The sequence below is a fragment of the Emys orbicularis genome, chromosome 9 (assembly GCF_028017835.1).
Source record: "Emys orbicularis isolate rEmyOrb1 chromosome 9, rEmyOrb1.hap1, whole genome shotgun sequence".
NCBI lineage: Eukaryota > Metazoa > Chordata > Testudines > Emydidae > Emys > Emys orbicularis.
This window is the reverse complement of record NC_088691.1, coordinates 14,040,561-14,112,649: the sequence shown is the minus strand read 5'-3', so window position 1 is coordinate 14,112,649 and position 72,089 is coordinate 14,040,561.

The following is a 72,089-nucleotide window of genomic DNA, read 5'->3' as shown; positions in this document are numbered from 1 at the left end:
TACTTTTCCCTGAAATAGGAAGCCTGCATTTGTGATTGTAACTGTTCTCAGGTCACCAAGAAAAGCACTCAGGAAGTTATTTTTCTACCTAAGCAGCGTTTTCACAAGATCTTCCGGCAATATCAAGCTCTGAACCCAAAGAGGTGTATCATCAATAATTCAACTAACCTTCACTAGAATAAAAAGAGATCCATAGAGCACGTAAGAAGGTGCCTTACCTGGATCAGGAGATGCAAATCATAATGTTTTAACACCAATGTAAAAAAAAAAAAAAAACATTCATTTTTTGCCAATACCACCATATAATCTGACATTATATCTACATACAGTTAATGGCTGTGGGCCCAAAGCTCCAGAACTTGGGTCCAAAGCTGCTGAACTCCTCCTGCAAAGTATTTAGGATGTTCAGACACCCCAGGTGGACCTCACATTTAAGAATCGGACCCATACAGATCACTGTCCTCTCTAGCTCCTCAGCAACCACAGTTTAGAAGTATGTTAGAAGACTCGCAGCTGGTATAAATTGGCAGAGCATCCTTGAAGTCAATGAAGCAATGTCAATTTACACCAGCTAAGGATCTGGCCCATGCATGTATATTATAGAGAGGGCTGATAGCACTGCCTGTAGTTAAGGATGTGTGATGGAATATACCCTTGTATTCACACCCTACACACTATTGGAATAATCTTTGTACAATGTGCACCTTATAAAGTATCATTTGAAAAGTCAATTTGCTGGTCAGTATTGTCCTTGTAAAATGTGAGTGGCAACACTGTATGTGAAGTTATTAGATCCCCCCATCTGGTGTTAATGTAACACCAACAGACCCCAGTCATCGGTGGGCAGGATCAAACCTGGGAACCTCTAGAGCTTAATGCATGAACCTCTATTGCATGAGCTAAAAGCCATACAGCTGTTAGCTAAGGCTGGAGAGCAGACTCAACCTCTTTCTCTGTAAGTGGTCTCGGTGCCACTAGATGGGACAGAAAACCACACCCCAGAGGTGTGTGGGTTACATTAACACCAGGTAGTCCAAACCCCAGAGCCCTGCCCAAACAGAAGTTGGCAAGCAGGTCTGAAGGAAGGTGTGCTCGGATTAATTTGTATTTATGCAAACAGAGGAAATCAAGCAGGAAGTAAAGACAAAGGAAGTTCAAACGGGGGGAAAACAGCAGGGAATATGCCCATGTTAAAATATTCTGGAAATGGTTTCTTTGAATAGCTCTACTGCTCCCATACTTTGGAGCCAGGACTTGAAATTTGGCAGGGGTTGGCTTTTTTGTTATGCCTTTTTGTCATCCCTGTGAAAAGTTCACCCAAATTTGGCTAAGTTCTAGGCCTTTGAAAAACTGCAGTTTGCACTTGCTCAGTAGAGACTTTAGATTTTAGTTGCTAAAATATCCAAAGATTCCATCCTCACTGAACATTCTTGAGTCTCTAACAACCACTAGCACTGACTGGACTGTGTACAAACCATCCCCACAAAGCAAATGAGCATGCTTCGTCCCCTCACAGCTCCTGCCTGTGACAGAACTGTACATCCACCATCCCCATAGAAGGATAGAATATGCTCCATCCCCCTCACAGCTTCTGCATGTGACTGGACTGCATGTGCACCATCCCCACACAGGGCAACCGAGCAAGCTCCAGCCCAGGGCTACAGAGCTGAAGGCAGACTTTGTTGCAGAAGTTGGAAGGTGTGCAGTAAATGATGCAGGCAATTGCAAGAAGAGAAAGGTTGGTCTCCCCATGAAAACTGTTAAATGCTGCCCTGTGGAATTGGATTCTATGGTGCCTTTGCCACAGAGTTCCAAACTACTTACACAAAACTTTCCACAGGTGGTCAGTAATTGTCTGTTCCTCATTTTCTGTGTGCCCAGTTTGAGACCCTGGCAGGGCTGGCTCTAGCAAAAAAATTTTTGGCTGCCCCCCACCCCAGCCCTGAGCTCTCACCCCCTGCTGCCCCAGCCCTGGGCTCTCTCTTCCCTCCCTCCCCCCACACGCACCTCCTGCCGCCCCAGCCCTGGGCTCCCACCCACCAGTGCTGACTCCGCCCACTCTCCCCTCACCTCCAGCCGGTCTGGCGCTGGCAGGGTCGGGGTAAGCAGCGGGGCTCCCGGGTCGCACCTCAGCCAGGGTCCCTCCAGTCAGGGCTCCCGCCTCCAGGACTGGCCGGGACCCGGAAGGGCAGAGCCGGGGGACCGCCCGGCAGAGGGCTGAGGAGCCAGGGCAGGGTAGCCCCAGAGGGAGCAGAGCCCCGGAGAGCGGGACGTGGACCCCGCATAGCAGCACCCTGCCCTCTATGGCCCCGCTGCTGCTGCTTCTGGCCACCCTGCTGCAGTCCCTGGGCGGCTTGGGCCGCTTCGCCCAGCTCCGGCTGCGGCGCTGGGGGGCGGCTGCCCTGCGGCACCTGCAGGCGGCTCCACGTGCCCCATGGGGCGGCCCCCAGCCCGAGTGTCCCCCGCTCGGAGCCTGCCCGGCCCAGCCACAAGGTGTGGCACTGCTCCCCCGCGGCGCGAACCGCAGCAGCCCCAGGGCACCCCCCGCACACGACACGCTGCTGCTGCCAGGGCCGGCTCTAGGCTTTTGCTGCCGGAAGGGGGAAAAAAAAAAAAGAAGATGGCCAGAATGCCGCCCTTGAAAATGTGCCGCCCCAAGCACGTGCTTGGTTTGCTGGTGCCTAGAGCCGGCCCTGGACCCTTGGGTCTGATTTGCAGAAGTGCTGAACCCTCACAACTGCAACTGAAGTCAATAGGAGCTGTGCTTTGAGTATGTAAAGTGCTAAATAATGCTAAGTATTCAGACTACTACAACCGGATTTTTTTTAAATGGGACATGCAAAATTAGAGGATTTTTTTTTAAATCTCTTTCTCGGTGCCTCAGTTCTCCATCAATAAAATGGGGATAACAGCACCACCTCATCTCACAAGGGTGTTGTGAAGATTTAATGTTTGTGAAGCACTCAGATACTATATCTACAAGCACCATAGAGGAGTCCATTGATAATCCAGTCTTCAGAGCAGAGTTTGAATAGTGAGCAGTAAATAAGGCGGGTGATGGCGGGGCACAGATTGACAATGAGGAGAAGACAAAATATTAAATAGCTGCTCATTAAATGAGCACCGTCAGACTTGCAGGGGCCGGAGGGGTGGGGAAGAGTATGTGATCATGTCATTGGAGACTGTATCATAATGTATTCACACAAAGGGGTGTAATTAAGATTGCACAGGCAATCTTAACTCTGGAATTTCCTGATTTCTGAGTGATTCGCTTTGCAACCTTAATGTTATTTTAATGCCATTTGTGTGTACGTAATATGATATATACACAGTCTATCAGCAGTTATTTGTCCAGATGTGTGGAAAATAGGTATTTTAAGTGTATATTAAAGTGCATAATACAACCTTGAAAATTGTACAATTAAAGTATTTTATGTATTGCTATCAACTCAAAGCATTTTGTAGGGCTCTTTCGGGGCCCTAGTGACCGTTGCTAAATAACAGATTTAACAGGTTTGGATATTTTATGCAATAGTTTCTTTATATATAACTTATGAATTTGTCAAAATAGCTCTCATAATTAAATTGAACTTAAGTGAAAAATACATTTCTATCAATAAGTATATAGCACTATCTTAGCTCAAAATTGATCTCAGAAAGCTTAGAAAATAAAAAAGTGACCGTCCTCCATGTCCATGGAAATAAAAAAAAAGAAAAATGTATTTATGTCCTTGTAAGCCTCATTTAATACAACTGGGCCAGAATTATGGAGAGCCCTGAAATTATACAAAGAACCCAGTGCCCTAAGGGGAAATGTAATGTTTTTATTATGTGAAATTGCGTCTCTAGATTTAGTCTCAAGTATGAGCAGTTAGAACATTTTGTTTATAATATTTTTGGTTGAAATATCTCCTAGAACATTATTAAGTTAAAAAGCAACACCAAAAACCTTAAGCTCTAACTCTAAAGAGTTCTCTTATTTCATGGATTAAAAATGAAAAGATAAATCTCTTCCAATTGATTTAAGTCACTCCATTTTGTTCTACAAGTTCCGGGAATCAACCTGCTCAGTCAGTCCCTCCCAGTTTTTGTGTTTCATTGGAGAAAAACTGCACCCAAGATGAAAGGCAGGTGGCAGACCCCAGCTAAGGAGCACCCAACTACAAGAGATCAGGATAAACCAACATCCTACTGTGGAATACCTAGCTATGTAATTTCTTATTCTGTTTTATCTGTACTGCAAGTTAAGGTTTCTTAGGCACCTAAGTACCTGCAGGAGAAGCTGCCATTTTATGAGCAGAGTTCATGCAGCATGTTCCAAGAGAAATGCACACTGTTCTCTCCCCCAGAGACTATGCTTTTGTTCTCTCTCATTTACTTGTTCCCATTAACCCAAAATGAAAGTTATTTAAAACAAAATATTTCCTTTTGGCATCTGGAGCATACCACCTTTTGGCATCTGGAGCATACCACCTTTTGGCATCTGGAGCATACCACCACTTTCAGGGCACAAAGCATCTCTTTATACAAGCTTTCCATCAAAGTCAGCTGCTGCCGAATGGCCAGCTGGGGACTCTCTGAAGATTAGCGCACCCCCTTAAAGGAAGCAGTATAAACCATTGTCCTCTTGGACACAACCACAGCTGTTAACTTGTCTACACCACGATTACAGGCTATAGTGATAGGTGCCTGTGACCGAGGGTGGGGGTGCTCTACTCACCACAGGATGGTGCCTCTGCCTGGCTGTCCTGAGAATTAGCTCCACATGGGCAGCACCCTTCCTGCAGCTGTGCACTCTCTCTCTCTTTCACTCCACAGCCCCTCTCTCACTCCAGGAGCTGCAGCCTCTTTGTGACTCAGCCCTCAAGCCAGATCACTGAGCATTTCCCTCGTCTGGAGTCGTCTTTCATTCAAAGTCTCTTCTGTCCATATGGCAGCAGGCAGTCTTCATGGCCACTGCACTGATGCTGTCACTGCTCCAGTGACTCGGGCAGTCTTCCAATTCACTGCCCTCAACAGTGCCACTCGGCAGTGGTTGGTAGGGGAACCCACACCCACCTTCTACTCTGTGTTCCAGTCCAGGGCCCTGCAGTGAACAGTTAGGGTGGGTATTGACACCCCTTACTGCTCTCACCCCAGACTCCTTCCTGGTTAGCTGCTTCTTCCTTCTCCTCCTCCTTCAGGAAGGGGGTTACAGGCTTCCTCTCACTGTTGCTAGCCTCCTGGCCTTGGAGAAGCCCTCCTGTTCCTTCACAGATGCACCTTCTTCTAATTAGTTTCCTCCAGCTTAAGTCTCCCCTTTTTGCAGCCTAATTGGCTGATTGGGCCCACTTGGCCTAATCTAGCCTTCTCAGGGCCAGTGTAGGGAGTACCCCCCATCACAGTGCCTAAAAATAAAGCCTAATTGTATCTCACTCACACAAAGAGGATGTTATACAGGGCTGATACTCCAAAATTATCATCAGTACATCAGAGAATAAAGGACAGAGGGGAAAAAAGTTTTGCCAAAAGGATGGAATTTTGCCACCAGAATATCTGTTCATCATATTCTAAATATACACTACTTAGAAACTTCAATCTGGATGTGAAATGGAACACTGCTGTGCAAAATCAGACCTGAATAAAAAAATATAATCAACAAACTGCAATTGTTTCTCCAGAAAATGACGATACAATACATTACAGTTTTGGCTAAGCCTTGCAATTCATTCAGGTAAAAAAGTAAGGGCTGACTCTGCTGCTGTGTTTACAATGGCAACTAATGTGTTTATAACTGTGCATGTACTTTCTTGCCTAAACTCTGTCGGTTGTCTTGATCTGGGATATGTAAATATAGGATGCAGGAGTGATCTGTACTTGTGGTCTAGCTTAGGGAAATGGTTCCATTAGAACAGCCTGCAAAATGACTTTGAATATCTGAGGAAACATTTTCCTTCCTTATATTTCTTGACACAAAAATTAGAGAAAAGAAAATGTTCTAGACGAGAAAAGGAGTTCATTTCAGATGAATTTTATTTGCGAGATTTTTCTCAGAAGCCAATCAACTAACGATAGAAACAAAACAGTTACGGGTAGCATAAACAAACACACATAGACACTCCCTTTAAAATACCATCTGTCCTGCAGGGGAGATTCTATTGACTATCAATAATTTGTTAGTTTAGGAAATTTCCAAAAAATATGCAGTCACCACATGATAGTCTCTAGATGCTGGTTGATGATTAGATGTCAAATAAATTCAAAACATTATTTTCTAACATGGTGTATTAAAAAGCTGTGGTCTGATGATGCCCTGCACAGGTATTAATCTGCATATTATTATTTGCATTGTGGTAGCACCTCAGAGCCCAAAGAAAAGATCAGGACCCCACTGTGCTCAGTACTGTACTAAATAAATACAGAACAAAATGATGGTTCATGGTCAAAAGAGCTTACAATTTAAGGGCTTATCTACATGGCAGTGTGATGAGCTCTTTGGGGGTATGATTTCTAAAGTTGGTCCATGTAGACCCTGCTGGTGCACTTCAACATAGTGCTGTTTCAAACAGCACTACATGATAGCACACGAGGGAACCATTAGTGCACACCAGCAGGGCCTACGTGGACCGATTAGTGTGCAACACATTCGTGTGCTTTAGAAATCACATCCCTGTAGAGTGCATTACCCCACCGCATAGACAAGCCCTAAGTGTAAGGCATGAGGACAACAGGTGGCTACAGACAGATGGGGGGGGCAAAAGGAAACAATGAGATAATATAGGTCAGTATGCCAGGCAGTGGTCTAAGCAGCTCACCTGCGGCCTAAGCCTTGGCAAGCTTTTGGAATCATCCCCCATGTTTGCTGTAAACTGCGTGACCATGCAGCAATCTTGCACAGGTTAGAAACCCTGTCGCTCTCGTCTCCTCTGTGCGGGCCCAGCAGGGATGTGAATCTGCTCGGCTTCCCCTGCCCCTGCCTCTGCGACAGAGCATGTGAGGTTCCACCCTTCCCTGCAGGGGAGTGGAAGCACTTCCAGTCTTGGGGACATTCTCGGCCTCACCAGGAGGAGGTGCTGGCTCTGGGATGCCCCTTGCACAGGGGCTCAGGTGAGGGCCCCAACCAAGCTCTGTGGTACCAGCCTGGGACAGGGGAGGCTCAGCTGTAGACTGATTGGGCCAACATACTTCCCACCCCTTCCCCCAGCCCAGGCAGCATTTGGTTTCCAGGGATGTGGCAGTTGCTGCTGCTGAGAGAATGCAGGGGAGGGAGCTGTGACCTGGGCCCCTCGTGGGCATACCCAGCTTGGGGGAGTCTGAAACCCTAAGCCTGGTCTGATACCCTCCCATGACCATAGACTCCTGGCCAGGCTCCTAAAGTCACTGTTGCAGAGCAAATCACTTTCCTTTGGGACCCCACAAACGGCAGGGGCTCCTCACCCCCACAATCCCCCCATACGCTCCCCTCACTTAAAAAAAAGTGTTAGCTTGCCCAAAGACATGTATTGCTCAGTCGAGTTTGCAGCCCACTCAGTACCAAACAAATTGACAAGAAACATTGGTCATCATGGCAAAGGAGAATTTGAAGGATAATGAGGTGACTTTGCAGATGTTTATGAAGCACTCCTACCACGCATGAGGGGAGGTATGGAAGAAAGCATGAAGCTGCTTGTAACAAGAGGGGAGTGAAGACTGGTGTCACTGGCTGTATGTATGAGATGACGACAGGTAGAAGCTACAAAGGGCCCTGAAAGTGAAGACAAGTAATTTATGGTTGAGGTGATGGAGAAAGGGGAGCCAATGGAGGAATGCAAAGAGAGGGCTGACATGCTCAAAGTGAGAAGACAGGAAAATTAATGTATATAACATGCTGTGTATTGAAGGGACATTGAAGGCTCTGAGTACCTCCAACTAGGTACTCAGCAGTTTACAGGATCAGACTTAAGGTAAAAAGGTCAGTACTGCACCCAGCTAGCCAGGATGCCTCTCTTCACATACCACTCAAACAGCTCTTCCTATGAAGACACTGCAAATTGGCTGACATTGAGGCAACATTCCTGCAAGCAGTTCTTAGAGACACAGTAGGGCGCCTTCAGGCATGCAGCCCTTAGTTTATCTCAGCTGTGGACAAGATAGTATTTTGAGGCAACCCGAGTGCTAGTGGGAGGGGGCAGTTCAATTTCTGCTTCTCTTTATTTGTAGCTTATAGTTTCTGATGTCATTCAGACTTGAATTATCTTCCAATAAACCATTGCCTACAATTACAGCTTCCAGAATGACTACATTTTATGGTTTCCTGACACACTGCTAAAGTGCTGTATATTATTATTTTCAAATCAATGCTAAAATGGATAATTTGTATGCACCAGTGAGCTTTAGTTGAAAACTAGCAAGTGTGCCTAAAAATAACTGTTGTGCCAATGGGTGAATTCTGGCAAGTCATTGAATCAAAAGGAGTGTGACAGAGGTGATTGGAGAACGTAATGGGAATAATTAAGCTGTTTTCTGTTTTCATTGTGGGGGGAAAAAATACGATTTGCTAAATCTAAAAACCTAATGAAAACCTGAAACTTGTTCTATTAGAGGCAGCTGTCATTTTCTCAATAACTAATTAATTCTGACACCCAAAGCAACAATTCATGAAGCTCTGAATATTAAATGAATTATTTGTACCCGATTTGCTACAGCCTACAGATTTGTTTCTGTTATTTAAAATTCAGCCTGAAATGTATTGGAGGATGGAAAGCCTTGAAGTTACCCAGAGGAATTTGCACAGCAGATGGAATGTAAGATACAGGAGTTTCACGGGTTTGTTTATATGAGACAATACTGTGCAGTGGATTGAACATGGAATTGGGAATTAGGAGCTCTTGAGGTCTAATCCCAGCTCTGCCACTAACTTGCTGTGTGGGCTCTGGCAAGTCAGGTAACCTTCTGTATCTCCGTTTTCCCATTACACAAATTGAGGATAACGTCTCACAGGGTTGCTTGTGCAGATTAACTGATGTTTGTACAGTGCCTAGAAGATTAAAAATGCTACATAAGTGCAAAAAATGTGGTATTGTCTTTCATAATTGAGATACTTATAGTTGTACCAGATCACAGTCTGCATCATTATACAACCCAATTAGCATTTCTGAAAAGGTACCTTTGTGATGTCATCTATTCAAACTGGATTGGCCAGCAAATAATTGTATTGATAATTTCTTCAAGTAAAAGTATATATACACTGACGGGTTGGACCACAGAAACACCCTTGGGGCTGCCAACTGGTGTGCCAAGACTACTTCTGCCCCTGCTTTCCCTGCCCTCCCAGCTTGGGACTTCAGTGCCCTGCCTGGTTTGAGCCAGACCCGCCTGCTGCAAACCCAGACCCAGGTCTGAACCATGTCCCCTAACAGCTGTAGACTTAATTGAAAGCAGGTTAAGAAGCGTTCCTGTCTTTAATACTCACATGCTCAACTCCCAATGGAGTCCAAACCCCAAATAAATCCGTTATACCCTGTATAAAGCGTATACAGGGTAAACTCATAAATTGTTCGCCCTCTATAACACTGATAGAGAGATATGCACAGCTGTTCCCCCCCCCCCAGTATTAATACATACTCTGGGTTAATTAATAAGTAAAAAGTGATTTTATTAAATACAGAAAGTAGGATTTAAAGTGGTTCCAAGTAGTAACAGACAGAACAAAATGAATTACCCAGTAAAATAAAATAAAACACGCAAGTCTGAGTCTAATACAGTAAGAAAATGGAATACAGACAAAATCTCACCCTCGGTGGTGTTCCAGTAAGCTTCCTTTTACAGACTAGTCTCCTTCTAGTCTGGGTCCAGCAATCATTCACACCCCCTGTAGTTACTGTCCTTTGTTCCAGTTTCTTTCAGGTATCCTTGGGGGGTGGAGAGGCTGTCTCTTAAGCCAGCTGAAGACAAAATGGAGGGGTCTCCCAGGGGTCTAAATAGACTTTCTCTTGTTGGTGGAGACCTCCTCCTCTCTCCTATGCAAAGTCCAGCTCCAAGATGGAGTTTTGGAGTCATATGGGCAAGTCACATGTCCATGCATGACTCCGTTTTTTCAGGCAGCAGCCATTGTTTACATGCTACCCTGAACGTCCTCAGGTAGACTTCTTATGTGGATTGGAGCCTTCCAAGATTTGTTGTCCTTTAAGTGTTTCTTGATTGGGCACTTAATTTGCACATTCCTTTTTCAAGAAGCTGACCAAATGCTTTACTAAGGCTACCTAGAAATCAAGCAAGTACACAGCCAATATTCATAACTTCGAATAGAATGACACATGCATACAAATAGGATTAATAGATTCAGTAGATCATAACCTTTACAGAGAAATGTTACATGGCATATGTAGCATAAAACTTATTCCAGTTATGGCATATATATACATTCATAAGCATATTTCCATGAAGCCTTATGGGGTGCACCGTCACATACACTAAAAACAATGTACTGTTATCACAATAGTACTTAAAGATGTGCTGTTTTAAGGATCAAGTTCATAACCAGGATTCTGAACATGTGCAGTGAGAGATACCTAAATAGCAACAAACACTACAGTCCTATCAGCAAGATGCTAGAGGGAAAAGTGCAAAGTCTGGGCATCTTTGGAGCAGGCACTTTCTTCATTATGTGCTTGTACCGCACCTAACCAAAATAGGGCCCTGATCCTGACAGGGGCCTTTAGGCAACAGTAACAATATATTAAATAGTAAACATTCACTTTTGCAAGAACTTCTTTACATTCTGCTTGTTTGCATGTGCAATTCAGTATTTGATGTTGGAAACACAATTCGGGTGGTCTTTTTTTAACCAAAGGCTGGTCAGTTTAGTGAAAGCCAGATGAAAGAGGCACTCAAGGATGGTTTCAATGGGGACTATTCACAACCCATTTTATATACAGTGAGCAAACCCACAAAAGTTTAAAAGAAACTAACAATTCTTTCACAAACCAATCATGAGTACTTTGCTTTCATGGAACTTTAACTGGTGTACAGGCCAGAAACCTAGAAGAGGTTTTAAAAAAAAAACAAAAAAACCTAAGATAGACTTAAGGCCTGGTCCCCACTGGAAACATTCCCATTAATGTCAGTAGGCTTTGGATCGAGCCCGTAGTTAGTAAGCCAACTCACACGTCTTTGCTCCTGACCATTGCCTTAGCAAAACTACCACTGATGCATTGCCCTACCTTTTATGGGTATGTCTACACTGCAGCTAGCAGTGGATAGCTGTGTGGATGTCGCAGCACTGGCCGCAGCTCAAACTAACCATCTGAGCTCAAGCCCAGCCTACCCCCTCGAGCTGAGCTCAGGCAGCTAGCCCAAGCTTCCACCCATGCCACAACATCCACACAGCTATTTATGGGGCATTAACACGAGCACAAGTCTGTCTACCCAGGCTGGGAGGCTCGCTCCTAGCTGCAGTATAGACATACTGTACATGACTCAGCACATTTGCTGACCAGTTATCAGTTGAAGATATATTAGTCCTCAATTATGTTTTTATTTATTTCACTAGCAAGCCCCTGAAACCCAATTTACATGTTGTAACTGGATCGCCCCCACCTCTCCCCATTAGCTGAGTTAGAGGAAGCAGACCTGCCACCAGTCGGGATTTAACTATTCACCTATCAGCCTTTTTGGGTTGTGTGCTGGCGTTAGGCCACCCCAAAGAGAAAGACACGTGTTCTGTATATTAAACCCTCAGAGCCTGCTTGAATCACCCAAGGGAAAAGCCTGAGAAAACAAAGGGACCCTGCAGCATGACTAGAAGGTCAATGAAATTCAACTGAAGCATATGTCATAGACAAGGGCCAGGGCCGGCTCTAGGTTTTTTGCTGCCCCAAGCAAAAAAAAAATTTGGCTCCCCGCCCCCCCCCCCCAGCCCTGGGCTCTCCCCCTCCCCCACCCCCCCCAACTGCACCCTCCTGCCACCCCAGCCCTGGGTCACTGGTAACTCGCTCCCAGGGCGGGTCATTCAGCAGGAATTTTGGATGTGCACAGAACACAGACAGGATTGGTTCCCATATGGTTACAGAACTGCAGTAAAGTGGAACAATTTTCAGCTTGTGTGACTGGAGGATATCTGGATGCATGCCTGGTCTACACTAGGAGTTTATGTCGAATTTAGCGCCGTTACATCGAATTAACCCTGCACCCGTCCACACCACGAAGCTATTTAGTTCGACATAGAGGTCTCTTAAATTCGACTTCTGTACTCCTCCCCAACGAGGGGAGTAGCGCTAAATTCGACATGGCCATGTCGAATTAGGCTAGGTGTGGATGGAAATCGACGCTAATAGCTCCGGGACCTATCCCACAGTGCACCATTCTGTTGACGCTCTGGACAGCAGTCCGAGCTCGGATGCTCTGACCAGCCACACAGGAAAAGCCCCGGGAAAATTTGAATTCCTTTTCCTGTCTGGGCAGTTTGAATCTCATTTCCTGTTTGGACATCGTGGCGAGCTCAGCAGCACTGGCAACGATGCAGAGCTCTCCAGCAGAGATGGCCGTGCAATCCCAGAATAGAAAGAGGGCCCCAGCATGGACTGATCGGGAAGTCTTGGATCTCATCGCTGTGTGGGGCGATGAGTCCGTGCTTTCCGAGCTGCGCTCCAAAAGATGGAATGCAAAGATCTATGAGAAGATCTCTAAAGCCATGGCAGAGAGAGGATACAGCCGGGATGCAACGCAGTGCCGCGTGAAAATCAAGGAGCTGAGACAAGGCTACCAGAAGACCAAAGAGGCAAACGGACGCTCCGGATCCCAGCCCCAGACATCCCGTTTCTACGAGGCACTGCATTCCATCCTAGGTGCGGCCGCCACCACTACCCCACCACTGACCGTGGACTCTGAGGATGGGATATTGTCGACGGCCGGTTCCTCAGACATGTTAGCGGACGGGGAAGATGAGGAAGGAGATGAGGAGGACGAGGCAGTCGACAGCGCTTACAACGCTGATTTCCCCGACAGCCAGGATCTCTTCATCACCCTTACAGAGATCCCCTACCAACCGTCCCCAGCCGTTAACCCGGACACAGAATCAGGGGAAGGATCAGCCAGTAAGTGTTTTAAACATGTAAACATTTATTTTTAACAGAACAGGAATATTAACAATGGGTTTTTCATGATTACTTTGCCCTAGGCGCTTAACTGTTCACTCCCTGGCAGTGCAACTACTGAAAAAAATCTAACAATGTCCGGTTTAGCATGATTGTTCTGCCCAAGCCGCTCTACCGTTTAGTCCCTGCCAGTGCAGCTACAGTAAAATCCGGTCTATATGTCCGGGGATAGAGCTGAAATCCTCGATGGACATCTCCACGAAGCTCTCCTGGAGGTAATTGGAAAGCCTTTGCATCAGGTTCCTGGGGAGAGCGGCCTTATTGGGTCCTCCGTAGTAGGAAACATTTCCGCGCCAGGAGACAAGCAAGTACTCCGGGATCATTGCCCTGCAGAGCATGGCGGCATACGGCCCTGGTCTTTGCAGGCTTTCCCGAAGCATCCTTTCTTTTTCCGTCTCTGAAATCCTCATCAGAGTGATGTCGCTCATGATGACCTGCTTTGAATTAGGTAGGGGAATGTTAGTATTGGGACTGCTTGCCTGTTCCTTTACAGAAATGTAACCGGCGGTTTACAGCCACGCGGTGGAGGCGGGAGAGGGGCAGCATACAGGGATCTTTCCCTGGGACAGCCGCGAGGGGGTGGGACAGGGGCAGAGTTCATGCTTGCCGGATTGCTGGCAGCAGGGACTGGCATTGCTTTCAATGTGAAAGGAGGCCAGTGCAACTATTAAAGTTTTAAGCAGCCACAAGTCTACGGCTTACCATGTCGGCCTGCTACACAAATTCCGGTGTCCTGCCCCGCTTCTCTGATCTGCACTGCAAGACCCCAGGCACTGAATGCGAAGGCCGAAAATTCGACCTTGTCCTGAGTGCGCATGTGATAGGTGCTGTGCATGGTCTTGTTCACAGAGAAATACTATGTTCTTTGTTCACAACGAAATTTATCTTTCTGAGGAATTCACTCCCTTTTTCCCATTCCCACAGCTGCGACTGTCTCCCAACCCAGCCTGGCATCACACTCCCAGAGGCTAGTGCAGATTAGGCGTAGGAAGAAGAGGACACGGGAGGACATGTTCTCGGAACTTATGGGCTGCTCCTGAGCCCAGGCAGCCCAGCAGACACAGTGGAGGGAGAACTTGTCCCAAATGCACCGATCACACATGGAACGGGAAGAGAGGTGGCGGCAGGAAGACCAGCAGGCGACTCAAACGCTGCTTGGACTAATGAGGGAGCAAACGGACACGCTCCGGCGCCTTGTGGATGTTCTGCAGGACCGGAGGCAGGAGGACAGAGCCCCGCTGCAGTCTATCTGTAACCGCCCTCCCCCGCCACCAAGTCCCATACCCCCCTCACCCAAAGTCCAAAGAAGGAGGGGCGGCAGAGTCCGTGAAAACTCTCACTCCACCCCTGCAGACTGCTCTAGTACTAGAAGGCTCTCATTCCCCAAAATTTGACAAATCCTTTCCTTCCCGCCTCACCCAAGCCCCCGTCCAAGTTTCACCCCTCAGTTTCATGTGTAGTTGCTAATAAAAAATACGTTTCTGTTAATTACTGTTTCCATCATGTTCTTTTAGAGGAGAGTCTGTCTGAAGGGGGGGAAGGGGGTTGGTAATTGGACAGGACAGTCACCTTTACCAGGGTACAGAGGCGGGGGCAGGTTCAGCAGCAGGGCACACACACATTGCAGTCACTAGTTACCCTGGTCAGTCTGGGAGTGGTTTTAGTGTTCTGTGGGGGGTGGAGGGTGCTCTGTGACTTTGTGGGGTGGGAGGGCAGTTACAGATCTTATGCAGCGGTCCTTATCCTGGATCACAGAGCCACGCAGCAGTGGATCTGTAACCGTCCTCCCCCTGCCACAAAGTCACATAGCCCCCCCACACACAGAGTCCCGAACAGGAGGGGTGGCAGACTCCGTTGAAACCACCAGTCCACCACTGCGTAGCCTGTCATTCCTGGAGTTTAGAAGCGTCATTTGCATCACTACACTACACCCGCTCCCCACCACAGTCTGCGTCCCAGGTTTAAAACTTTCCCGCGAAAACAGTAATAAAGAAAACGGTGTTCATTAACAAAATTCAAGTGATTTTATTTTTAAACGTGTGTTGGAAGGGGGGGAACGGGGTATGTAACTGGAGAGGATAGTGAACATTTACTGGGTAAAGAAACGGGGGCAGGTTCAGCTTCTCTGTACACAAACTTCAAAGTCACAGGTTACCCTGCTCACTCAGGAACCTAGCTTTCAAAGCCTCCCGGATGCACAGTGCGTCCCGCTGGGCTCTTCTAATCGCCCGGCTGTCTGGCTGGGCGTAATCAGCAGGCAGGCTATTTGCCTCAACCTCCCACCCCGCCATAAAGGTCTCCCCCTTGCTCTCACAGAGATTGTGGAGCACACAGCAAGCTGCAATAACAATGGGGATATTGGTTTCGCTGAGATCACAGCGACTCAGTAAGCTTCTCCATCTCCCCTTGAGACAGCCAAAAGCACACTCCACCACCATTCTGCACTTGCTCAGCCGGTAGTTGAAGAGTTCTTTTTCAGTGTCCAGGGCGCCAGTATAGGGCTTCATGAGCCAGGGCATTAGCGGGTAGGCTGGGTCCCCGAGGATGACTATAGGCATCTCCACATCCCCAAGAGTTATTTTGTGGTCCGGGAAGTAAATACCGTCCTGCAGCCGTCTAAACAGACCTGAGTTCCTGAAAACACGAGCGTCATGAACCTTGCCCGGCCATCCAACGTTGATGTTTGTAAAACGTCCCCTATGGTCCACCAGTGCTTGCAGCACCATTGAAAAGTAGCCCTTTCGGTTGATGTACTGGCTGGCCTGGTGGTCCGGTCCCAGGATAGGGATGTGAGTTCCATCTATAGCCCCACCGCAGTTTGGGAATCCCATCGCGGCGAAGCCATCTATGATGACCTGCGCGTTTCCCAGGGTCAGTACCTTTGAGAGCAGTACCTCAACGATTGCGTTGGCTACTTGCATCACAACAACCCCCATGGTAGATTTGCCCACGCCAAAGTGGTTCGCGACTGACCGGTAGCTGTCTGGCGTTGCAAGCTTCCAGAGGGCTATGGCTACTCGCTTCTGGACAGTCAGGGCTGCTCGCATCCGGGTGTCATTGCGCTTCAGGGCAGGGGACAGCAACTCACAAAGTTCCATGAAAGTCCCCTTCCGCATGCGAAAGTTTCGCAGCCACTGTGATTCATCCCAGACCTGCAGCACTATGCGGTCCCACCAGTCCGTGCTTGTTTCCCGGGCCCAGAATCGCCGTTCCACAACATCCACATGACCCATTGCCACCGTGATGTCCTCGGAGCTGGGTCCCGTGCTTTCTGACAGGTCTGTGCTACTCTCAGACTTCAGGTCCTCACCGCGGTGCCGTAGCCTCCTCGCCTGATTTCTCTGCATCTGCCTCTGGGAAAGGTGGATGATAAGCTGCGAGGTGTTGACAACGGCCACAACTGCAGCGATGGTCGCAGCGGGCTCCATGCTCGCAGTGCTGTGGCGTCCGCGCTGTCACTGACCAGAAAAGTGCGTGAACTGATTTCCCGCCGGCGCTTTCAGGGAGGGAGGGCGGTAGTGACGGACGGATGACGACAGTTACCCAAAAGCACCCTCAACACATTTTTTTACCCAGAAGGCATTGGCGGCTCGACCCAGAATTCCAATGGGCAGCGGGGACTGCGGGAACTGTGGGATAGCTGCCCACAGTGCACCGCTTCCAATGTCGACGCTTTCCCTGTTAGTGTGGACTCACAAAGTCGAATTACTGTCCTTAGTGTGGACACACACGTTCGACTTTGCAATATCGATTCCACATATTCGATTTAAGTAAAATCGAACTACTCTTGTAGTGTAGACATACCCTTAGACTGTCCTACATAAATAAGGAAATGTTGAGGTGCCTTTATTATTCTTTTGTTCCAGTCTTTGTTTCTATGGGGAATGCAATATCACTGTCTTCCTTTTAAACAAATAAAACTAAAACTAAAACTAAAAAAAAAAAAAAAAAAGCAATGGCTGTTGAAAATAGCAGTTCCAGTCCTAATAACCACTGGGAAGCATTTCTTGCTCAATTTATTCTACTTTTTCTACAGCAAGTTACAGTGGATCAGTATATTTGATTTGGGGGAAACGAAGTAACAGCTGCCCAAATTGAGCTTGAGCACTCCTGAATTTTGAGGGTGTTCAAATCTGGAAGGCAGGTGCTAGATTCCCTTTCTGAATATTAGCTAAATCTGGAAAGGAAAAGTCAATTTCTGCTTCCATGGCTCAGAAGTGGAAATCCTCCTACGTGCCTGGTACTGTATCTAAAGCTGCCCAGTTTAGTAGAGCCTCCCCCCCTTACTTTTCATTTTAAATTCTAGTGGGATCCACATACCTCCCTTGCTAGGCTTCAGATAGAGAGGTGCACCGTCCATTTAGTCCCCCCAATTCCTTCTTTGGGGGAGAGCCCAGGGCTGGGGTGGCAGGAGGTGTGGGTGGGGGGGAAGAGCCCAGGCTGGGGCGGCAGGGGGTGCGGGTGGGGGCCAGAGCTGGGGCGGCAGGGGATGCGGCGGGGGGGGAAGAGCCCAGGGCTGGGGCAATACAGGGGTGCGGGGGGAGCCCAGGGCGCGGGGGGGGGGGGCGGCAAAAAACCTAGAGTTGGCTCTGTCCCTACCATTCACAGCAAAGTTGCAGATTTCAGTTCCATACTCCTTCCCCCTCCCTTTCCTGTTGCTAGTGGCCAAGGTATTGCAGTTCTTTCCCTGCTCCAGGACTGGCTCTATAGGCAGGGAGCTAACCAAGGAACTACAGCTCCCAGGGCCCCCTGTTGGTTCTCAGCTCCCATGCTGGATTCTTGCACCCCTGCAAATCTGCCGCCCCAAGCAACTGCTTGCTTTGCTGGTGCCTAGAGCCGGCCCTGACAAGGGCACTCCAGTGATCTCTTGGGCCACCCAAAACTATTTCTGAAGTGACCAGTAACACCCTCCTACACCCACAGGCTTGCAAACATTTTCAGCCCCGTTGGAGTGGGAAGTAATTACTTTTAATCACAAGACAGTCGACTATTTCAAAAAATGTTGTAAATAGTCATTGTAAGAACTCTGTGAATATGGCGTCTCACGATCTTTCCGTATGAAAGACAGACAACATGGTTAATTTATTTATTTTTTTTAAGTTTAAAGAAAAGTCTTTTCACTTTTGGAAAAAAGAGGCAATTTGTAACTCAACCCACCAGGCTGCATTTGTCGCTCACATGAAAAAGCTCTGCCTTTTTCCTCAAGAATTGAATTAACATGTGGCTATGACTTCTATCTCTTATGTACAATTGGATGTAAACTATGCTATTATTTCGGAGCTCCTTATCATTCCTTCTGGGCTATATCTGTAATTGCGGAGATGAGCTGCATTTTGTTTTTAAATTTTGGAGCACAAGGTCATCCTGCAGCAGTTAGATTCAGAATTACAAAAGGGCTAAGACTGAAAGGGATCTAGTTTGTTTAGTAAGTAAATACACAATGATACAAGAAGTCACCTTTAAGTTTCATTTCTCTAAAGCAATGGCATGAAATGAAAGCTGTAGCTTGCATTCCTATGTAATGAAACTGCTCCTAGGCATTTTCTTAGCACCTAAAATAATATCTTTCTATGGTTTATTATTGTTTCCCAGTTTAATTAAGGAAATGTCAAGGGCATATTTCCTGAGCATTTAGGTGCACCCACATGTGTCAGTACTAGTCTTGCCAAAAGCAAGCTACTGTCGAAAAGACCCTCCACCAAAGGGGCAGTCTCATGTTAGCCGACTCCCCCAAGCGGGGAACAATTCTAAAAATGATGTTGTAGTCTCTAAAATACAACAATACCAGAAATACCTCTTCCCTACGGTCTGCTCAGACCCTGAAAACGCTTATGCACATATTTAACTTTACTACCAGGAATAATTCCATTGATTCAATTAAACTGATCACAGTAGTAACGTTAAGCACGTGCTTAAGTGTTTTCAGGACCAGGGACTAAGCAGGTGCTTCTGGGAATTATGTTATACAGGGCTCTGGGTTAGGGTGTTTTCAAGGGACTATGTATACATCTGGGTACCTTTCTGCTATAGCTTAGGTCCGATCCTGCAGATGGATACATGCAAGTGAAGGCCCTCACCAATGCAGGGTCCAGAGGAAGTATATGGGTTCTTGCATGTGTGTAACCAATGGCAAGACTAGGGTCTTAGAATATAGTGGTACAGCTATACCTGCTAAATGTTGTCCAATCTAGATGATCTATGTCAACATGACTTACTATTCCTGTGCCTGTTCTAGATGCCTGGTCTCTTCTAAAAGTTTTCCCTTATGGTTTGCTGATTGTGCGATCTGAATTAATAATGCAGAGCGAATAACATTTTTCTACAAACAGCCTTTCCCCCAGCTAATTCTAACAATTTTAACAGCTAATAATTTTCTCTCATCTATTTGAAATTTTTCACCAAATAATTTCTATTAACATTTCCTTGATCTGTAGGTTATTTGCAAGCAATTCATCATGAAGATTTGATATGAAATACGTGCCATTTTTGATTGGATACAAAGGCCCCATGGTATTGTTTCTGTTCCCTGGCTGGCCGAACTGAACTCATACGATCACATTTCGCTTTTAAGAGTTTGACATCCATTTTCCCATAAACAGACTCTCATATTTGCTTAAAATTGACTGTATTTACATGCACTCCAGCCAGGAAACCCATTTGCTAGAATATTCATGGAAAGCAAACCCAAAAGGAGTATGAATAAAACTGAATTTAATTTTAATTACTGATTTGACTACATATGAAAAAACATCTACCAAGGTGTTGGCCCAGCTCTATTAAGTGTGCTCCTTAGGCTGATTGTAGTCATAGGTGACAGTGAAACAAGGCAGATGAAAGCTGCAATGACATATAATAGCAGCATGAATTTCCACTTACCATAATAAGCAGCCCTGCCAGTTGAAGCTGAGATCTCAGCATAATCTGGCTTACCATTGTGAGGTAAGTCTGGTCACTACTTGGAAGTGAGCTAGGCAGGGAAAGACCTGAGTGCTGCAGGAAGTGGCAGGGCCGGTGCTACCATTAAGGCAAACTAGGCGGTTGCCTAGGGCACCAAGATTTGGGGGCGCCAAAAAGCAGTGCTTGGGGAGGGGGCGTAGTAGAGGTGAGCTGGGGTGGGGAGCCACTTCTCCCGCCTCCCAGGCTTGCGACGCCAATCAGCTGTTTGGCACCGCAAGCCTGGGAGGGGAGGAGAATTAGAGCGGGGGTGGCGTGCTTGGGGAGGAGGCGGAGCAGAGGTGGGGGGGTGGAGCTGCCGCACGGCTCCCGGGGGGGGGGGAGCTGCCGTGGGGGGGCGGGGAGCTGCTGTAGGGCTGGGGCGGGGAGCGCAAGTTGGAAGTTTCGCCTAGGGCGCGAAACATCCTTGCACCGGCCCTGGGAAGTGGTGATAGTAATATGGTAGATAGTGCTCTTCCTTCTGGCTAAGGCCAGGCTCCCACGCTATTGGAGTCAATGGGAGCTTTGCGATTGACTTCAACAGGAGCAGGATTCAACCCCAAGTGCAGCACTACTGAACTAATGTCCCAACAAGATTCAATGGAATACTGTCCACCTGACATGCTGGACCAAATTGTGGTCTAGCCGGAAGTAATTAGAAACCATTACAATCCTTTCCTGATCTGTGGTTAACGAGACTCCAGGGCCCATTACTGTCTATTTGGCACTTTCACCATCCCCTAAATTCACCAGTGAAGAAATAAAAAAAACAAAACAAAAAAACCACATGCAATCTATTTATTCCTTTGGTTCCAGTGATCACTCAGGTCCCTGATGAGTAATGAATATTGGAGAAGAAAAATCCTGACTCCAGAAGAGTGGGTTCTTTTCAACAGGCTCAGCCACTGAGTTCCAACCATGCATTGCTGCCTAATCTTTAACAGTCATTTACTGGCCTATTTACCTGAGCGATAGGAGACAAAAGTTGGCATCTCTCTGCCACCCATGGTAATAACTGCAATCTGAGACATTTCTAGGGAATGTGATGTCATGAGAGATACAAGCACAAAAAACCTCCAGTTCCCAGAACATGCAATTCCAGTCCATTAGAAGAGTCCTCTCCTCCACTTCACTCATATAGATTCATTAGTAATCCTTTTGATGAGCTTGCAAAGTTACTACCATTCACATTTGCATTTATACGAAAATTGGAAAGATTTATGATACTCCCAGAAGCACGTGTGGAATGAATGATTAAATGACCTGAAGAGCAGCTCAAAAGCTTGTCTCTTCCACGAACTGAAGTTAGTCCAATAAAAGATATTACCTCACCCACCCTGTCTCTCTAATATCCTGGGACCAACATGGCTACAACACTGCAAATAACTTGCCTTCTTTGGCATTCAGCTTGAAAAATCAGATGTCAAGTAAGATTCCTTTCTCTAAATGCTGTGCAATCTTACATTGCATTTTAGATAAAAAGGCAGCCACACTTCGTTTGGGTTCCAATTTCATAGTTTTAGTTCAAAGGTGTTGACTGCATTTCCTCCACTCCAGAGGGAGGTTGGGATTATCATGAGTCTTGAGGTGTTATTTTCCTACTGCATGTGCCCCTTGAAAGATCATATGAAGAAATTACATAAGTGGACCCAACATTTAAGAAATTTAATGTGTTATTATTTGCACTGTGGTGGCACCCGAAGGCCCCAATCAGGATCAGGCCCCCATGATGCTAGGCACCACACACACACAAATCCCGGAAGACACAGTACCTGCCCTGAAAAACAAAGGCAGACAAAGGATAGAGGAAAAGGATATAGCATACAAGCAAGGGGCTAAATTTTACTCTTGGGCTATACAATCACAGAATGGAGTAAAAGCCCCCTTGCTTATCCGCATGGCTACCTTAGCCTTGCCTAGATTGGGAGCTCCATGCACACTATATGCTTAATACTCTCCACAGAGAAGGAAGTGAGTGGGAATGGGTAAAAACTTGTCTATGTGCTGGATGGCAGTGCAGTCCAGATACGAATGGGCAAGTAAGCTGTACCTCTAAAAGGGATGAAGTAACTTACTGCCTCCCGCAGAGGAGAGGAGAGGTATCCCTAAGTGGCTCTGTTAATCAAGGGAAAGAAGGATCATTGTGAGGGCAGGTAGACCTGACAAGTCCCTGATCCTCCTTCACCAATCCGGCTGGTAGTTTCCATAGGAACTGGAGGCTCTTTATTGTTAGGAACACTTGTCTGTTTCTAATTGATCTTTGCTTGATTGGGATGTGGGGCATTTTTTTCTTTTTTACCTTGTCTGAAAGACTAACTGGCTCATGCTTGGCAAAGTCTGGAGTCTTCCAGGATTTCTTGATGTCTTCTTGTTTCACGACCACTTTATTACCTGCCACCTTAATATCTGCTGTGTAAAGCATGCTTTGGCGAGTTGTTTGATCGACAATGTTGAAAAAGTTTCATTGCCTTGTCTATTCTTCTGCTGCTCTCAAGCTAATTAGTTGCTCTGCTCCTGTATGTATCTTTTCACAGCCTTTGAAGGTTTTTCGGTGTTTTACTTTCATTCCAAAACAGCAGAATTTGGTATAATAACCTTGACTGTAAGCACAAGACACTGTGCCTAGGTTTTGAACCCAGTCTGCACGTCCGTTGATACCAGCAGAAATTTAATCAGCTTCACTGCCAAGCACAGATTTCAGAAATCAAATTGATTGAGCCTCTAAGGGATTGACTTGAAAGCAAAGTATGCAGGCCTTTTTATTTTAGTATGGCCTCAGGACCATGGACAGTAATTGAAGCAACACAATATTAATATCAAAGGCTTCTACACTCTCTTACAAACTGAGAAATAATGGTCACTGAAAAAGGTGTCAAGTTAAATTTTTCTTCCAAAGCAGTCATGTTGCAGAGTGGTTCATAAAAGTAGCTGGATGTTCTGTACCGCGGAACATTTGTAATTATTCAAACAATAGCGATGTAAGCACGAGACTAGATGGGGTTTGAAACGGTCTCTGTTTTCTATTTTAGATTTTCTGAGTCACCCTCATAAAGAGAGAGAAATAGGGACAGTCCATCTTTATACTCCCTAACCCCAAATTTCCTCCTTCCCCTAACGTAACTTCTCCTTCTCACAGCTGCTGTCAGTATTGAGACACACTGGTCAAAATGTACGTTTTCTAAAAATCACAAGCTTTTTACTAAACGGAGGCTGGGTTCTTGTGCTGATCCACCCTGTTACCAGGTGTTGGAACCCTGCTGAGAGATGCTGATTCCTGATGACTCATTGTGACAAGTGTATTTTGTTACCTCCACCCTGAAGGCTCTTTGGGTAGAGGATGTTAGGATCTGGGTCACTGCAGGGAAACTAGGAAAAGCCAAGCTGAGAGAGAAAGCTATCTACTTTGGGGAAATTTGCAGCAGTGTAACTACATTGATGCAGTTATACTACTACACACTTTTCTAATATAGGCAGGACCCTACTTTTTTTTATTTTTATTTGAGTTTTCAAATAAAGCCCAGCAAGAGTTTAAGGCTGAACTAACCACAGTGCATGCAGGTTCTATTTAGAGCAGGTTGGGAAATGCACCTGTCCACAGTCCCTTAAAGGCATCCACCTGGCAACTTCCTTCTAGGTCACCTTTAATGCTTCTGCATAAGTTGACTTAATGGGGCACTCCTTCTAGAAGTACATATTTTGATGTACTGGCTTTCAAGACATCGCTTCAAAATAAAGTGTTGAATGCATTGTCTCAAAAATGAATATTACAAAACCAAGGCCAAGTTCTGGGTCCATTTACATCCCATGCAAAACCACCAATGTCAATAAGACAGATTTTCAAAGGTATTTAGGAGTCTAAAGATGCAGATAGATGGCTAGGGGGATTTTCAAAAGCACTCAAGCAGATTAGGCACCTAACTGTTTGATTTTCAATGGGAGTTAGACACCTAAGCAGTTTAGGCACTTTTTAAAATTCCACTAGGCCCATAACACCTTTGAAAATCTGGCCAAATAAGACTAAATCAATGCTGAATTGGATCCATAGACTTAACAACATTTGTGGTGCAAGGGAAGAACTGTTTTAGTAGTCCTTAAATTGTGTTCAGAAACTTTCAGCCTTCTTGTTGGGCATTTTCAAGCTGAGATATGGTTCTTGTAGGCACTCTCCTAATTTCCCCGTGATTGAGCTGAAACTTTGATTAAGGATGACAGCTCTTCCAAGGACAATTTAAAACTGACACTTTCGTTTGGCAATTGCCAATCACTGGCTTCAAGTGCACTAGTCATATATTCTGTATGCTGTGGGGTTTTGACTTTAACTCATTTCTCTTCTGACAAAATCTTTACAAAGGAATTATTTGCAGTTGCTACAATGTATGATGGATTTGAACTTAGGTCAGGGAGATTGTATTAAAGCAGAGGACATCCTTGTGTTGAAATCATACTAACCTTTCTGAATAAAATGACTTACTCAAGTCTGCCAGGGGCTTGAATAATGTAGGAAATATCCTTTTGTGATGGGTATTTTCCTTTTCACGAGAACAGGGTATATTTTACTGCCAAAAATATCGAAATGTCACAAGCAGCAGAACCTACAGGAATTAATTTTAATCTATGAAGAAATGCTTTTAAAACCTTTCCCCTCTCTAATTTGAAAGTTTAAACACAGCCATTTTTTCAGCTTATCTATTCACGTGATGGAGTATGTGTGTTTTGTGCTGCATCCCATAAGATTACATCAGGTGATCACACCAGGTTAATTCGCATAACCTGACATGCTAAATGCAAATGTGAAATATTTAGAAACAAATGCATCCTAGTGGTTTGTATTCATTGCATAAGCACTATCCCCACTGGGATCAGTCCCATGTATCTACAAGCATGTGCAAACATTGTGATTGTCAACAAGGCATTAGTATGATTTCCCTGAGCAAGGAGGATAGGGATTTGCCTAGCTAAAATCATACGGTGAATCAGTGCTGTAGAAGCTGAGCAAGAACCAATAGCTGGGTAAATAAATATTGGGATAACTAGCACAATTCTGATATCAATGTGGACAGAGTCAAAACATCAGCTGAGAACCGTTCAACAATTTTGATTTACAGATACATTCACTAACAGTATTGCCTGCAGGGGAAATGTGGAATTCCCTTGAACTGTTACAAATTACAAAGTCTTACAATCAGCATGGAAAGAAAGCTATACTGTATTGAGATCTCCACTACTGGTAGGTACCGCTAACATGTCAGTGAGTAATCTGGCATGCTAAGAGTAGTTATCTGGCATGCTAAGCACCTTAAAAGTGTTTGCTGTCTGAGCTTTTTTGGCCAGCTTACGGCTGCCTTACTTCCTGCTATGGGGTTAGGGAAGGGAGCCTCTGAGCCTGTGTTTTTGCTTAGGGGACAGCCACAATTTGGTTTAGTGAATAAGGCAGTCATGGGACCTGGTCCTATTCATTTCTCTGCCACTGACTGGCTGTGGGTCATTTGATAATTATTTCCTCTTTCACCCTGTCTCTCTCTTGTCTGGACTGTAAGTTCTTTGGGACAGGGACAGTTTCTCAATACATGTTTGTACAGTGCCTAGCACAGTGATCTTGACTGGAGCGTCGGCAGCACTACAACACACAACAGTGTGATTGCCTGCTCTCCCTGAGCTGGGGTGTGTCTGGTCAGGGTGGGGGGACAGACATGGCCTCACCTGCTCCCTGCATTTGAATGGAGAGTATAAGATAGAGCTTTCTCCCAAGTTATGTACACTAAGAGCCAACAGCTTGTTCAACTTATCTCACATTCCTCTCAACTCTGTCTTGTAATTGTAGACCATGAGGAGCTAACACAGAGACACCCACCCTAACATGAGACCAAACCTATGAAAAGTGTCCAAGCCCTTTATAAAAGTCAAATGAGACATTGTTTCCACATACTATAAAAGAGAGCATGAAAATAGCCCAGAGGTTTCTATGGGGTCAGCTCCCAAATCTTTACTCAAGCCAAATTCACACTTTGTGAACTGTTTCTTTAAAACTATAGCACGAAGCAGGCAGCAGGAGGGCTGGGGAAGATTGTAGGCAGAGCCTTTAAAACGAAGCAGAGTGAGAGGCTTTAGGGATAAAGCGGTTTGCCTTATTCTAATGAAGTTCCTTGTTCAGCCTTCAACTGATTGTTACAGGACAATAAGTATGGACTTTAGATATTTTGCCTTTAAGTCCCAGCCACATACCTAACCTGCAATAAGAAGTGTGATATGGTCAAAAAGTGACTATATTAAAACAGCGCCTTTTTAGTCAGATTTGCTCTGTGTGTGTATTCAAAGCCATATTTACTTGCTTGACCAAAATAGGTTTTTACTACTGTTTACTCCTGTTATCACCGGAAGGTTGCAGGAGTGAAAGCTGGATTCTTTTCTGGCTCCACATCAACAACCAATGTGTGATTCTTGATATACTAAGTTCAGAGTGCAACATACTGCACATTGCTAGTGATAATGTGTGAGCCAAGTGAGCAGCCGTTGATGTTCAGATCCCAGGTTGCTGTGGCTGGCCTGGCAGTGACAAAAATGTATATGGAACAACAAATTTATATGGAAACTTGAGAGACAATAAACACAAAACTAAACCCACACTGCTAGAATGCAAGCACACTTTTAAAACGGCGAATTTGAGGCTCATGCACAATGGATGAGACAAAAACATCTATTTATAATTGTAAAGATTCAGTATAATCTAATCAAGTGTTAAAACTGATTATTCCATTTTTACTTTCATTTGCAGACATTAACAGTACATTTATTCTGTTTAATTTCCTTTTCTGTGAATGACAAAAATTTTAAATGAAATATAGAAGCACATGATCCTTAATATAACCTTCCTATAGGTGTAAAATTAATTTGACAAAGAGATAAAGTAGCAATTAAATCCTGTGGTGAAATATTTCTCTTATCACTTAGTAATTTTTGTTTTTAAATAGCACAAATTTCCCCTTCTAGTGGGCTGTTTTCCGACTCCCGTTTAATTAAAAATCTGTGTTTATTAAAACAGTTCCTTGACTAAGGCTTCTGAAATAAATCTCTCAAATGCAGACAAGAAATTATGAAAACTGATAAATATTACATTTTAATGGAAATTAAATTAGATCCGTCTTATCTAAGGTAGGACTCATCCACATTAAAAGCAGCAGATCCATTGCCAATACTTTCAATTTACATAAATAAATTTGCCTCCTTTATAAATACAAAGATCTTTCACGATACCTGTTAAAGTAGTGGCATCCGTTCTGCATGTTAAAGAAGATGTGTACAAAGCTTTCAGACTTAGTGCTTTTTAAATGACAATATTTCCTTTCACCCATAGTATGAGAAGTTGATGGGTTTTTTCCCCTGATGTTTGTGTAGAAATGTTAACAAATATTTCCATACTACTTGTAAAAGCTGGTATATGTGTAAGGACTGAATTCACATATTTTATGATTATCCCCAACTAATCCATCAGCTAATAAAAGGCTGACATTTAAAACTGTCACAAGAAATCCATGCACAGAACAGGGTTTACCTTCAGAGCCCCAGCGCTTTCAGTACAAAGATTGCTTACTGTTGCAACTCACTTCATTGGCTGCTTCATTGAAAAAAAAAGAAAAGAACAAAGACTTTGGGTGAAATGCTGGGTCCACTGAAGTCAACTGCAAAACTTCCACTGACTTAAACAGGGCCAAGCTTTTACCTTTGGTATCTATAAATGGTGCCCAGAGTTAGTTTATGAAAAAAAGCATGCTCGTGTTACTGTTACCCCATCCACCTTCCCTATTCATTTGTTTACCCTCCTGTTGCATGTTGTCTAAAGACACTTCAGTATATGCCTCCCTGTAGGCAAGTGGGTAGTCTCATTGTCTTCAATGGGATTACTCATGAGTACATTTTATCATGTATGTAAGTGTTTTTCTGGATCATGCCCTCTGACTGTAAACCCTATGGGATGATATTGTTTCTATAGGTTTGAGGCCTAGAACAATGGCTGGGGACCACTGAAATAATAAATAATAGCAAAGATAAGGAACATGAGTATAGATTGTAAGCTCTTTGGTGCAGGGACTGTCTTTGCTTTGTGTGCATAGCGCTTAGCACAAATGGTCCCTGAACCAAGCCTTTAGGTGCTACCATAATAGAAATCATCATCATTTCAAACTGAATCCATCACTGTGTCCTGTGTGCAGCAGTTAGAGACTCTTCCCCCCCTCCACACACACACACTAGTTACAACTAACCTCTTTAGAATTGAGACTTTTCACACCTACTCACTCATCTGGGATTCCTTCTACCCCCACTGTAACTCAGAACACTCGCACCATATTTACCACTGAAAACAGCCATGTATGCCTAGCACATGTGCTAACACCAACCTGAATGAGTTTGGTTTTCCATATAGCTCCAAAACCCCAAAAGACATTTTTGCTATTGCTTCCTCAACTGACCCCTTTGAGTGCTTCCTTGCTATGCACAGTCTTAGATTAATGTATCTTCTACTTGTTTCATTGATGAAGGAAATGTCAAATAAATATGCCCTTTGGCTGGTTGTCTGGGAAAATGAAACCTCCTGTGGCACTCATAGAAATAGCACAAAAGAGGCACTAGGATTTCACATCCCAAAGTGGATTAATCTGTATTAACTGAAAGTAGGTTTACAGTTAAAATATTTCCTCACTGAAAGTATTAAATCTTTCATAGCCACTTTGTTATTTACTCAGGATGCCATTCCCAAAAAATAGGATCCAAGACTTTCCTCCTCCTTGTGTTTTAATTTTCCCTGTACTTTCCAACAGGGGTGGCTCTATGTTTTTTGCCGCCCCAAGCACGGCAGTCAGGCGGCCTTCGGCGGCGGATTCGGCGGCGTTTCTGCGGGTGATCTGCCGGTCCCGCGCCTCCAGTGCCTGGAGCCGCCCCTGCTTTCCAAAGATTGTGTGCAACTCCAACCAAATAATGACTCATATTCTTCTGCATAGCAATAACAAAAACTTCCACTAGGATCAATGGCCCATATGCTCCCTTCCACTGTGGACCACGGAAAGGAGCAAAACTGGAAATAGTAACCTGGAAACAGCATGCTTCCCTCACTACATAATCATTTCTATTTCCTCCACAGGACCATAAGATAGGCAAGCAAGGGTGACTAGTATTAGCAGTCAGGAGGCAGACTCAGGGAGCAGTAGCTCCAAATGACATGCTTCCATTCAATAGTGATGTTCTATGCCACATGGGTGCTCAGTGCGCCTTACCCTCTGCTGCTACGCACTCTGTGAACCTTAAGAGAGGGTCACAAAACACAGCTTTGAGGGAACCAGCCAATGGAAGGATAGCAACCGTACCATTCTGCTGCTACAGCTTGAGTGTGGGGCCCAGGGACACATGGAGGCAAATGTCCTCCATGCATTAACCTGAGATCCAAGCAGATGGGACCACCTGTACCCACAAAATTCCAGACTATGAATATTTAAGGCCATGACCCCAGCCCTTTGCGTATCACCATTCATCCCTCCCACAACGTGGAAGCCAGTGGGACAGTTTCCACACACACTACCATTTTAAAGCAATTCTCTCTTCAGGGGCTTGCTTTTGGGGGGAGGGGGAGATAGTTATTTGTATACATTACATCTATTAGTAATTCTCTCTAGGATCCAATCCAGCTCCTAACTCTGCAGCCAGGGAAGTGCCCTAACTGTGGTGTAAGTATTGTTCCACTGAACAAAGGAGACTTGGTTGGGGGTGGATTATGGGCCTTCATTGGGTCACTGTTGGAAGTACAAAATTGAGAAAATGTTTTACAATAGACCTTAACAACAACAACTGAATATTTTTTCCAGTTGTGCATAAAGGCTTGAGATGGTTTTGTTTTATCTAAATTGCTTCACTCAGCCCCACTTAAAAAGCAATCCAGGTAACGCAAATAAGAGAGCCACACTTCATTCAGACTGCATGTTCCCCAGTGAAAACCAAAATTAACAGATGTCTCAGCAATACTCGTTATTTCGTGATCTACAGCACTACTTTAGTGCCGGAGGACATTCAGAATTCATCTGTACTTTTACCAGATGTCTGAGAAGTAGTAGATCTTCCTTGATCCACTTGACTTTTTTAATGCCTTAGGATATATTCAGCGTACATTTCGAAAAGAGTACTTATATTGGTTCTATGGTTTTATGTTGATCATCATCCTGCTTGTTGTCCTAAATAATGGGAAAGACTGTAAGAGACATGATTATGGATAACAGAACTGAGCAAATAATAGAAAAAATGCTCCCTGGATATGTCTCCAAATTTGAACATGGATTTCGATTAGACTATATTTGCAACCTTTTCATGTTTGTTTTACATAAATGGGAGTGTAAACATACAAGGGAGAGGGGGAGGAACAATCACAGCATCAATCTTAAGGGTGAATATGCACTCAAAGGAAATTTCAAATTGTGTCATCCTTTGCAGACTGCATGTACTACCAGAGCAGAGTAAAGAAGCTGGAGTGGAGCCAGAATTTGACCCAGTGTCTTTTAAAGCTTGAGCCCAGGAGTTTAATGGTTAGCAGGTTTTACTGCGATGCTGCTCTCCTGTGTTTGCACTGCATGGGTCTGCAAGAGAACTGGGGAAGATAGCACAATGATTTGCAAGGTTGTGTCTAATTGGCTGTGGAGCCTACACCTTTTCCACAAAAATATATCTCGGGCTTTTTCAGCCCACAGAGGTGGGCCATTGAAAGCTACTCTCTTGTATCATACTTCTTATGTCAGATTGCTAAAATCTTGAAAGTCCCACTATAAAGCCTTAACATATATAAAAAAAGCAAGTGAACTCAATGGGAAAAGATTGCAATCTCACAGGTTACATAAACAAAAGTCTGAGTCAGAGAATATTCAAGGCGTTCCTTTCATTGTAATCACCAAGAAGATGCATCTTTTGTAACAAGCAGGAAAAATTTGGCAGCTCCATTGCTTTTCAGCTTCAGATACTCAAGACACAGAGAATTTATTGACTGACAACTGACAGCAATGATAGCCAAATGTGAAGATTAAGCCTCAGTTTGGCCTCTAAGGGTCCACACTGCAATCAGGATGTATAACTGCAGCTTGTGGAGGCTGTCAAGGCTGTATCCCCACTTTGAACTTTAGGGTACAAGTGTGGGGGCCTGCATGAGGACTTCTAAGCTTAACTACCAGCTTAGTTCTGGTCCGCTGCCACCATTCCCTACCCTGGGAAGCTTTTAGAAACCTCTCACCAATTCCCTGGTGAATACAGATCCAAACTCCTTGGATCTTAAAACAAGGAGAAATTGACCCTTCCCCCCTCCTTCCTTTCACCAACTCCTGGTGGATACAGATCCAAACCCCCTTGGATCTTAAAACAAGGAGAAATTGACCCTTCCCCCCTCCTTCCTTTCACCAACTCCTGGTGGATACAGATCCAAACCCCCTTGGATCTTAAAACAAGGAGAAATTGACCCTTCCCCCCTCCTTCCTTTCACCAACTCCTGGTGAATACAGATCCAAACCCCCTTGGATCTTAAAACAAGGAGAAATCAATCAGGTTCTTAAAAAGAAGGCTTTTAATTAAAGAAAAAGGTAAAAATCATCTCTGTAAAATCAGTATGGAAAATAACTTTACAGGGTAATCAAACTTAAAGAGCTCAGAGGACCCCTCCTCTGTCTTAGGTTTAAAGTACAGCAAACAAAGATAAACACTCTAGTAAAAGGTACATTTACAAGTTGAGAAAACAAAGTAAAACTAAGACGCCTTGCCTGGCTTTTTTACTTACAAGTTTGAAATATGAGAGACTTGTTTAGAAAGATGGGGAGAACCTGGATTGATGTCTGGTCCCTCTCAGTCCCAAGAGCGAACAACCCCTTAAACAAAGAGCACAAAACAAAAGCCTTTCCCCCCCCAAGATTTGAAAGTATCTTGTCCCCTTATTGGTCCTTTGGGTCAGGTGTCAGCCAGGTTACCCGAGCTTCTTAACCCTTTACAGGTAAAAGGATTTTGGAGTCTCTGGCCAGGAGGGATTTTAGTACTGTACACAGGAGAGCTGTTACCCTTCCCTTTATAGTTATGACAGAGGCGTACCAGAGCTAGCTTTGATCTAGCTAGGTCAAAGGTAGTTCCAGTAACAATAACAGTGCAGTCCTCACAGGATGGACCGCAGCATGGGCTAGCTTCCTAAGTACCCCACTCAGGACTCCGGATACATACTCAAGCAGTGCGCTTGGCGCCACCGCCCATGCTGCTGCAGTGATTCTGCTATTATTACTCTAACTAGCTTTGATCGGGTGTGCCTACAGGAGCTGCCATCATACCCCCTGACTGCAGTGTAGACATATCCCCATGTCAAATCATGTGCCCTAGGCTATATCCCCTGTGGCCCCATGCCGAAGACAGCTGAGGCACAAGCAGGAAAACAATTGGGGTTCCAAGGTTAAGAATCCATCAGCAGCTTCATGGATACCTCCAAAGCCATCTGGGGCCATCAATTTTAATCAATTGCTTCTTACCCTCCTTTGAAGAAAGGAGAGAGAAACTCATCATTTCAAAATGGAAATTTTTACTTATCTTTCTCAGGCTGTTGACGGGGGTTGGGGGGACTGAGACGGTTATATTCACAGGCAGGCCTTTTATACAGATTTCTGTGTTTTAACCTCTGGATAGGCACCCATGAGATAGGATGGGTGCCCATAGATATGTTTTATACATTCACACAAAGAACAAATTTTTCATTGTGGTTTTATTTATACTGAACAGAATTTTAAGGGGGCTGGTACTCCGTCACTGCCCAGAGAACAGAGCACCCCAACAAGCGGGGTTATTCAAACATCCCAACACACACACCTTTCAAAGTTTTAAAGGCCTTCTTTTGCCTTCGGGGTTGGGGTTTTATTAGTAACATTATCATATGAAATTTGAGGAGGCTAGAGCTCAGTCTCTGCTGCTCAGAGACAACAGGGGAAAAAACCTCACTGGAGCTGCAGTTGGCTTTGAAAGGCTAGCGGGAGGTGGTACAGCTCAGCATGTATTTAACCACAAATGAACTCAAATCATTGCAAATTGCCTAGCCCAGAGTGAGGCATAGGAGTGGCAACTGAAAACTATCGGGGACTGATCCAAAGCCAATTGAAGTCAATAGAAAGACTCTTACTGACTTCAGTGGAATTTGGATCAGACCCTTAATGCATAGATTTATTATTGAAGCTGTTTTTCCACATTTAGTGGGAAGACAGGGACAATGACAATAAATATAGAAAGCATTAAATAGGTCCCCTTCCATTTCTAGATGGCAAGAGGATATTTACATGTTGGGTCTACTTAATACACATCTTGTATATCCAGTAACAGCCTGTGAAAGCCCAACCAAACATTAGCTTGTTGTTCCCCCTAACTTGCCATCCCAGTAATACCAGAGTAAATACATTCAAAAGGCATCTGCAGCTACTGAAGATGTTCATAAACAACTAGTAGCAGACACAAATGCGAAGTGCAAATATGCCATTTTTGTTTTGCTACAAATTTGCTATTCTTCCCTCCCTCCCTAGTCTCCCAATTATTGCAGTACCACCGGAAACATCAACGTCTAAGATAAATCTCTAATAGCAAAGAAAGACTAAGAAAACAGAAATGCATCTGTGGCAATTTTATTTTTTTTTAAAAGCCATTACTGATGCCTGGTTCCTCTTAAGGTTATTTACATGAAATTTCATAAATGAGCCTCTACTTAATCTACATTACTGTCATTGCTGCAGACAGGCTCAAAGTAATAGCTATGGTATGTAGTGGAAAAGGTTCCCATTGTTGCTCAATTCACAATATTTGAAGATTAATTTTGATGGGTCTGGGTTGGCACCTTGCAATCCCACCTGAGTAAGGGGCAGCACGTAGCCGCGCTGCCTCAGGAGTGGAACAAGGACCACACTGATATCACCACCGGGTCCCTGCTTTCTCCTTGTTCCATTAGAAACTATGCCAGCCATTTCCCTGGCCCAGATTACTTCCCCTCCTTGCTGGCTCCGCTGTGCACGTTAGCATGTTGGGAGTGAGGAACCAATGCTCTTTCCATTCCTCTCACCAACACAGCCACTGCTTCACCCACTTCTATGGAAGGGGAGAAGCTGCCCGGAGGTGACTGTTCTTCCCACAGACACACAGGATCTGGTGATGAGGGTAGCCACAGAAGGACTCCTTAGTCCATTATGTGGGGACACAGACAGGTTCATGATTGAGCCCATGGTACATACATTGTATCACTGAAAATACAGGAGCCCTAGACAGTGTTTTACCTAAGATGGGCCTGATCGTGCTTTCACTGAAGTCAAAGGTAAGCTCTTCTTGCCATCAGTGGGAGCAGGCACAACAATCATGCGGCCTACATTCGGCACATATGTTGTCATACTGGATGTGCGTAAGTGCCACATCTTTGCTGAGAGAAGCAGGGCAGGCAGCTATTTGCTGTACCAAAGACACGCCCAATAGACATGTCTTTGAAGGTGCCTACCTTTCCAAACAGACCATGCCCGGTACGCTATCATTTTAAAGGTTTGGACTTTCCATGTTTTCCCTAGCAAATATCTTCCTCACTCCCCTCAAAGGTAAAACCCAACTGCTAGTTTGGGGCAAGATTCACTGGCACAGCCACAGGGGGGCTGTAAAGTACACCTTCCTGCACCTCCGATGGACTTCACCTCAAAGCAAAGAAGGCGGAGTTACAGCCAATGACTTGACTGAGGTTTCTCTAGGGGCAGGAGTCAGCTTTAGTTTCAGGTCCACAGCAGCTCCATAGATGTGGTGACTCATCACATCTTGTAGCTGCTCTGGCCACACCCCTTTCCCTGCCACCATCTTTGGAGTAGTGCTAGCCCTCTACAGACACAACCGTGCTATTGACATTGCAACTGTTTTAAACAGCGCCAACCTGTTCCCCCAGCACGGTCTGCTACTCAGACCAACAGGTCTACACTAGTTTATGCTAGTGAGTGTGGCTCCTTATTGTAAAATCTACCTGGTCAATGATTTTGTAAACACAACGCACCTTTCTAGTGGATTTAGCCTTTCAGATGCATCTCTTTAGAAAATGATCCATACAAATGGACTTCTTTGATACCATACCTGCATTGCTATGCTCACTGTGCTTTCTTGAGGGAGTTAATTCGATTATAAGGACTTTCAAGAAGACAGTCTAGCCAGGGATTTGATTCTGGAAGGTGATCTGAAACAGTTTGTCTAACACATTAGGAAAATCCTGCTGCATTCCATGATTGAAACTCTTTCTGGTCAGAGCCTCGTCGTACATCTCCCTACTCTTGCAGAATCCCAATAATTTTAAAAGCTTGGCTGAGATCCTGGACAAAACCCTCTACCAGCCTGCAAACTGGGAGACAGCTAAAAAACCTACTCGATTCCCTTTATACAAACAGGGCCGGCTCTAGGTTTTTTGCCGCCCCAAGCAAAAAAATTTTGGCTGCCCCCCGCCCCAGCCCTGGGCTCTCCCCCACCACCCACACCCCCCTGCCTCCCCAGCCCTGGGCTCTCACCCCCCCAACCCGCACCCCCCTGCCGCCCCAGCCCTGGGCTCTCACCCCCCCCACCCACACACCCCTGCCACCCCAGCCCTGGGCTCTCACCCCCCCAACCGCACCCCCCCTGCCGCCCCAGCCCTGGGCTCCCCCCCCCCACACACACACCCTGCCGCCCCAGCTCTGGGTTCCCCCTACCCCCCCACCATTGCCCCCCACACACATCTCCTGCCGCCCCAGCCCTGGACTCACCCCCCCCAACCTGCACCCTCCTTCCGCCGCAGCCCTGGGTCACTGGTAACTCGCTCCCAGGGCAAGTCATTCAGCAGGAATTTTAGATGTGCACAGAACACAGACAGGATTGGTTCCCATATGGTTACAGAACTGCAGTAAAGTGGAACAATTTTCAGCTTGTGTGATTGGAGGATATCTGGATGCATATTATAAGACTGTCCTACATAAATGAGGAAAAGTTGAGGTGCCTTTATTATTCTTTTGTTCCACTCTTACTTTCTATGGGGAATTTGCCAATGCAATATCACTGTCTTCCTTGTAAACAAACAAACAAACAAAAAGGCAATGGCTGTTGAAAATAGCAATTCCAGTCCTAATAACCACTGGGAAGCATTTCTTGCTCAATTTTATCCTACTTTTTCTACAGCAAGTTACAGTGGATCAGTATATTTGATTTGGGAGAAATGAAGTAACAGCTGCCCAAATTGAGCTTGAGCACTCCTGAATTTTGAGGTGTTCAAATCTGGAAGGCAGGTGCTGGGGGGGGGGGAAGGGGGCTCTGGCTCTGCGAGGGAGCACGGCAGCATGTATGCAGCAGTGTGTCTGGCGCTGTGCGGAACCAGACACGCTGGTCTGAGTGGCACGGTAAGGGGGCTGGGGGGTTGGAGAAGGGGTAGGGGGTTCTGGGGGGGCAGTCAAGGGACAGGGAGCAGGGGGGGTTGGATGGGGCAGAGGATCAGGGGGGCAGTCAGGGGCAGGGAGAAGGGGGGGTTAGATTGGTCAGGGGTTGGGGGGGCAGTCAGGGGACAGGCAGCAGTTGGATAGGCATGGGAGTCCCAGGGGTTTGACAGGGGACAGATAGGGGGTGGGGTCCTAGGGGGGAAGTTGGGGGGGGGTCTCAGGAGGGGGCAGTTGGGGACAAGGACCAGTGGGGCTTAGATAGGGGGTGGGGTCCTGGGGGGCAGTTGGGGCAGGGGTCCCAGGAGGGGGTGATCAAGGGACAGGGAGCAGGGGGGGTTGGATGGGTTGGGGTTTCTGTGGGGGGCAGTCGGAGGGAGTGGATGGGGGCAGGGTGGGGCTACCCTCCCTCCCCGTGGAGTGTCCTATTTTTTGAATGTTAAAATATGGTATCCCTACCCTTCCCAGTGCAGCTCTCCATTCACAGCAGGCTGCAGCATGAGGTCTCAGCTACCTCCCTCCCTCCCCCTCTTTCCTGTTGGTAGTGGCCAAGGGAACGCTGGGAAATGTAGTTCTTTCCCTGCTCCAGGGCTGGCTCTATAGGCAGGGAGCTAACCAAGGAACTACAGCTCCCAGGGCCCCCTGTTGGTTCTAAGCTCCCATGCTGGATCCCTGCCGCCCCTGCAAATGGGCTGCCCCAAGCACATGCTTGCTTTGCTGGTGCCTAGAGCCGCCCGTATACAAACAAATAAAACTGCATGTTCTGGTGATATTTGGCCAAATCTCTCCTAAACCCTATTGTTTCTTCAGTGAGATGAAACTGTAAAAGGCCTTTGACTATGCAAGTCCAGGGAGCGACTTAATGCCTTATTGGGCCCTTTACCAAGGATTTCTATGTACCCAAATGTATTCTAGAATGTTTGTCTTTGGCTTCCAGCACCAACAAACTGAACCCAGGCCATTACAAATTAAAAGAAAAGTCAATATTTCAGCTAGAAACTCTCAGGAAATGTCTAACCTTTAAAATGACTTGCTTGTGTCCTCTTGGCTTCTCTATGATGTATAAAGGAAGCCTGGAAAGATTTTTTTCCCCCGTGCTTGTATTGTTTACTGTAAAAGTATCAGGTCCTCCCTGGTTTTGCTACAGGACTTGTGGGGTCTCCAAGGATGCATGTTGTTAGGTCTCCTAGCGAGGGTGCTGATTCTTTAACAGAGGCTTCTTTTTTCCAAACTGTTCCTCACTGAAGTTAAATGGGTCATAACAAGACAATGGGGGGGGGGGGGATCATGTGGCTAAAAATACTCTTTCCCTCAAATGCTCAATTTTCAGTTTCTTGGCTCTGATGTCATAATTTCACTAATATCAAAAGACAGACTCTTCCAGGCTAAACAGGACCTGAATTTACAATGCTAGAAACAAGCCAGGGTGAAGAAAAAACAGACAAGACAAAAGACAACTTTTAGGTTTTCTTTATACATCCTAAAGGAACAATAAGAAGATGCATAAAGTGAGTTGCAGAAAACTTGACAGAGCCAGATTCCATCAGAATATCCAGTTCAGTCAAAACTGAAATGCTTTGTGAAAACAGGTCAATTTAGCTGGAATTTCATTTTAGAAGAAAACTAGAAAAAAGTTCCTACAATGTCAAACAATCCTGTTTCAACAGTGTTGGGATGAAACATTTCAATTTTTTGTTTTGAAATGGCTTTTCATTTTGAATTTTTTTCTTTTGTATTCGATATTATAATACAAAACAAAGGCAAAATCAAAACAAAATATTTCAATTCATCCAAAATGAAAAACATTTTCAGAATTTTCCTTAGCAGAGAATTTCAATTTGGGGGGGCGGGGGAGTTTGCTCCACTTTGGAATGAAGCTAAAAATCTTTCGTGTAACAGAACTTCCATCTTCTGCATAGCTCTAGACACAAGCCCATTTTTCTTTCCTTTTGCAGGTCATCTTTAAGTAAAGACAGCTCCTTCTGGGGTACTTTGAAAGATGTATTTACAAAACAATTTATATATTATATATATATATACAAACACACAAAAATGGGCTTGTGCCTAGAGCTCTGTGTGTGTGTGTGTGTGTGTGTGTGTGTGTGTGTATGTGTGTGTGTGCCTAGAGCAACACCATATCAATACACACACATATATATTGTAAGATCTCTCCTTTAACAAATTATCTGCTCCCTGTTTAGCTATTGAATTTATAATCCTATTAGAATCCTGCCTTATGGATATTAAGCTGCAGAGAGCACACTACAGCAGTGCTTGAAAGACTGAGCTGGTTTCCCATTCATTTCCAGGTGCAATTCAGATTGTCAGTATTGACTTTTAAAGCCCTATATGGATTAGAATCTACTTAGAGACACACTTCTCCATTGTCAGCTGGAGCAAATCCCTAGCTATGAACATGGAGTGGAGACAGAGCATTCTGAGTGGAGGGCCCTTACTTCTATTTTCTTCCCGCTGTGATCGGAGACACAGCCTGAGCTTAACCTCCAGGGCAAAGCCCATCTGTCTACTCAGACTTTTGCCTGAGTTGGTGATGATGTGGATATATTTTTGTTTACAGCTGTGTGCAAGTTTAGTTTTATATGGCTTTACCTTTCGTTAACATGGGTCAAATAAGTTTGGTATGTTTTAATTTGATTAGTGTGAGGCTGCAGGGTAGTGTTTGTGCCCTGTGATATACAGGAGGTTAGATTTGGTGGTGCCTTTTGACTTTAAGCTCCATGACTCTATGACACTCAGACACATTGCACATTAGTACGTAAGAAGACCTTTTGAAGACATATAGTGGGTGTGAAGTGATTGTGATCTACCAAATGGGCGATCTGATAATCAAGCCAGAAAATACATGGCAGAAGCTTGAGGAGCAAAGATCCCCCTTCTCATGTAACCCACTGGGAAAATGTGTCTGTGTCCCTGCATGGGTCCCTGTTGTTGCATCCAGGTAGTGGACTTAGTCCTTTAGCTCACATTATAATGGTGCTTTGGAACCAAAAGTCCTGGATTCAACCCCCAGTGAGAACCCACCTATCAAAGTAACACAGAACTGATCGCAGATTGAAGTATAATTGTTTCTAAATTGTTTTCAAAGTTTTCTATGTGACACCAATATGATAGGCTGCCATGTTCTTTTAAAATCAACAGATAAGGGTGTCTGGCCTCACAGGATGCACTCACTGGGTTCTGCGGAATACCTGTTTTTCTTGCAATGTTTTCCTGAGGCCAGTAATACTGGTGCCATTTTAGACCATATCCCTAGGAAGGTACAATGCCATTTTTACCCAATCCAAATCAGTGCCATGAAGTTTTATTACTATGCAAATATCTTATTTGATAATCTTCCTAAATAACTCCAACAACTCCTGATAAATATATTTGTTTCTGCTAAAAGTCATCCATATAACCAAGGATTGACGAAGATTTTCATGCTGTGACCCACTACTGTAATATCCAACTGGCCAGTAACCAAGTGGGCACAAAACCTAACTACCCATTTATATCTATCTATTCACTTAGTACATCTGTCCTCCAGGATGCAATAGCAACACACAAGCTGATTCAATAACTGCAGCCATTCGCCCTCGGCTTCTCTGCTGAGCCTATGATTATGTTACTGATAACTCCTAATTGAAGGGTGGGATTTTTGCAATGTGAACTCTTACCCACTAAGAACTGGACTACCCACATGTTCCTCATAAACCACTAAGCAGCTATTGGACAGCAAAAGTTTTCAGACACAAGCTGACTAAGGCTGGGTTCAGACAAGTGAGCCAGAGTTCCATCTCAATCTCCCAAGACATCCAGAGAAGGATGGTTTTGGGGTTAAGGCTGTGGATTTGCATCCACAAGAGCTGGGTTTAATTCCTGGTTCTACCATCCACTTCCTGGGTTACCTTGGGCAAATCATTTAATCACTGTACTTCAGTCTCACACCTTTAAAATGGGGATATTTCCCTATCTGTGATTGTTCTGAAAAATTCATTAATGTTTATGAGGTAATCAGACTCATAGGGGGGAGGGATAGCTCAGTGGTTTGAGCATTGGCCTGTTAAACCCAGGGTTGTGAGCTCAATCCTTGAGAGGGCCATTTAGAGATCTGGGGCAAAGAAAAAGGAGAAGAAGAAAATAAAAAACCACCTCAGGGACAGTACTTGGTCTTGCTAGTGAAGGCAAGGGACTGGACTCAATGACCTTTCAAGGTCCCTTCCAGTTCTATGAGATAGATAGACTGTACATTAAGAGCTGGTCAGGAACCAAAATTTCTGACATTTCAATTTTTTTTCAATCAATCAGATTCAGAATGAAAAGGCAAAATTTTGAAGTTTCCTGTGAGACAATTAAAAAAAAATTGGGACCATCAACATATTTTTTGATTCATTTGAACTTATATATCATATTAAAAGATCAATTATATATGCTAAATTTATATTTTAATGGAATATAAAGGTTGAAATGAAACATTTTGACTTTTTCCCATTGAAAAGTTTCATCCGAATTGACACATTCCCCCACAAAACATTTTGATTTAGATGCGACCTCATCTTTGATGGAAAAGCGTCATCAAAACCTTTGCACCCAGCTCTATGTAAAATGATGGGGTAAGAAAGTAGAAAGATAAATCCAGATTCCATTTACCAGCTATTTTTACTGAAACTTCATTAACCCAACTGTCTCTTGCTTCCTGCATTAGAGTAGCTTTGTCCTTAGCTCTGCAAATAATTCTTCTGTACTCTGCTATCTTCCGGAATATTGTTATGATTTTGTATCTGCTACCTTGACTTCCTGATATCAGTGTCTTTAAAAGAGGCTATAAATGAATCCCTCTACATACATTTAGAATGTCAGAGTTATCTAATCTTAAAATTTTACCCTACCTAAACGTATACCACAAAGCACCAGTTCTACTAGTTCTTACTTTGGCTATGTCACGGATAGTGGCTGCTTTAGATAAAAAGAAAATTATATGTGATTTGTTATCTCCTCAGTGAGTTTTACTGCTGCTTCTGTTGAATGAGTTAACCAACAAGAGCGCTCTCTCTCTTGCTTTTTTTGTGTAAACACACACACACACACCCTAGAAGAAGCTGACCAAATGACATCTGGAACATTTCTGCCTACAGCTTTGAATTTAATTCAACACTGCCTGAAGCACAAGGTCTTCTGATTTGCATCACAATGCACTGTCTCCATACCACCCACATACAGACTTTTATTCCATAGTACATCATGCTTAATATAAATGCAATATTTTTCTTTGATACTTTTATGTCTATTTTCATTACCTCGTTAAAGAAGCATCCTTAAAAGAGACAACCTGAGCTACAAAATTCTGAGCTGGATCCAGGTTTCAAGCTCACCTCTGCGGATGTTTAGCTCTGAAATTTTAAATGAGTATATATTTTATATGTACGTTCAACATTCTTTTCAATATAATTGTTTCTTTTTTCTCCTTGACATTTTTGTGCAAGACACAATTTAGGAGTTTCTCCTTATAAGGTTAGCATTCCTAGATGCCTTTTTGTAGAGAAAAGGAGGTTAATCTGGATGATCACACTGGTCCCTTCTGGGCTTGGAATCCATGAAAATGTTTCGAGTCAGTTCAGAAAATTAATTGTTTGAACTGGTTTGAACTGACCTGAAATGAAATATTTTGTTTCAATTTTTGACGATGGAAAAAAAAATCAAAAATTTTCAGCAAAATCAAAGTTCTCCCTGGGAAAATTTTGATTTTGCAGAAACTGCATTTTCCATTTCCATCAGAAAATTATTCTGATGGACAATTCCCAACCCACTATTTCCCTCTAGAGATGGCCACAAAAAAGATGTGTAAGAAGGTGATCTGAGAAACAGCACTTCAGGGAGCAGACCAATGCGAACACAGCAGAGTAAATCCCCAGTTCCAGTGTGATAGAAATGATCAGAATAAGCGCGTGGGGAAATTGATTTGTCTGCACTAGAAGCAAGGTAAAATCTAATGAGTGTAAACTTTACATCTTTGATTATTATAGCTGGATCTTTATAGAAATTATCTGCTTGATTGCTATGGAGAGCCACCTGTTTGACTACCAAAATGATGTGAACACAGAAGCTCCTGGGGCTTAGAGCAGGGGAGAAGAATTTCCACCAGGTTATAAAGGTGGAGGTGTTAATACTAACATCTGTGTTAAAGACTCACCATTTCCCCACACTGACCAAGTGCCTACCCATAACTGATCAAAGAGGCTGCAAAATAACTACCAGATGGTGTAGCCAAGAATTGTCGGTCAGAATTAACAAGCAGATCATTGTGGATCGTGTCCAAATGCACTCCATATTCAAACGTGTGCGTCTTCGGGGAAGGGATGGATCACAGCTAGAACAGCCTTTGTCTTTCAAAATCCTCCTCATTCTAGAGGCGGAAAATTCCTACTCTGGTGATATAGCCTTTTGTGACAATGAAAGAGACATCTTTATGAAACAGACAATTGACCTCTGCTGCATCTAAAGCCCTGGCCACAACAACCAGGGTCTAGACTACAAGGCTAGTGTCAATCTTCAGCCCTATGGCTAGAGTTTTAGTTGTCTTTTTCACCCTCTGATGAAATCCAAGTTGAACAGACACCATCATTCAAATCCTCATCACCCTGACAAACAATAGTAGTTATGGTAGAAGTAAAGGGACAGATGTTCTGATTCACTTTGCTTCCTTCACACGGCTCAGGTGGTGCAAAGGAAGTGGATGCTGGTCCATCCCCTGAGGCAGGAGTTCACTTGGCTCAGGAGGTATACTGAGGGCAGGGAGGAGTGTGTCCAGGGTAGGAGTGGCTGGAACATTTTGTGCTCTGGCTATCCTCAGCTGGCAGACTGTCCTTTAGGGACTATTGCCACAAAGCAGCTCTACCCTGGACCCAGGTTGGGTGCTAAGCAGAGAATCAGGGAGCCCAACATGTTTCTCCAATTTGCCAGGCTCCTTCATTTTGTAATTTTGTCTGTAACAAGTTATTCTCTTTGTTTTAATGAGTACTTGTGCCACCTACCCCCTGGGCCGGATGAAGGCAGGGGCATTAGGGGCTGCAGCCCAGGACATGGCTCAAGAGGGGGCCCGCAAAAATAAATCATAGGCAGCAATCTCTGCGCCGCTAAAAGGGGCGCTCAGGCAGGCTGCCTGCATGCCGTGGCCCCACGCCACTCCTGGAAGCAACCAGCTGCTGGCATGTCTCTGCAGCCCCATGCCGCTCCTGGAACCGGCCAATGGGAGCTACTGGGGTAGTGCTTGCAGGCATGGGCTGCACACGGAGACCCACTGCCTCCTTCCCCCCAGGGGCCACAGAGACGTGCTAGCAGCCAGCCGCTTCCGGGAGCATCGTGGGGCTATGGCAGGCAGGCAGGCAGCCTGAGCCCTGCTGCGCTGCCGTCTGGGAGCCACCTGTAGTAAGCGCCTCCCAGCCAGAGCCTGCACCTCACACCCCCTCCTGCACCCAAACTCTGTCCCAGACCCCGCACCTCCTCCTGCACCCCAATCCCCTGCCCCAGCCCTCTCCTGCACACAAACTCCCTCCCAGGAAAAAGACTTGTATGCAGGGGCCCCACAAAAATGTCATAGCCCCAGGTCCACAGGAGAGATAATCTGGCCCTGCCTACCCCGCATTTCCTTCATTGCTTCCATCACATGTCAAGATCATTAGAGTTTGAGGGTGTTGCTTAGCAATAAAGGAATGGAATGAAGTATGTTTCAAATCTTCCCCCTCTGCTAGAAGTCCTGTGGTGGCCATTACTTGAGAAAGATTGGCTTTTCCATTACCTTCTTATTGTTTCCAAAGCAGTTGCTCTTCTGTTTCCATGGCATTTTCTTTCTCCTCCCTCCCCAAAGTAAAATCTTTTATTCCCTTATTAACCTTTTCCTAGATACTGCACTTTTTCCCACCCACCTTCTAAGTCTAATGCACTTTTCAGCTGTAGCTTCTTTATGGGAAAATTCCACCTACGTTCTTTCTGATAAGCTAGACTCATCGCACTCTTAACTGAGAGAGACTCTTGAAGTCTCAAGACAACATTGGTGCAATAGCCTCAATGTAAGTCAAAATGTCATCTTCTCCCAGCTCCGTCTCTGTTTTAACCAAGAGATTCAGTCCAGATATGCCCTAAAGTAAAATATAGGAGGCTAAAAGCCAGGAATAGAGGGTTTCAAAGAGGGAGGAATCTGGGGTAAGTAAAGTGCATTTCCTGTAAACAACAAGGAGTCTGGTGGCACCTTAAAGACTAACAGATTTATTTGGGCATAAGCTTTCGTGGGTAAAAACTCACTTCTTCAGACGCATAGAGTGAAAGTTACAGATGCAGGCATTATATACTGACACATGGAGAGTATATAATGCCTGCATCTGTAACTTTCACTCTATGCGTCTGAAGAAGTGAGGTTTTTACCCACGAAAGCTTATGCCCAAATAAATCTGTTAGTCTTTAAGGTGCCACCAGACTCCTTGTTGTTTTTGTAGATACAGACTAACACGGCTACCCCCTGATACTTTTTTCCTGTAAACTACGCTGATCCCAAACTTAGAAAAAGTCCAGTGTCTGGGGAGCCTGCCAAATGGGGAGAGAGCAATATAAGGTGCTTGAGCCCCATGGTTGGGCCCTTTTGGTCCTGAACCCAAAAAGCTCTCCTTTTGAGAATCATTCCTGTTTACCTTTTAGAGAGCCAGCAGCAAAAAAGTCCCTTTGTAAGGGCCCCTCAGTTCCTGGTGCGGTTCATTCAAAACAGGCCCAAACCACTGGTGGCTGAGGATTACTATGTATTTGGGGCTGACACTCAGGTTTATTAATTCAAACAATTATTTGAACCAAAAGTCTGGCCTTGCATTTTACAGTTACTATAAAGGCAATGAATGAGAGATAAACAGAAAAAGGTATTGATCAATTACCTCCTCTTGGTGCATAGGTAGCTCATGGTGGATTCCTCCTACAAGCTCTGATTATCCCCTTACACTCCAGCATATTTATACCTTTCCACATTATCTAATTATCCAATCAACATTAAGCATTGTGTTTTACATAACCCATAGACTACACATGTGTGAGCATCATTTATATACATTTTTGCTGTTCATGCTATTTTCTTGTCATCATGTCACCTTACTCAATGTAAGGACTTTCCTGTCTCCCCCCCCCCCCCCCCAACATAGGGATTTTTTGCCAGTACCTTTAGTGTATTTATTGTTGTGATTAACTTACTCTTATCTATGTCCTTCAACACAGTATGTTCCATGATCAAAACATCACCTTTGTCCTACATAGCAGCTATAAGTATTATTAACAGCAAGTCCACATAAGGATGAATCAATAAGGCAATACTCACGTCAAGCAAAGATAAGGCCAAAGCCAGTTAATTAAGCAAACGTATTAGCCAGGCCTGTCCAAATTCATTCACTATACATATGGGCCATGCTTATGACATTTCCACAACATAAAGCCAAACAACCAACCCAGTGTGCATACAGCCATATCAATTCTTTTAAGCAGCAGTCCCTCCCCAGAAGACCACTCTCTGTATTTATGCTCCATGAGAAGTAAGTGCAGCTATCCTACCTTCTTCCCTTGAGCTGTTAAGGGAACTCCCCTGGGTACTAGCCTCCCATTGCCAAGATAGATGCTGCCTCATTTCTTTAGGGAAGCTTGGATGTGGAAGTACCATAACCAAGGAGATCCTTTTTTGGTCTCTCTCAGCGAAAAAGAGTGCAAGGAGAGAGGTGATGGCCATTAGGTTTTTCATTGCTACTGCTTTACTGTTGGTTACCAACTGCAGGCAAGTAAGAAAAGAACATAGTATTTTAACCATAGGTAAATCAAATAATACATCAGTTCCTTAATTCCAGCATCTAGCTCCATCATCATCAAGCAGATAGAAGGCGTTTGCTGGTATATTCTGGCTGCAAGCCCAGTTAAATCTTTTTCATGTCATTTATTAAATTTGCAGTGCCAATAACCATGTTAGTGTAAATGGCTAAGGGACAAGTTCTTGAAAACCGAGAAAGGTATTATTTATCTTCCAACTACAGCCTTTGCTTCTACAGCCGCTGGACATCTCGTTCATCCTTTTTTGTTTGTTTTAAAAAGCATTGACTATGATCTTTTGTGGTTAAGGCACTGGACTGGGCCTTGGGAGATCTGAGTCCAATTCCTGGCACTGCCAAAAAGTTCCTGCTTAACTTTAAGCAAGTCTTTTGTGTCTCAGTCCCCCATACATAATACTTCCTTTTCCCACTGTGGTCTGTTTGGCCTACTTTGGCCTTCACACTGTAGTGAGAACCATCTAGGTGGAAAAATGGCCCTCACAGAATCCTATTGAAGTCTGTGTGGGTGCAGAGTTCATAGTAGAATTGGGCCCTCAGACTGTAAGCTCTTTGATCCAGGGACTGTGTCACTTTCTATTTTGTACAATACCTAGCACGATAGGGCCCTGATAGGAGTTAGGGCCTCCTGGTGCTACTATAAATAACAAAAAGGAGAATTGGGTATTTTAGGCTAGCCTAATGATTTTGTGAGTCTGACTAAGAAACACCCCTCCACCCCCTTAAGCTTATATCTAAGAGAATGTTTCTTAGACTCACAAAATCATTAGGCTAGCCTAAAATACCCAATTCTCCTTCAGGGGGGAGGGGTAATCCAGATGATAAACCTTTTGCTAGTACTGCACCACATGTGTTATATCTAAACCTGTAGCAATTTGCCTTTTGCTGGTTTTGTGAAATGGGTTGAAAATGAAAAAAAAGCCTCCCACTTTCTTAAGCATAGTTTTTCAAATTCTTCTGGTCTGTTGAATTTTCCCAGCTCTGCCTTGCTGTCAAGATTATTAAAACTCAAAGCTGTACATGTCACAGAGCTTGCAAGAGCAGAAGGTTAAAGTTGTGTTTTCAGTTGGCTGGGTCACATGCTCTTGATCTGATCAACAGCGCTCACTGTCACAATGAAGAAATTATGAAGAGAGAGAACAAAGATGCTAGAAATAGAAAAGATCTGTAAACCCATTTTGTCCATCCTTTTGCCACAGCAGAATTATTCCCTACAATGGGCCAAATTCTGCTCCCAGATACATGTGTGCATCCACAGTACTTTTATTATAGAGACCAACAGTTGCATGTGCTCATCTGCAGGCAAAATTTGGCTCATGATTTATTTTTCCAGTTCTCAATCATGTATAAAAAATAGTCTTGTTAAGTGACATGGAAGAATAATCTTGTGTTTAAGACACTGGACTGAGATCTCTCCAAGCCTTGGTTCTCTGTTTGTAAATTGAGGAAACCATTTTCTTGGTCTATCTTGCCTATTTAGTTGGTTTCTCTTATTATGTGTTTGTACAGCATGTTGCACAGTGGAGCTCAGGTCGTGGTTGGTGTCTCTACATTAATATCAAAAATGTTTCCCCGGGAAACTATTCTACTGTCTCAAACTCATATCTCTCACCATTTGGAAATCTTCCTCCTATTCAGCCTATATTTTCATCCCATTACCTCCAGCAATATTTTTGTATATAATCCTAAAAGATTTCTCTGCTTCCTTGGCCCTTACTGCAGCAGGGAGAAATTGATAAAAACAAATAAGTGTGAAAATTTGTGGAGAGAATCTTCACGAGTTTGTTTCGAAGGGATCCATCTCCCCCAAAATAACCAGGTTTGTAAAAGATCATCCACCATGGAACGTGCAGAGAGTAAGCCATGGAAGGACCTACAGAAAGACAGAAAGACAAGCTCTGGCAGTGAGTGGGGACATTTGTTCAGGGTGTGTCTTATGCAGAGAATGGGGTACGGACGCAGCGGTCTCCCGTGCTTTTTGCAAATAACTGGGAAATAGTTTTGCAAATTTTGAAGGTGATGTTTTGTTTTATTCCACTCACAGTATATTTCCAATTTCTCCTTTTCTGCTCCACTAATGGTGCTGAATGCTAAAAATATCCCGAGTGCTGCTCCAGGCAATCATGGCTCACACATTTCGATATAGCTAATTCAGATGGCAACATAAAGGGCCCAGCCAGAATGGACATTTCAGTACCTTCCTTAGTAACCAAGACTGATTCTGCATTTGCAATGTAAAAAATCTGTAAGGGCCTGATCCTGCAGCAAACTCCTCGTGGGCAGATCCTTGCATCAGCATGCACACCAATGGCTTTAATGGATTTCCATGTGGCTGCAGAAGTCTTTCAGCATGGAGTTTATTACAGAAGCAGAGTTTTAGAGCCCAATTCTGCCATTGGACTCACCAAGGCAGAATACCTGCAGAATACCTGTACTGCCTATGGTCAAATAACCGGTAGTACCTATGGCACAATTAGGCTCTTAACCTGCACACACCCTGATTTTAACGAATAAAAGAACAAAACTCAGGCTGATTCTTTCCTTTAACATTGAAGAGATTAAATTGATATATTAATATTTTGCGGGTGGGTTTTAATAACAAAAGATGCATCAGTCACACCAAGCTTTTCTTATCTGGGGAGTTTTCAGGAAATTGCAGTGGACACCAAAGATCACAGTGTTCATAGGAATCCATTTTATATTAAAGTCTCTTTTCCATCACACATTTTACCTCAGAAATTCCTCAAACAGTAACATTGACTAGACGAAAACCAAACACACAGATAAAAATAAGCACTTTTTTGGTATTTAGGAGGCATCTATAGGATGTTACATTTTATTGAAGCCACTATTTGGGAACGAGATTGTTTGGACTTTATAAATCCAACTCACGTAAAGCTAAGATGCTCTGAAGCACTTGTACACAGTGTGCCTGATCCATCAGTTAAATAAGCAGAAACAATGAGTCTGAATCTCTTCTCCCTTCCTCCAGTTTTACACCAGTACAATTCCACTGACTACAGTCGGGATACATACTCCTGATGTACACTCATGTAAGATGAGAATTAGACCCTATCTTCCTAGTCCATTATTCCCCTGCTCCTTACCCCTTATTGTATTTTTGCCTCTAGATATTTGCTCCCCTCCAGCCCTTCGGCACACTGTTGCTAATTTTACTTGTCAAGTCTTGATTTATATTTTTCTCCATCCATGAAACAGTCTCTGTTCCTTCAATCCAACATTAAACTTGTATGGTCAATATTTCTGAGCTGAAAAGATGAGTCAACAGGAGAGTTTGCTTCTCTATACATAATAAATTCTTTGGCTCCAGTCTCAGTTGTTCATCTGCTTAGTCAAACATAGCTAAAGACAAACTTCAGCATGGAGAAGGGGAAACTTATATTAATTAAGCAACACACTTTTTCTGAAACCAAATATTAATGTCCTTGTTCAATGAAATTTCACTGTTGGACAACCACATTGCATGTGTCATAATTAAGGCTGCGAGTTTGTCACGGAGGTCATGGAAGTCACGGATTCCGTGATTCTCTGTGACTTTCCATGACTTCTGCAGTGGCCGGTGCGCCTGGCTCAGGCAGCCCCTGCACCAGTCGCACTGGCTGCTGCTGGGGCAGTCTCAGGCCACCGCCCCCTCGTCCCCCCCGCAGCAGCAGCAAAGCTTGGGTGTGGGAGGGGGCAGGGGGTTGGGGCATGGGACAGGGTGAGGCAGGCTCTGGGTGGCGCTTACCTGGGGGGCTCCCCGGAAGTGGCAACATCTCCCTCGCTCAGCTGCTAGGCGGAGGCAAGGCCAGGCAGCTCTGCGCGCTGTCTCTGCCCAGAGCACTGGCTTCGCAGCTCCCATTGGCCAGAAACCGCCAGCACCTGGGCTGCCCTCCCCCACCCCCACCCCAAGTTTTAGTCAGGGGTATATAGAAAAAGTCACGGACTGGTCACAGGCCTGGAATTTTTGTTTACTGCCCGTGACCTGTCCGTGACTTTTACTAAAAATACCGGTGACTAAAATGTAGCCTTAGTCATAATTATTGTAGCTCTGTGGATATGACAAGCTTCTGCCACTCAACCCAAATTCTGACCCTGCTCTTTTCCATTTCAAAGTGAATGGCCGGTATAGTCACACTAAGCATCACTTAGATAGGATTAGATTCTGTCACATGGAATTTACCACAGGTTTCAATTAAATGATTTCTTAGATTTATTTGAAGGTGAAGTGAAAAACTACAGTACAGGGAGTCCTCGGACTTACGACACAATTCGTTCCTCAGAATTGCGTTGTAAGTCGAAACGTTGCAAGTGGAAACCACTTTTCCCATAGGAATCACTGGTATCTAGGGGGGATTGGTTCCTGAACCAAGGTTTGATACACTATTTTCACCACAGTAACCCAGATTTTTGTACTAAATGAATTATAGATGACTAATGTTGCAACATCAATGTATTTACCATACACTGTATTTTGTAAGCAGCATTCAAATAAACATATAAACTCACATATGCTCAGAATGCCAGCAAAATAGGCTCAGAAAGCCAGGGAGAATGGCACACATGCTGAGCCTCAGCCAATCACTGTTCAAGCTTTCTGATTGGCTGGGGACGGGAGCCAATCAAAAACAAGTGGCAACCCTACCCGGCAACAAGCTAATCAGAAGCGACCCCTTCCAGCTCCATACCAGTATAACGCAACCGGGAAGTGATTTCAAGGGAACTTTATGCAAATCGAGCATCGTAAGGGTGAAACAACCATCATAGGGGTGAAATGGGCAGTCAATTGAAAAGCGTCGCAAGTGGTGTCCGATGTAAGTCGGGCATCGTAAGTCCGAGGACTCCCTCTAGGCACATTGGGAAAGTTCATTCCACTTGAAGAAATATTGCTGGCTTCAGCGCTATTCCTTATAGTTAATATGGGGAATGCTGCTAATGACCCTAGCGCGAATGAATTTTCATGCATGTCTGCTGTATTTCAGGGGGACAAATGTGTAAAACAAACAGTACGCAATTTAACACTCCATCTGTAATAGAATGTATGCATAGCTTTAGGCTGGGATTTTCAGTGGGGCCTAAGAAAATTAGGTACGTTGAAACTCCCGTTGAAAGTCAATGGAAATCCAAGCCTTAACTGACAAATTACGGTCCTGGTCCTACAACTGATGGCACATGACTCAAATGCTGTATCCTTATGGAGCCCCATTGACTTCAGTCAGTGGGGCTTGATACGGGCATAGCACTCTTCCCACAAACTGTCAATTGTAGGATCAGGGCCTTAATTTGTTACTTCAGGCTGAGATTTTCATTCATAGGATTGGGGCCTTTTAACACAGCATACAACAGCTGAAAATTGGTTCCATATTGATGTAGGTGCCAAGTTTCTCCTGTAACAGCTGACACCACCAGGAATACCTAACAGTGCAATGAAAACAACTCTGCACTGCTTTAGGTGTCAGTGATGAGAGGTCCATAAGAGAGGCCTCCTCTTGGAGGAGAAGCTGAGAACTCTGAGCTCAAGTGTTGGTAAGTAAACAAAGTCTTTCAGGTCATATTTAACAAAGTCTTTCAGGTCATGATGGAAACAGCTCATATGCAAGCCAAGATGTGTATTGCAGGCCTCACTCAGGAAGCAAAATGTAGGATTTAAGATTAGGCCCATAAAGAGCATCTGAGCACTGAGGGTTTGTACACATGGAATTGCATCACTTAGGTGAAGCTGTTTGCAAATAATAATAGTGATTATGAACACTAGGAATGACAGCAACATTTCTACATTAGGCCCAGGAGCTCCAGGAGGTTAACTGAACTGCCACGAGAATGAGCATTCAAATAATACAGTACACTGAAATATCTCAGCATATTATTGAGTTTTGGTGAAATTCAAGATGAGAGCCCCCTGGATTTTTCTATTAGTGGAAATGGATATCTAAATATTCTTAGGTAGGTCTAAACACAGGAAAAATAGAGTTATTACCAGGATTTTCATACAGGCCTAAAATGATCCTTTGATCTGTTTTTCTGATAGATTAAAAGAGGTATAAAGCCAATGAGATGTGTCCAATATTTGAACACTGTGGGCTGTAACCTGTTTTCATTTATATTGGCGTATATCCAGACTGACTCCCCTGAAGTCACTATAATCAGACATTTTAGTAATATTGCAGTTGGAGATGTATTTTCCTAACTCAAGTACAATTAAAGGGGTGGAGGTAGGGGATGAAGAATGTTAGAGATAGAAAATGTGTGCTCTGTATAGCACAAATATTTAAATAGGACTTAATGCCAAATAAAACTTCAGGCACCATTCTATATGCGCAAATATACTGAGTTTAGATGAAGCCAACACTTTTCCATTCTGCTTCTCTCATTCTTATTTTTACAATTTATTATATTTTAATTGGCACAACTGCTCTATTCTACTTCCAAGCACAATGTGCTAAAAACTTATGGACAGTATGTCATTTATTGATGAAATCTGATCCCCCATTATATATGGGAACATTTGATTCCTACCCTTTTGTACAGTAACACTTTAATACCTTACATTTTGGACTCTGTAAGATAATTAAATGATATTTCGTAAATCACCTTTTCTCACTGTTAATAGCAGGTGAGCCATACTATCTGTTCTGACTGAGGAGATAATGACTCAAAAGTGTCTCCTCTTTGACAGCTATCCAGTGCTTCTTACTTTTGAAAATGTGTATTTGTCGACAAGGGCAGGGAGAGGAGAGTAACAGAGGCAAGTAGTAAAATACAAAACTATACAGAAGTGACTATGGAATAAAGTTTAAAAAAATGCAAGAACTATTCCCTCAGGACTTGAAACAAAGCCTACTGAAGTCAGTGGGAGTTTTTCCAATAACCTCCATGGGCTTTGGATCAGGTCTATTGAAAGGCAAACATAACCACCACAAATTCTAATTAGAGACCAAAAGACTAATAGAATTTCTGGCTTCAAGGCATCTGCATTAGACTGTCTAAGAATAATAAGTGATACCCAAATATCAAGAGTGTGTGTGGATTTTTTAGGGCAGTACCACTTCTTCATTGCAAGGATGTCCCATATTATATGGAAACAGACAGACAATCATAGAAGGAACACAAGGATTATGACACTGGGCAGGAATTGAAATTCTCTCTTTTCAAATGAAAAGATGGATTTTTCTAGTTAGAACATCGCTAGCAGAGCCCAACAGGACTATGGAGTTTCCCATACAACCAACAATATCCAAACTCAAACTAGGTTGTAATTTGACCATTTCCCAAATATTTATAGAAATGTACATGCCATCATGTATGATTTGAAAGAACCTACAGCAGAATTAACATGTATCAGAATCAGTTCAGGCCGTTCTACATAATCTATGTAGGGCTAAGTAGCTGCTGTACAATGGTTGGTATTGGATGTTCAGGTGGTTACTGAATTTAAAAATATGCTTCCAAGACTTTACCCCCAAAAAATTTAGAGTGAAGACCAGCAGGCATTGAAATATTCCACTCCCAGTTGTCTATATTTTGTAAGCATCTCAGAAACCCAAGAATGGGCGTTAATTATTTTTGTGCATCCCTCTGCAGAAATGCAGCATATCTTCAGTGTAAAGTTTTAAGAGATAAACTTTGCCTAAATCTCCGATTAGCTGGTAGGAGGGGCAGAGGAGATTTTTAGTATTTTTGTGGGGAGAGATGGATAATATAATTGGGATATTTTTTGAGCACAAGATACAGAAATCACCATTATAATCTCTTGCCCATCCATCCTTCTCTCTCCCTCCTCTCTCCAGAAGAACATAAGAATGGCCATACTGGGTCACACCAATAGTCCACCTAGCTCAGTATCCTGTCTTCCAACAGTGGCCACTACCAGATGTTTCAGAGAGAGTGCACAGAACATGCCAATTTATTAAATGCTCCATCCCCTGCTGTTCAATTCCAGCTTCTAATAGTCAGAGGTTTAGGGACACCCAGAGCATGCATCCATGACCCTCTTGGCTAACAGCCATTGATGGACCTATCCTCCTGTACACATACACTTTAACCTAAAAAGTTACACAAAACTGAAAATATTCTGTGAAGTCAAAAGTAGATGTGGCCTGAATTTCACAAGTGCTGAACACTCACTTTATTTAAGTGTCTAACTATGGATCTAACTGTCTAATTTTAGGCACCCAATTTTGAAAATTATGACCTTTGCCCCCCTGTGCCTCAGTTTCCTATCTATAAAATGGGAATGACACACAGTCCTGGCCAGATAAAATTCCTGTTTTCTTGTAAAAGCATCTCTGCTCCACTGAGAAAATTCAATTGAATAAGCCCGAGCCCGAGTCCCTTTTTGAAAACTGGACTGAGTTCTTTCTAGACAGGTGGTATTCTAAGTGAAAGGAATTGTATCTACTTAACTACCTACCTGGCAAAAGTATTGTGAAGCTTAGTTAGTTTTTGCTGAGTGCTTTGAAGATGTAGAATGCTCTATAAATGCTAAGTACTATTTCTAATATTGTAAGCATCAGTGAAAGTTGCGACTAGCTGGATAATACCAAATTTCTGCAAGAGTTATTTATGCAAAATAAATTCTGCTTTCTACTCCCAGATCTGTGGTTGTCACAGTGATTAAAACTCCATGTTTCCTAAACAATTAACTAACAGAGTCTATTAAATCTCATTTTATTACTTTGAATGGATTGAGATGGTACAATAACCCAACTTAGAAGCACAAGGGAATTTACATCTCTTTCAGAAAATGGATGAGATGTAAAATGAACTACATGGTGTATAAAGTCAGATGCTGAAGCTTTTTTGGTTTGTTTTGCATTTGATTTTCTTTGAGACAGTACAAACAAAATTCAGCAGTGATAAAAGAGATTACATATAAACTAAACTAGAGAGAGAGAGCGCGCAAGAGAGAAACACCTCTTCAGGCTACCAAACAATTCACTTAAATGGAAGGTACAGTCATCACTCGGCATTTTTGATAAATTTAATGAACTATCATCCCAAATATTTGTTTTCTCTGACTAGTCCTGGGGAAAATTTTAATGTATGCTTCACCTTCCTCTGAATGGGTTTCATATTGAAACAAATTCAGTTTTGTGGGTTTGAAAATTTTTCTTTCTAGTATTTAAAAATGGAATATATGACCCACAATTCATTTAAATTTCATATGTAATTAGTAGCTGGCAACTAAAACAAATTAGGTGCTTGATAAACACACACAATTATATTTTCAAAGCAGTTGTATTTATGCTTGGAAGAAAGGACAGTTTTATGAATGTGTAATCAAGGATATAAAATTGGAAAGAAAACAAAATAGAGCATAGTTAATTTTGGTAGTAGCAACAAAATTAACACTATGCCAAGCACCCTGCACATGCACTGCCCTGATAAACTTGTTATTGGCAAAGGTTCACACCAAGAAGAGCCTGGTAATCCTTCTTCTGTCGCTGTCCTCCTTTATTACTCCTTTGAGAAAATGTTGTTTATAAAATAAAGATCTGCACAAGTGAAGATAACAGAGTCCCCATTTCCTGTCTAACCTGTTTAATACCTAACAAGCTGGAAATATATAGCTCTTCCTTTCTATTTCCTACACACACACATATTTGGGTACAGGTGTGTGCTGCACAACAGTGATTACCAAATGTCCCTGAGCACGTGCCTCCAAACTAAAGATGAAACTGAACAGACAAGTTTGTTGGAAATACAAGTAAAGCCATGGAGCTGGCAGGGTCCAGAAATAGCCCAGCTGAAAATGAATGGCATTAGGAAGTAATGCTCCCGAGCATTGGTGCTGATGGGAAATAGCACAAGTGAGTGGATGATTTATACAGGCAAAGGGGGAAGTAATGGGAACCTAGGAGGGACAAGAGAGTGCTGGGAAAGAGGGGGGAAAAGAAAGGGGAAGTCAGCTTAAGAGTGTTGAGGGTCTGACAGAATAGAGGAACCATGGAAAAGGATCTAACAACAGAAAGGAAGTAATATATAGCAACAGGGTCTGTTTGCAGAGCAAAACCGATCTTAGAGAAGGCATGGGGGCAAAACAACTAATCATCCAGAGGCAGAGAAGGAAAACTGACCTGCTGCCAAGGAAAAGAATCATCATAAAGGGATCAAACACTAAAAAACTCTAGCCAGCTAAGAAGGCCACAAATCTAGCATTTTTTATTTTTCTTGATATAATATGGAAAGTTTCTTAAAGAGAAAAAAAACAAACATTTATTTTGAATTTTATAAAGTGAAAGGGGATCCTTGGGGGAAAAAGGCTATGTACAAACAAGAATGTGTGATAGCATCTTTTTGAGTATTTTGCAAGAGAAAATTGGTGGCATCAGAAGCAGGTTTTACCCTTGATTCAATTCAGTTTATGTCAGTGGTGTAGGACCAGGGAGGAATCCATAGTTCAGAGTCAAAACACTGACCTGTGAATTTCTTATTGTGAATACCTGGTGAATTACAAGACACAAGGAGCCAGAGTACACAGGATAAAATGCATTTTCAGAAGGGTATCTTCCCTGTTGCAGAGGCAGTTTGCATTCACAAAATGTGATCCTGTATTTTTGCACTTTAGTTCAACTGTGGTTGTAATCTGAGTTGCTGCACCTCCCGCTATCTGTTCCTAAACTCAAAGCAACTGCGCAACTGCTCAGATTTCCACCCATAATTTAGCCCCTTTGTGACAGGGAGCACTCAACGGGGAAGGGTTAACCCTACCTTGTGGGCTGAGGAAACCATGCCCCCTTCACTCTACAGGGCATGCTCCAGGTGCATGGGAGCAGCTCAGCTGGGGTTGACCACTGGGGAGGAAGGACATACTCTGCTGGCTCTAGCCAAGGATCAGCCAAAGCCCGAGGCGATCGGAGACACCATAACCCAGGCAGACGCCAAGGTACCTGCAGAGACCTTGCTGCATCCGGAGTTGCCAGGGACAGCGCAGACTGGAGAATCCAGAGATAACAGATGCCCAGACCACATGTCATAACTATAAAGGGAAGGGTGACAGCTCCCCTGTGTACAGTGCTATGGAATCCCTCCTGGTCAGAGACTCTAAAATCCTTTTACCTGTAAAGGGTTAAGAAGCTCGGGTAACCTGGCTGACACCTGACCCAGAGGACCAATAAGGGGACAAGATACTTTCAAATCTTGGGGGGGGAAAGGCTTTTGTGTGTGTCCTTTGTTTAAGGGGTTGTTCGCTCTTGGGACTGAGAGGGACCAGACATCAATCCAGGTTCTCCCCATCTTTCTAAACAAGTCTCTCTTATTTCAAAATTGTAAGTAAAAGCCAGGCAAGGCGTCTTAGATTTACTTTGTTTTCTCAACTTGTAAATGTACCTTTTACTAAAGTGCTTATCTTGTTTGCTATACTTTGAACCTAAGACAGAGGGGATTCCTCTGAGCTCTTTAAGTTTGATTACCCTGTAAAGTTATTTTCCATACTGATTTTGCAGAGATGATTTTTACCTTTTGCTTTAATTAAAAGCCTTCTTTTTAAAAACCTGATTGATTTCTCCTTGTTTTAAGATCCAAAGGGGGTTTGGATCTGTATTCACCAGGAGTTGGTGAAAGGAAGGAGGGGGGAAGGGTCAATCTCTCCTTGTTTAAGATCCAAGCAGTTTGGATCTGTATTCACCAGGGAATTGGTGAAAGGTTTCTCAAGGCTTCCCAGGGAGGGAATCCATCGAGAATGGTGGCAGCGGGACCAGAGCTAAGCTGGTAGATAAGCTTAGCAGTTTTCATGCAGGCCCCTACATTTGTACCCTAAAGTTCAAAGTAGGGATACAGCCTTGACATGGTGGCAGCGGTGGGATCGTTTTAAACCCAAAAGCCAGTAAGATTTTTTTTTTTCCTTCTAGCTGCTTGGAAAGCAGAGCTGAAGGTAGATGCATATCTTATCTCTCCTTGCCTGAAGGCAGAGGTGTTAAGTTTTTTTTAACAAGGTCCTTTGTTAAGAGAACGGTTCAATAAGTAAGCAAACTTTGATCTAGTAAAGGTAATTTACAAGGTAAATTGTTTTTTTTTTTTTTCTTTTTACATCCTCGGGAGTAGCTTGTTAGAAAGTCTCTGTTAACTCAGCAGCACTCAGCAGGAGCCTGAGCTAAGTACATCCCAGTTTCAGTCAACTGCAGAGGGGTGTGACCCAGCACAAGAAAACCAGGAAAATGACTACCAAAGAAGAAAAAGCTAAAGAGGAGGCCCACAAGAGAGCTATGGAGCTGAAAGAAAAAGAGATAGAGCTGAGAGACAGAGAAGAGAAAGCCAAAGAGGGGGCCCACAAGAGAGAGATGGAGCTGAGAGACAGAGAAGAGAAAGCCAAAGAGGAGGCCCACAAGAGAGAAATGGAGCTGGCAAAAGCCAAGCAGGAGGCCCATAAAAGAGAGATGGAGCTAAGAGAAAGAGAAGAAAAAGCCAAACAGGAGGCCCATAAAAGAGAGATGGAGCTGAAAGAAAAAGAGATGGAACTGGAAGCAGCAAGGACTAGGCAGGGTGCATCAGACCATCCTAACAACTCCTCTCCAGGTACCACTTCCCATCCCAGGAAATTCCCCACCTACAAGGCAGGCGATGATACTGAGGCCTTCTTAGAAAATTTTGAAAGGGCCTGCCTTGGATACGACATCCCTCCAACCCAGTACATGGTAGAGCTGAGGCCGCAGCTCAGTGGACCCTTAGCAGAGGTGGCGGCTGAAATGCCTAAGGAACACATGAACAGTTATGAACTTTTTAAAAACAAGGCCAGAATCAGAATGGGGCTAACACCTGAGCATGCCCGTCGGCGGTTCAGAGCCCTAAGGTGGAAACCTGATGTGTCATTTACCCGACATGCCTACCACATTGGGAAAAATTGGGATGCCTGGATATCAGGAGCAAATGTTAAATCTACGGAAGAGTTGCCCTTCCTATTGCAAATGGAGCAGTTTTTAGAGGGTGTTCCTGAGGAAATAGAAAGGTACATCCTAGATGGGAAGCCCAAAACTGTAACCGAGGCGGGGGAGATTGGAGCCAAATGGGTGGAGGTGACAGAAAAGAAAAAAGCTAGTAGCAGTTGGAGCGAATATCAGAAGGGGCAAGCCGAAACAAAACCTTATCACCGGGGACAACCCAAGACCCCACCCACATCCCAAGGGAAACCCCAGACGCCTTCTCACCCCACCACATCAGTCTCCATGAACCAACATCGCCCCGGTGATACCTTAGCAGGGCGATGTTTTAAATGTAATGAACTGGGGCACATAAAGGCTCACTGCCCCAAGAACCCCAACCGAATACAGTTCATTACACCCCAATCACACCAAAGAACCCCAGACCCAGATGCCTCTCTCATACCCTCGGAGCGAAGGGAAACCTTGAGAGTGGGCGGAAAGAAGGTTATCGCTTGGAGGGACACTGGGGCACAAGTGTCAACTATCCACCAATCCCTAGTGGACCCCAAACTCATCAACCCGGAGGCTACAGTGACAATTCAACCCTTTGTGTCACAGTCTGTAACCTTGCCTACAGCCAAGTTGCATGTCCAGTACAAGGGCTGGTCAGGAATGTGGACTTTTGCAGTCTATGACAATTATCCCATTCCCATGCTACTGGGGGAAGACTTGGCTAACCATGTGAAGCTAGCCAAGAGGGTGGGAATAGTCACCCGCAGCCAGGCTAAGCAAGCTTTCACCCCCATCCCTGTTCCTGAGCCGTCCACCAGGACCCCGTCTGTGTTACCGGAGACCCAAACACAGGTGGTGGAACCGGATCCCCTGCCAACGACTGCAACAGCCGTAGTGGATCCAATCCCAGAGACCCAGCCAAAGCCAGTCCCAGAACCGGAACTGGCAACGCACCCAGCACCAGAACCATTGCCAACACTGAGTCCAGCGCTTGCAAGCCCGTCTACAACTCCAATGCCAGAGGGCACCAGCGAGTCTGAACTGGTGGAAGCAGCAGATAACCCTACCCAAGAGGCTCAGCCAGAGCCTGAAATACCACATAGTGCACCAGCGGACAGCGGTTCACAGTCAATGGAAACAGCCCCAGCACCTGCATCGCTTCCAGAGGGACCAAGCCCCAGTCCACAGTCCAAGGAGGAACTGATGTCTCCAGCATCAAGGGAACAGTTCCAGGCCGAGCAGGAAGCAGATGACAGCCTTCAGAAAGCTTGGGCGGCGGCACGGAGCACCCCACCGCCTCTCAGCTCTTCTAACCGATCCCGGTTTGTTGTAGAAAAAGGACTTTTATACAAGGAGACTCTTTCTGGTGGGCACCAGGAAGACTGGCATCCTCAAAGACAGTTGGTAGTTCCCACTAAGTATCGGGTAAAGCTCTTGAGCTTAGCCCATGATCATCCCAGTGGCCATTCTGGGGTGAACAGAACCAAAGACCGGTTGGGGAAGTCCTTCCACTGGGAGGGAATGGGCAAGGACGTTGCTAATTATGTCCGGTCTTGTGAGGTGTGCCAACGAGTGGGAAAGCCCCAAGACCAGGTTAAAGCCCCTCTCCAGCCACTACCCATAATTGAGGTCCCATTTCAGCGAGTAGCTGTGGATATTCTGGGTCCTTTCCCAAAGAAGACACCCAGAGGAAAGCAGTACGTACTGACTTTCATGGATTTTGCTACCCGATGGCCGGAAGCTGTACCCTTAAGCAACACCAAGACTAAAAGTGTGTGCCAGGCATTAGCAGACATTTTTGCCAGGGTAGGGTGGCCCTCCGACATACTTACAGATTCGGGAACTAATTTCCTGGCAGGGAACATGAAAAACCTGTGGAAAGCTCATGGGGTGAATCACTTGGTTGCCACCCCTCATCACCATCAAACCAATGGTCTGGTGGAGAGGTTTAATGGAACTTTGGGGGCCATGATACGTAAATTCATAAACGAACACTCCAATGATTGGGACCTAGTGTTGCAGCAGTTGCTTTTTGCCTACAGGGCTGTACCACATCCCAGTTTAGGGTTTTCACCATTTGAACTTGTGTATGGCCGCGAGGTTAAGGGGCCATTACAGTTGGTGAAGCAGCAATGGGAGGGGTTTACGCCTTCTCCAGGAACTAACATTCTAGACTTTGTAAGCAACCTACAAAACACCCTCCGACACTCTTTAGCCCTTGCTAAAGAAAACCTAAAGGATGCTCAGGAAGAGCAAAAGGCCTGGTATGATAAACATTCCAGAGAACGGTCCTTCAAAGTAGGAGACCAAGTCATGGTCTTAAAGGCGCTCCAGGCCCATAAAATGGAAGCGTCGTGGGAAGGACCATTCACGGTCCAGGAGCGCCTAGGAGCTGTTAACTATCTCATAGCCTCCCCCACCTCCAACATAAAGCCTAAGGTATACCATGTTAATTCTCTTAAGCCCTTTTATTCTAGAGAATTAAACGTTTGCCAGTTTACAGCCCAGGAAACTGATGACGCGGAGTGGCCTGCAGGTGTGTACTATGAAGGAAAAAGGAATGGTGGCGTGGAAGAGGTGAACCTCTCCACGACCCTGGGACGTCTGCAGCGACAGCAGATAAAGGAGCTGTGCACAAGCTTTGCACCGATTTTCTCAGCCACTCCAGGACGGACCGAACGGGCATACCACTCCATTGACACAGGTAATGCTCACCCAATTAGAACCCCACCCTACCGGGAGTCACCTCATGCCCAAGCAGCTATACAAAGGGAGATCCAGGACATGCTACAGATGGGTATAATCCGCCCCTCTACCAGTGCATGGGCATCTCCAGTGGTTCTAGTTCCCAAACCAGATGGGGAAATACGCTTTTGCGTGGACTACCGTAAGCTAAATGCTGTAACTCGTCCTGACAACTATCCAATGCCACGCACAGATAAGCTATTGAAGAAATTGGGACATGCCCAATTCATCTCTACTTTAGACTTAACCAAGGGGTACTGGCAAGTACCCTTAGATGAACCCGCTAAGGAAAGGTCAGCCTTCGTCACCCAGGCAGGGGTGTATAAATTCAATGTACTCCCTTTCGGGTTGCGAAATGCACCCGCCACCTTCCAAAGACTTGTAGATGGTCTCCTAGCAGGATTGGGAGAATCTGCAGTTGCCTACCTCGATGATGTGGCCATTTTTTCTGATTCATGGACAGAACACCTGGAGCACCTGAAAAAAGTCTTCGAGCGCATCCGGCAGGCAGGACTAACTGTTAAGGCTAAAAAGTGTCAAATAGGCCAAAACAGAGTGACGTACCTGGGGCACCAGGTGGGTCAAGGAACTATAAATCCCCTACAGGCCAAAGTGGATGCTATCCAAAAGTGGCCGGTTCCAAAGTCAAAAAAACAGGTCCAATCCTTCTTAGGCTTGGCCGGATATTATAGGCGATTTGTACCACACTACAGCCAAATCGCCGCCCCGCTGACAGACCTAACCAGAAAGAAACAGCCAAATGCAGTTCAGTGGACTGATAAGTGTCAAAAGGCCTTTAACCAGCTTAAGGCAACACTCATGTCTGACCCTGTGCTAAGGGCCCCAGACTTTGACGAACCGTTCCTAGTAACCACAGATGCGTCCGAGCGAGGCGTGGGAGCAGTTTTAATGCAGGAAGGACCGGATCAAGAATTCCATCCTGTCGTGTTTCTCAGCAAGAAACTGTCTGAGAGGGAAAGCCACTGGTCAATCAGCGAAAAGGAATGCTACGCCATTGTGTACGCGCTGGAAAAGCTACGCCCATATGTTTGGGGACGGCGGTTCCAACTACAAACAGACCATGCTGCGCTACAGTGGCTTCATACCGCCAAGGGAAATAACAAAAAACTTCTTCGGTGGAGTTTAGCTCTCCAAAATTTTGATTTTGAAATACAACACATTTCGGGAGCTTCTAACAAAGTGGCTGATGCACTCTCCCGGGAAAGTTTCCCAGAGTTAACTGGTTAACACTTGTTCTTGTAATAAAACATATTGTTAGTTTTTATATAATCAGTAGTATGTCTAAAGGTACATGTGTTTTATTAACTCTGTTTTCTCCTAAAGCTCCAGGAAGAAATCACAGCCAGTGTGGAACCGGACGTCCAACACTATCTGTGATTTGGGGGGCGTGTCATAACTATAAAGGGAAGGGTGACAGCTCCCCTGTGTACAGTGCTATGGAATCCCTCCTGGTCAGAGACTCTAAAATCCTTTTACCTGTAAAGGGTTAAGAAGCTCGGGTAACCTGGCTGACACCTGACCCAGAGGACCAATAAGGGGACAAGATACTTTCAAATCTTGGGGGGGGAAAGGCTTTTGTGTGTGTCCTTTGTTTAAGGGGTTGTTCGCTCTTGGGACTGAGAGGGACCAGACATCAATCCAGGTTCTCCCCATCTTTCTAAACAAGTCTCTCTTATTTCAAAATTGTAAGTAAAAGCCAGGCAAGGCGTCTTAGATTTACTTTGTTTTCTCAACTTGTAAATGTACCTTTTACTAAAGTGCTTATCTTGTTTGCTATACTTTGAACCTAAGACAGAGGGGATTCCTCTGAGCTCTTTAAGTTTGATTACCCTGTAAAGTTATTTTCCATACTGATTTTGCAGAGATGATTTTTACCTTTTGCTTTAATTAAAAGCCTTCTTTTTAAAAACCTGATTGATTTCTCCTTGTTTTAAGATCCAAAGGGGGTTTGGATCTGTATTCACCAGGAGTTGGTGAAAGGAAGGAGGGGGGAAGGGTCAATCTCTCCTTGTTTAAGATCCAAGCAGTTTGGATCTGTATTCACCAGGGAATTGGTGAAAGGTTTCTCAAGGCTTCCCAGGGAGGGAATCCATCGAGAATGGTGGCAGCGGGACCAGAGCTAAGCTGGTAGATAAGCTTAGCAGTTTTCATGCAGGCCCCTACATTTGTACCCTAAAGTTCAAAGTAGGGATACAGCCTTGACACCACAACAATGGGAACTACATCAGGAAGCAGCCCAGGGGAATTTAATAAGCACCCGGTTAGTGAACTGGAATTTTGAGTCAGCGTGTTTTAGTCGTAACCCTCTCCTCCCTTCCCCCACACCCGCTGACTCAGTGGCACGTGCCCCTGCTACCACCAGAGCCCTGGGTTGGGGTCTGGTGGAGAGGGAGGGCCTGGACCCCCCCTACCTGGGCCACCACCTCCTTTTCTGTGCATGGCAGCCCCCATCCTGACTGATGCCGGCCATTCAGCCATTTCTGAGAACAAGATTAGGGAAAAATGTGTGAATTGTCCATATTAAATGAAATCTTACAACCATTTAATTGAGAAGCTCTAATGCTTCTATGCTTTAGAGCAAGGGCTTAAAATTTCATAAGGGGTAAGGGTTGAGTGGACCATCCTGGTGTCGGGTGTGTGCCTTCAGCTGTTACTCTGAAAACCAAGTCTGGCCAAAGTCATAAGCCTCCACAAAACCATACTTCCCACGTGGTCAGTAGATGTGTTAGAGCAGGGATCTCAAACTCGAATCACCACAAGGGCCACACGAGGACTAGTACATTGGCCCGAGGGCCGCATCACTGACATCTTTTCATATAAAGGTACAAAAGCCCCCCCCCTGCTCCTAGCCCCACCTCCCATTCCACCCCTTCCATGGGGCCCCGCCCCTGCCCCGCCTCATCCCATCCTTCCCTGCCCCCATTCCAACCCCTTCCCCAAAGTCCCCACCCCAACTCCACCCCCTCCCTGCCCCTATTCCAACCCCTTCCCCAAATCCCCACCCCTGCCCCGCCTCTTCTCCGCCTCCTCCCCTGAGCGCACAACTTCCCGCTCCTCCCCGCTCCCTCCTGTTTGGCGGCGGGAAGCGCCTGGAGTTAGGCAGAAGAGTTGGGACGCGGCATGCTGGGGGGAGGGGGAGGGGGAGGGGGAGCGGGGGGGGAGGCTGCAGGAAATAACTCCCGGGGGGGGGGCGTGGGGAGATTGGATGGCCACAGGAAATAACCCCATGGGCTGCATGTGGCCCGTGGGCCGCGTGTTTGAGACCCCTGTGTTACAGTTTGGCAAATACATTCTCTGGTGACTTCATTTGCCTTAATACTGGCATTTCCTAACTTTTGAGTGCATACCTTTACAACCTCTGTGGGGTCCCATGCGGAGCGGATAAAGCACACGACCAATGTGGTTGCAAGCTGAATCGAATCCTGTTTATTACAAGCTTTCTTTTATAGTTTTTCTCAACATTACATAACACAATTAGGCTATAATTACACATCTACCGATTGGACAAGAAGGAGAATCATGTGTTTATCACATGTATAGCCCCACACCGATTGGTTCAACCGTTCCTTACATAAGGCCATGATTTATTACCTTGTTTACCTCATCTTATATAATCCCCAGACCACCAGGGGGCCTTACATAAGGCCATGATTTATTACCTTGTTTACCTCATCTTATATAATCCCTAGACCACCAGGGGGCGCCTTTGTTTTACAAGGCCATGAGCCATTGCCTGGCAAGTGTCCCATCGTGACCCTTACCTTCTCATGGAACTTTCCATTAGGTTGGCGTAAGGATGATACATCCCCACACCTCCCCCCTTTTTCTTAAATAAGGAACTATTAAGAAACGTAATATTACGTAAATACCCACGAAAACCATTGGGGTGTAAATAAGGATAGCCAATAAGACATTTTCTAAAGGGATCCGATGGGGTGGCCATGGACAAGCAAAAAAGGCTTCTTGGCCAGTCTGGTTCGCCCAGGTGACCCAAACATTTTGTCGTGGGTTAACAAAAGGTACAGAGTTTGGACATACAAAGACCCCCGCTCCTATAATAAGGAGTCCGAACAAATAGAAGTACAGCATTATCAGGTGTCTAGGCTGTGACAAACAACAAGTGCAGGTCCGGTGTCGCGGGGTTGTCGTCCGGCTCCTGCGTGGCGGCGTCGGGCTCCTCAGCAATTCGTGTCTTGAGCCACGGCCGGACCCACTTCGCTGGAACCCACCGGGGACCCGCATCGGTGGAAACATCGGATGAGTATGCCGGAAGCTTCGGGACAAACGGGTTGGTGACATCCAGTGGCCGGTGCGTGGACACGTTATCCCGTCCGGTGCACCCAATTGCGTAGCCCCACAAACCACAACGAGGACAGGGGGTAGCTACATCATCCGCCGGAGGGATCTTATCCGGTGGTTTTTTCTTATATGTCCTTTCAAAGCTAGATAAGCCCGGTTCCGCCATTTTTTCCAACCTATTCCGCAACTGCTCACCCTGCCCCTGGAACTTCGCCCAGAACTCTGGGGTACAAACATTATTGGTGACAGGAAAGCCGGGCTGGTTCAGGGCTCGCAATGTGTGGGACTGCGGGGGATGGCTCTCACCGGCCAAATGGGACAACTGATTCAGCATGTCCTGTAGCTGAAGGCCCTGTTTGTACATTTCCGCCCGAAATTCTTGTAACTTCTCCCCTTCTGGGCTCGAGACCTCCATTCTATCTGCGGGGTCGTCCGGTAACGGGACGGTACTAGAATCAACTTCGGGTGCACTGGGGATGAGTGGTATGATAGTGTCCTCACCCCCAAAGAACTCACGGGCTCCCACCGACAACACACAAGGCGGCTCCTCTTTTGGCCAAGAGAGGTCATTAATGGCTGACTGGACCTCGGCTTCTGCCGCAAGCGTCTCTATCAGTTTCTTAGATTTGCACCATATTTGGCTCAATGACACGGCCTCCTTGTTGCCGTGAGAGACCGACTCCCAGAGGTCAGAGCCTAGACTCTCCCAGACTGCCTTATCAAAGACAGTATTTGGTGTAACAAAAAACCCGCGTCTTTGTCCCCATTTCAGCAAACGGGACAACGCGTCAGAGGGAAGCTTCTCTCCCCGCTTTTCAGCGATGCGTAATAAAAAATCATGCACCGTCTCCTCCTCTGCAGACAAAGCAGAGCCCATTTTATCAAATGCAGCCACTCACCTGTGAGCTCACGAACGTCTCTCTCGGACGACCAGGAGCCGGTATCCTCCGGTACCTCCTGCCGCGGCTGCCACCTCCGCCTTTTCTCACCGAATGCTTCAGTCGGCTGCCTGTGAGCTCACGAACGTCTCTCTCGGACGACCAGGAGCCGGTATCCTCCGGTACCTCTTGCCGCGCCTGCCACCTCGGCTTCTTCTCACCGAACGCTTCAGTCGGCTGCCTCGATGTCCAAGCCGAATCACGTCAGGGTCACCATTTGTGGGGTCCCATGCGGAGCGGATAAAGCACACGACCAATGTGGTTGCAAGCTGAATCGAATCCTGTTTATTACAAGCTTTCTTTTATAGTTTTTCTCAACATTACATAACACAATTAGGCTATAATTACACATCTACCGATTGGACAAGAAGGAGAATCATGTGTTTATCACATGTATAGCCCCACACCGATTGGTTCAACCGTTCCTTACATAAGGCCATGATTTATTACCTTGTTTACCTCATTTTATATAATCCCTAGACCACCAGGGGGTCTTACATAAGGCCATGATTTATTACCTTGTTTACCTCATCTTATATAATCCCTAGACCACCAGGGGGCGCCTTTGTTTTACAAGGCCATGAGCCATTGCCTGGCAAGTGTCCCATCGTGACCCTTACCTTCTCATGGAACTTTCCATTAGGTTGGCGTAAGGATGATACATCCCCACAAACCTCAATGTTCTTTTCATGTAGGTTTTTTTTTTTATGTTAGATCATTTAGAAGTTTAGGCATCAAATACAAAAACCACAGGTCAGACCATTTCTGCTATTTTTGGAAACTTCTAGTTGTATTATTTAACTATCAGTCAGTATGTGATTGTTTAGGGAAAGCCAGCAACTTTGCCTTCCTGAAAGATTGTTGCAGATGATTCAGATTGAGCTACTTGTGACAACCACTTAGCAAAAGCTTTTACTATGAGTCACACAAGGATGATTCATTCCGTTTTGGATCATTTCTTTATTTAATTTCCTTGTATGAAATAGTTTAAAGATCTGTTTGAATAGATAGCTTGCAATTGCAAAGCTCTCTTTTTGTGTTAGTCGCAGAGCTGATATTTGACAAAAAGCAGAGCTATGGGGAACAAGCTTTAATCTGTCTCCAGAATCTGAAGCACCCTAAACCAAACGAGTTCAGAGCAGTGACCTCAGCTAGAAAATGAAATGTGGAGTACTAGATGCAGCTGCAATGTTTTGCAAGGTTACAAAAAATAAAATCAGTCAGTCAATCACAGCCATCTTTTTGAATTCACTGTCCTCAGACATAAAGGGCCAAATGAACCTCTGGTGGCACTCCAGTGAAGTCAGTGATTCCACAAAGTTTGTTATTTGTGTCAGCAGATGAATAGCTGCGGTCTAGACTCAAAACATATGGGCACCGTGGGATTTTATCCAAACGGATAAGACGGTATACCTTGAGCACAGCCATTTAACAGCTATAAGAGTCTTAGGGATGAGTATCCTGTTATGGAATCTCATTTCCCTCAGGTCTTATACTTGTTTTATGTGGAGGAGAAACTACCTTCTTCCCAATGAGTAGAGGCAATTGTATGGTATAATCAAAGGTGTCTTTCCACACCAGACTGAGGTAAATTCAGTAATGCTAGTCTCAATACAGTCTTGTCATCTCTCACAAATGTCGCCCTGTCTTCTTCTATGCTGTCCCTTGTGGTTTGGGATGTCCTTCCATAATCTGTTCTGCAAGCCTCCACTCTTACCTCATCCAAATCACCAGTGAGATGAGACAGGAGGGCAATTACATTTTCTACCCTCTAGAAGATATTCCAGAGATTTGGGGGAACAGAGTGGAGCCATCTTGCAGGATTCCCAAAGACTGAAGGTGAGGGGGAGTGATCCAGCTGTTTACCCTCTAATGAGATCCCCATCCAATAGCAGCAAAAAGGATGGGGCAGCCTAGGACAACAGGCAGGTTTGCAACTAATGGAAGTTATGCAATGTGGTAATTTTACCCAAGTTTCAACTTTGGCTTAACAACCATGTAAAAGAAGCAGTGAGAGATAAAAAGGCATCTTTTAAAAAGTGGAAGTCAAATCCTAGTGAGATAAATAGAAAGGAGCATAAACACTGCCAAATTAAGTGTAAAAATGTAATAAGAAATGCCAAAAAGGAGTTTGAAGAACAGCTAGCCAAAAACTCAAAACGTAATAACAAAATGTTTTTTAAGTACATCAGAAGCAGGAAGCCTGCTAAACAACCAGTGGGGCCCCTGGACGACCGAGATACAAAAGGAGCACTTAAAGACAGTGAAGTCATTGCGGAGAAACTAAATGAATTCTTTGCTTCAGTCTCCACGGCTGAGGATGTTAAGGAGATTCCCAAGCCGTCCTTTGTAGGTGACAAATCTGAGGAATTGTCACAGACTGAAGTGTCACTAGAGGAGGTTTTGGAATTAACTGATAAACTTAACAGTAACAAGTCACCAGGACCAGATGGCATTCACCCAAGAGTTCTGAAAGAACTCAAATGTGAAATTGCGGAACTATTAACTATGGTTTGTAACCTATCCTTTAAATCGGCTTCTGTAACCAATGACTGGAAGATAGCTAATGTAACGTCAATATTTAAAAAGTGCTCTATAGGTGATCCTGGCAATTACAGACTGGTAAGTCTAACATCAGTACCGGGCAAATTAGTTGAAACAATAGTAAAGAATAAAATTGTCAGACACATAGAAGAACATAACTTGTTGGGCAAAAGTCAATATGGTTTTTGTAAAGGGAAATCATGTCTTACTAATTTATTAGAGTTCTTTTAAGGGGTCAAACAAACATGTGGACGAGGGAAATCCAGTGGACATAGTGTACTTAGATTTCCAGAAAGCCTTTGACAAGGTCCCTCACCAAAGGCTCTTACGTAAATTAAGTTGTCATGGTATAAGAGGGAAGAGAACTGGTTAAAAGACAGGAAACAAAGGGTAGGAATAAATGGTAAATTTTCAGAATGGAGAGGGGTAACTAGTGGTGTTCCCCAAGGGTCAGTCCTAGGACCAATCCTATTCAACGTATTCATAAATGATCTGGAGAAAGGGGTAAACAGTGAGGTAGCAAAGTTTGCAGACTATACTAAACTACTCAAGATAGTTAGGACCAAAGCAGACTGTGAAGAACTTCAAAAAGATCTCACAAAACTAAGTGATTGGGCAAAAAAATAGCAAATGAAATTTAATGTGGATAAATGTAAAGTAATGCACATTGGAAAAAATAACCCCAACTATATATACAATATGATGGGGGCTAATTTAGCTACAACTAATCAGGAAAGAGATCTTGGAGTCATCATGGATAGTTCTCTGAAGACGTCCATGCAGTGTGCAGCGGCAGTCAAAAAAGCAAACAGGATGTTAAGAATCATTCAAAAAGGGATAGAGAATAAGATGGATGATATCTTATTGCCCTTATATAAATCCATGGTATGCCCACATCTTGAATACTGCATACAGATGTGGTCTCCTCATCTCAAAAAAAGATATACTGGCATTAGAAAAAGTTCAGAAAAGGGCAACTAAAATGATTAGGGGGGTGGAACGGGTCCCATATGAGGAGAGATTAAAGAGGCTAGGACTTTTTAACTTGGAAAAGAGGAGACTAAGGGGGGATATGATAGAGATATATAAAATCATGGGTGGTGTGGAGAAAGTGAATAAGGAAAGTTATTTACTTGTTCCCATAATATAAGAACTAGGGGCCACCAAATGAAATTAATGGGCAGCAGGTTTAAAACAAATAAAAGAAAGTTGTTCTTCACACAGCACACAGTCAACCTGTGGAACTCCTTGCCTGAGGAGGTTGTGAAGACTAGGACTATATCAGGTTTTAAAAGAGAACTAGATAAATTCATGGACGTTAAGTCCATTGATGGCTATTAGCCAGGATGGGTAAGGAATGGTGTCCCTAGCCTCTGTTTGTCAGAGGATGGAGATGGATGGCAGGAGAGAGATCACTTGATCATTACCTGTTAGGTTCACTCCCTCTGGAGCACCTGGCATTGGCCACTGTCAGAAGAGAGGATACTGGGCTGGATGGACCTTTTGTCTGACCCAGTATGGCCGTTCTTATGTTCTTATGTTTGAATAACCCTTCATTGACACTCAGCCCCATGTGAACCAACACAAACATGTTCACAGAACCCTCTAGAGACCAAAAGCAGAGACAGATATAATTATCACTGCTACAGCGATGAAGTTTGGAGTCAATAGTGCGGACTGATAGAATACAGCTAAATACAGAGGTTCTAAACAGACAGCCCTTGCGTTGAGGGGGAAAAAATTAAATTACTACAATAGACTCAAACGACATCCGGAGTCTGACACCATCAACACCAAAAACAAAGGAAATGAAATTTTAAAAACCCACCCAAATCAGTAACTGTCCTCATCCAATTCCTTTTTGCCCACGTGTTACATGGTTCTTACAACAGCTGATGAGCTTATATATCGGACATCATGTGCTGTACAGTACTTAAAGTACAGTGGATGAGTTAAGGCTAGTTTTTCAATAACACTAAATTTGGACTTGCAAGTTGATGCCAGACACTTCCAGTCATAGACATCTGGATATTCTGAAGAGGTTAGCTCTAGTTCTGATGCAATTACCCAGAACAAAAAACCTGTTTTCTCTCTTAAATGTCATTCATTGTAAACTAAATAAACCAGATGTGAAGGCGGCAATGGCATGCAGCTTTGTACAGCAAATCATTCAAAATGAATGTCTCATACTAGCTTGAACAGGCAAAATCTCACTTTTCTATTATACACAAACTTGTTTTGTATTTGTCAGTTGGTATGTTTAAAGCAGGTATCACACACAGAAGTAAAGCTTTGTGAATGGAACAGTATATTTGTGTAATGAACCTGTTAGGAATATGAG